Here is a 60,948-nt window from a genome sequence, read left to right as displayed (position 1 = left end):
GGCTGATTAAAAAATTATACTACAATCAATGACAAAAAGAGGGCGCTTTTGGAAAAACCTTATCCCTGATTCTAAGAAACTGCGTACGCAGTGATTACCCTTTGCCCCGAAAATGTGAACGCGTTCGCAGGCCTGACAGACAGACCCACAGACAGACACGGTGGTTGTATAACTCCTCCTAGGGTACAAAGTCCCCTCGGAGAGGTAAAAATGCAAGATTCAGTGTCGTAGCACCAATATTTAAAAATTTGTCGAAAGAGAGTTTTGAAGTTTCCCGCCAAAATAGTAATTTTTGGCGGACACCACCGATGAATTACGAAAGATATTGAAAAAAAAATTACATTTGCAATTAGATTCATGGTTCTCTCGCTTATAGATTTCTGGAAAAATTGAAAAGAATTCGAAAATTTCATCCGTCGAAAACCTTTTAAACAGAGTGTACAGGGTAGTTCGTCAATAAGCAAACGAAAATGAGAGCCCCTTGTTACATTTTCACGTTCTATAGATTGATTTTTACATTTATTTTTCAATTATATGTTGCCGAGCTCGCCCATTTTGTCCCACCTTACCAGTGGTGCACCCACGGGGCCTGACTACCCCTCAGGAAGAAGAAAAATTAAGCAGGACCAAATCCTTCATAAACGCTCCTCCCCACTCCCAAAGGGGCGCTCCTCTACCTAAAAATGTTTTGGGAATCATCGCTACCTCCCCTCAGAAAAAAAATCAGGATGCGCCACTGCACCCAAAAAAGTGACTGCGTGTGCCCATGATCGCCCCTCCTTCCTAAATGGTCTAGATCCGCCCCTGAGTCTTGTGTGTATATATATATTGCCACAAAGAGAAAAGCCAGTTCGTTTTCTCTCATACTTATGTTTATGTTACTTATGCAACGATCTATTATCGAATAGTATGACTCCTTAGTTTTTGGTCATGGCCACCAATTTGGAAAAATTACTTTATCTACGTACGTGGATTCAGGGTGTATAAAATACTACATGTACAAAAGCATGACAAAAACATTAAACAAATTACCCGTGGGTACCCAGGGGTAACCCGCTGCAGTGCTGGGTATTGTTTTACCGGGCTTACCTGCCCGGGTTTGGGTAGGGTATATTTGCCGGGTCGGGTGGATATTTTTGTTGTTGTTTTTTATTTAATAATAAATTAAAAATAGAATCGCATGGCCCCCATGACCCCCTTCGGACACTTCAAAAACCAGCCCAGTCAGTCATCTAGTCTTTCATTTTCTGTTGTCTCTAGCATCAATTGGCGTAACGGCAAATTTTGGTCCACCCCGCAGGATATCAAAGCGGGCCTTTATAAAAAAACACACACCCTCCTACGCATTATAACCCGGCCACCTGAATTAAGGCTTCAAAAGTCGCATGATGACTTAGGCCTAAGGTGGTGCCTTGGGTATTAGCCTAGCCTAGCTGATTATTATTATTATATATATATATATATATATATATTGGTTTGTTACCTTCTATGCACGCCCAAGATAATTGTCCGATTCGCACGAAATTTCACCTGTGGAATTGTGACCCCTGCCGTCCGGTTTTAGGGGCGTCTTGAGATTGCTAACCTTTGTAGTTTTTGGCCACGGAACCAATGTGACCGCAAGACAGAATCCCCTGACCTCGCGCTGTCAAGAGACACGGGAGTTTATCTCTCTGGCTCTAATTGCCTCACTTAGCTGCTGCATGGCACGACCTTCGACCATAGACAGTGTCCATGCTTCTACCCTTTTCGCTGAAGTTCGTTCTCTTTTCACAGCCCCCTCCCCCCTCCCTCTCTATCTGTTTCACGCAGGCACCTTTGCCCGGGCCATATTCATTCCACGCATACCCATAATATCAACCGATATGCCATTTGATTTTAAACGCCTGCAATTTCCAATCAATCTTAGCTTCGCAATAACAATTAATAAAGCTCAAGGTGCGGGAATTAATTTAGAAAACCCATGCTTTCCCCATGGTCAGTTTTATGTGGCGTGCTCAAGAGATAGAGCTGAAAATAACCTGTACATACTTACTCCATACGGAGAAACTACAAATATTGTGTACAAAAACGCTTTATCATAATTACATCTTAAACAAATCAAAGAAAACAAATATATGTGATATTTTGCTCTATTAAACGTTTGCAATATAAAAAAATTACTATTTACTATTTAAAAAGAATTTAATTTGCATATTTAAAGTAGAGTGCATGTTGTTTCCGTTTTATAAACCCCAATTTACTGAACTAGGTGAAAGCCCGGCAAACTTTAAGACTTATAGTTATAGAGGTTTGGGTCCACTTGCGCAGTTTCCATTTGCGCACTTCCCACGTCCGCAGTTTTCGTTTGCGCACGTTCCCAATTGCGCGTTTCCCATTTGCGGAATTGCTATTTGCGCAGCTCCCCATTTGCGCAGTTTGTCATTTGCGCAATTTACCATTTGCGCGCTTACAGACTTTCAAGCAGAGGTGGGCAGATTTAAAAAAAGTTCATTCTGAAAAGTTCTCCGTCATTGAAAATACAAACGCGAACGGCTCTACGGGTATCCCCTTCGTGAAATAGATCGAGAGCTAAAATACATAACAGGAAAAAGTTCGGGCCGTCACTAAAAAACGTTCTGAACGGTAACTCGACGGCAAATCTCTCGGCCCGTGAGCGAACTTCGTTTCGCTCTTATCAAAAAATTCTGTTGATGAACTATAATAGTCAAACTCATTGGGTAGAAAGCTCAAAGAAGGCTCTGCCTATAAACATAATTTCAACGAAGGAATTCCTCGCCGGAAGGCGACTTACCCCTCGCTGAGTGAACTAAACAGTGCGAGAAATATTATAAAACGTTCAGCATTAGGCAATTTGAAATGATTCAACCGAGAGCCTTATAATATCTTCCCACATTATCGAAATTCATATCAGTGAACTTTTTCCTAACCCAATTTCACTAGTTCGTGCATTTGAAAAATGGTTTCTTAATATTTATTTTATCGTGGAAAATATTGACTTAATTCTTTTCAGATGTGTTGTTACTCAAAATAGAATCGCGTCTCTCTTCGTGTGTGCGTTTGCCAGTGGCGTAACTAATGACCCGCAGACCCGTGACCGCGGGGGTCCATGGTAAACTAGGGGCCCTATAGCTTTAAGTAGGGGCCCATCGAAGAAAGTCAATGGGGGGAGAAAGTGGAGGGCCCCTCAATCTTCATTGCCAATCCCAGGAACCAGTGGCGTAAGTAAGGACACGCGGAATAAGTGACTGCGCGGGAGGGGGGAGGCATGACCAGCTTGGGGCCTTTTCGTTTTAAGTATAGAGAGCCGTAGCCAATCGAACAAGGTCAAGAAGGATGGGTGCAAATCAGAACGATTGAAGGCTCGAGAGGGGGGGTACTTCATACCAAAAAAAATGTGTGTGTGTTTTTTATAAAGGACCGCTTTGATATCCTGCGGGGTGGACCAAAATTTGTCGTTACGCCAATTGATGCTAGAGACAACAGAAAATGAAAGACTAGATGACTGACTGGGCTGGTTTTTGAAGTGTCCGAAGGGGGTCATGGGGCCATGCGATTCTATTTTTAATTTATTATTAAATAAAAAACAACAACAAAAATATCCACCCGACCCGGCAAATATACCCTACCCAAACCCGGGCAGGTAAGCCCGGTAAAACAATACCCAGCACTGCAGCGGGTTACCCCTGGGTACCCACGGGTAATTTGTTTAATGTTTTTGTCATGCTTTTGTACATGTAGTATTTTATACACCCTGAATCCACGTACGTAGATAAAGTAATTTTTCCAAATTGGTGGCCATGACCAAAAACTAAGGAGTCGTACTATTCGATAATAGATCGTTGCATAAGTAACATAAACATAAGTATGAGAGAAAACGAACTGGCTTTTCTCTTTGTGGCAATATATATATACACACAAGACTCAGGGGCGGATCTAGACCATTTAGGAAGGAGGGGCGATCATGGGCACCCGCAGTCACTTTTTTGGGTGCAGTGGCGCATCTTGATTTTTTTTCTGAGGGGAGGTAGCGATGATTCCCAAAACATTTTTAGGTAGAGGAGCGCCCCTTTGGGAGTGGGGAGGAGCGTTTATGAAGGATTTGGTCCTGCTTAATTTTTCTTCTTCCTGAGGGGTAGTCAGGCCCCGTGGGTGCACCACTGGTAAGGTGGGACAAAATGGGCGAGCTCGGCGACATATAATTGAAAAATAAATGTAAAAACAATCTATAGAACGTGAAAATGTAACAAGGGGCTCTCATTTTCGTTTGCTTATTGACGAACTACCCTGTACACTCTGTTTAAAAGGTTTTCGACGGATGAAATTTTCGAATTCTTTTCAATTTTTCCAGAAATCTATAAGCGAGAGAACCATGAATCTAATTGCAAATGTAATTTTTTTTTCAATATCTTTCGTAATTCATCGGTGGTGTCCGCCAAAAATTACTATTTTGGCGGGAAACTTCAAAACTCTCTTTCGACAAATTTTTAAATATTGGTGCTACGACACTGAATCTTGCATTTTTACCTCTCCGAGGGGACTTTGTACCCTAGGAGGAGTTATACAACCACCGTGTCTGTCTGTGGGTCTGTCTGTCAGGCCTGCGAACGCGTTCGCCTTTTCGGGGCAAAGGGTAATCACTGCGTACGCAGTTTCTTAGAAACAGGGATAAGGTTTTTCCAAAAGCGCCCTCTTTTTGTCATTGATTGTAGTATAATTTTTTAATCAGCCGGGATTCGAACCCGAGCCCTCTTGCACGACAGGTGAGTGGTCTATCGCAGAACCACGGATACAGTTACGCTTCACTGAACTCTTCCGAGGAGAGGTATATTTTGGCTTGCCAACTTGTTGAATTCGCCTTGGTCGGTTCATATTTAGAAAGTGTCGTTTTTACTAGGGCTTACTATTATCCGTATAAACGTGTCTACGTATAAACGTATGCTTAAGTGAAGTACGTTTATAAAACGGATAGCTATAAACCTTTGGAATTATCCGTTTACGCGATTTATTCAAAACGTATAACCGTATAAACGTTTAACCGTTTTTTCGTTTAATCGTTTAATCGGTTTTCCATTCAATCGATTATTCATAACGTTTACCCCTGTGTTTCCTGATAGTGTAGTTGTGTAAGACGTAACCTTTATCTTGCCTACTTGATACGAGTTAAGGAGTTTCTTCTCAAAACTGGACAGTACAATTTTAAAGGCCTGGGTCGTTGGGCGTAAACAAGAGCCAATGTTTAACGTCAACTCTCATATCTAACTCCGATTTGGACAGCGACAATTGGGTGTTGGATCCAAATGTTGGGTACAATGGCTTGACTATTCCATGACAACTCGGTTCCCCAACGAAGTTTTTTTGTTAACCCTAGAGTTGTATTAGCCAGTCGGTTCTTAAAATTGGCTCTTATCGAAGGAATTTGGAGCTTTTTTTACCACCTTTCTAGTTATAGAGATTGAATTTTTAACCATGGCTAAGATATGTAAGAGTAAACTATAAGTACACGATGAAGTATCAGTCGTGTACTTATAGTTTATTCTTATTTATGACCTTCCTACTCTAGACTTTCTTTACCAATAACAAGAAACAAGCATGGCACAAGATAGGTTAAGTATAGCAATATATTTCTCAAAGATTATCGAGTAAGGAATACAAAATTTTAACGAAAACCACCACCAATGACATTTCGTGACCTCTTAAACGTATAACAACCTATTCTGGTATAAAAATACCAAAATATTTACATTTTCTGAACTTAAACAACTTCTTTTGGAGGTAACAATGTTACCAGCTGTGGAGAATGTGCGCTCTGAGCTTGCTGACGTGGCAGGAATACATAAATATTTGTTCGCAAGTGAGGCTAGTGCGGGGAATTTTTGAGCGCGCGCTTTCCACCACTCTAAGTGGTTCAGATCGAACCTCAGTTGGGGTTCTGATAGGTATTCATCAAACTGGCTATCTTCATCGGCCTGCGATGGTCCGGGGTCATTGTAAAGGTACGCTAGGGCGGAGGTGTGTGTGGCCTTTGGCAACTCGACTTCCATTTCCATTACCTCGGAGCTCTTGCGCAACATGCCTCGGACATATTCCCGAACAGCTTGTCTAACCTCAGGTGTTTCATCCGCAAGGTCTTTGTAGCGTGGGTCCAGAAAGGCCGCTATGAGACGTGCGAGAACCTGCTCTTGGTTGTCGCTTGTACTAATGTATGTCAATTTAAGATGAAAGCGCGTCACAAGTTCCTTGATAACTATATCTTTAAATTCGGAAGTCATCGAGGAATCGCCGGTAGATGGTTGCATATGGTTTTTAACTACTTTTGTAATTAGTAATGGACGTTGGTGAACTCTTATCACCACAAAATACAGTAGTTACCATTTGCAGTGGTTTTAATAGGTCTACTAATTCGGCAATTTGTGTCTACTCTCTCTCTGCTATGTCAAGCTTTTCAGCAACCGCTCTGGTTGTGAGTGTTCTGTCGGTTAGAACAGTGGTAATGGGCAGTCGATTCTCCAACAGACGTTGTAACATTTCAAACGTCGAGTTCCATCGGGTCTTTACGCTTTGTATGAGTTTCTGTTTTTGAAATCCTAGCTGCACCTGTTTCGTCTCCAAAGCTAATGTTGCCACATTTGAGTGTCGAAAGTGTCCAACTATTTTAGAGGCTTTTTGGCAGACATCAACGGTGGTCTTGTGCTCAAGAGCCTTATTAGCGGCAAGTTGAATTGAATGTGCCGCACAAGTGAGCCCACCTTTTTCCTTTATGCCAAGGCTACTCATGTCACGAACGGCGTTGACCACATTTACTGCATTACCAGTCACACCAGTTATGGTCTTGTCTAAGATGTTCCACTCTTTCAAAACGTCTTCCATGGCGTTGCAGAGGTTGGCCGAAGTGTGACGTTCTTCCATAAGCTGAGTAGTCAATGTAAATGACTTTGGTGTCCACTGGTTGTCTATTAGATGAACTGTCACCGTAAGGTATGATTGTTGGGCTCGTGAGGTCCAGCAATCGGATGTGCATGTAACATTTTCAACCGCGTCCAATTCCTCTTTTATTTGACATTTCACCTTATCGTACAACATGTCCAGCCTTTTTTTTAGAGCAGACCCCTTACAAATGTTGTAACCGGGCTCCACAGTTTCCATGAACTGAATAAAACCCGGACACGATGCAAACGAAAGGGCTTGATGAATACTTTCGGTACGGTCTTTAGAACAAATACGTCTACGAGTCCCGGTAGAAAGGCGCTTGCGTTTAAGTACTGGCCCAATTGAAAATGATCTGGAAGCACTCGTCGACGGTGTACTGGGTAGGTCATCGATTTGGACAATATCTCCGCTCTCGCTATCGCCCTTTCTAGTAACGTCGTCCTCCTCGCTGTAAATTAAAAAAAAATTGCGTTAAATATTCCAAACACGTATTGTACTTTCGACATCATTTACGCAGAGCTCAGTACAAAAGTAGCTTACTTCTGGTTTAATTCAGCTAATGCACCAAGATGGTCACTTGGAGATTTGCCGTGAACCTTCTTTAAATGGTTTCCGATTGCCCCTGTTGAACCTCCTTTACACGTGAACTCATTGTTGGTGTAGTCATCACAAACAAGGCAAAATGCCGTGTCACCCTTTCTCTCCGCGAATTGCCAAACCCAACTTTTCATCTTGCCCATAACATCGATTTAAAAGTTAATATATTCCAATAAACTATGCGTTTGGAACAAAAGGAAACGAAAGACCTCTGTTATCTAAAGTCAAAGTCCTATTGTAGATCGTACACCGTTTGCAATGGGTAATAATTATTAAAAAACATGTAGATTTCATTAAAAAATAAGCTTTGGTAACATCCAAGTTTTTGCACCCAACCTTTGCTACACAGCAGGAACACGGATTTTCGTTTTAAGATAAGCGTGTCGATAGGTCCGTGTAAACGTATCAAACTACACGGGTACACGTGAAATATACGTTTATCTGTTATTTTCTAAAAACACGGCGGTTTTGGAAACGGTTTTTAAAACGTTTACACGTATAACTTTAAACGGATATAGAAACACGGATTTGTGCAAAGACCCTAGTTTTTACCTCTCCGAGGGGACAAAGTCCCCTAGGAGGGGTTATACAATCACCGTGTCTGTCTGTCAGGCCTGCGAATGCGTTCGCATTTTCGGGGCAAAGGGTAATCGTTGCGTACGCAGTTACTCGAAATTTCTGCGTTCGCAGTTTCTCGAAGGGTTGGCAAAACCACCGTGTGCCGGTGAGCGTTAACGGATTGATTTGCGGTTGGGTTTGGTTTGGTTTGGTCATTTTACGGTGCTTTTCTAAAAAACCGCTTTGTCTAATGTCCTTTACAAAGTTATAACGTTAGGTACTATAATTTATTCTACATCATTTTTTATATTTATAAATTATATTAATCTTATATTTATAAATTATATAAATCTTATATTTATAAATTATATTAATCTTATATTTATAAATTATATTAATCTTATAATTATAAATTAACTTAATCTTATATTTATAAATTATATTAATCTTATATTTATAAATTATATTAATCTTATATTTATAAATTATATTAATCTTATATTTATAAATTATATTAATCTTATATTTATAAATTATATTAATCTTATATTTATAAATTATATTAATCTTATATTTATAAATTATATTAATCTTATATTTATAAATTATATTAATCTTATATTTATAAATTATATTAATCTTATATTTATAAATCATATTAATCGTATATTTATAAATTATATTAATCTTATATTTAATTAAATATTTATAAATTATATTAATCTTATATTTAATTAAATATTTATAAATTATATTAATCTTGTATTTAATTAAATATTTATAAATTATATTAATCTTATATTTAATTAAATATTTATAAATTATATTAATCTTATATTTAATTAAATATTTATAAATTATATTAATCTTATATTTAATTAAATATTTATAAATTATATTAATCTTATATTTAATTAAATATTTATAAATTATATTAATCTTATATTTAATTAAATATTTATAAATTATATTAATCTTATATTTAATTAAATATTTATAAATTATATTAATCTTATATTTAATTAAATATTTATAAATTATATTAATCTTATATTTAATTAAATATTTATAAATTATATTAATCTTATATTTAATTAAATATTTATAAATTATATTAATCTTATATTTAATTAAATATTTATAAATTATATTAATCTTATATTTAATTAAATATTTATAAATTATATTAATCTTATATTTAATTAAATATTTATAAATTATATTAATCTTATATTTAATTAAATATTTATAAATTATATTAATCTTATATTTAATTAAATATTTATAAATTATATTAATCTTATATTTAATTAAATATTTATAAATTATATTAATCTTATATTTAATTAAATATTTATAAATTATATTAATCTTATATTTAATTAAATATTTATAAATTATATTAATCTTATATTTAATTAAATATTTATAAATTATATTAATCTTATATTTAATTAAATATTTATAAATTATATTAATCTTATATTTAATTAAATATTTATAAATTATATTAATCTTATATTTAATTAAATATTTATAAATTATATTAATCTTATATTTAATTAAATATTTATAAATTATATTAATCTTATATTTAATTAAATATTTATAAATTATATTAATCTTATATTTAATTAAATATTTATAAATTATATTAATCTTATATTTAATTAAATATTTATAAATTATATTAATCTTATATTTAATTAAATATTTATAAATTAAATTAATCTTATATTTAATTAAATATTTATAAATTATATTAATCTTATATTTAATTAAATATTTATAAATTATATTAATCTTATATTTAATTAAATATTTATAAATTATATTAATCTTATATTTAATTAAATATTTATAAATTATATTAATCTTATATTTATAAATTATATTAATCTTATATTTATAAATTATATTAATCTTATATTTATAAATTATATTAATCTTATATTTATAAATTATATTAATCTTATATTTATAAATTATATTAATCTTATATTTATAAATTATATTAATCTTATATTTATAAATTATATTAATCTTATATTTATAAATTATATTAATCTTATATTTATAAATTATATTAATCTTATATTTATAAATCATATTAATCTTATATTTATAAATCATATTAATCGTATATTTATAAATTATATTAATCTTATATTTAATTAAATATTTATAAATTATATTAATCTTATATTTAATTAAATATTTATAAATTATATTAATCTTATATTTAATTAAATATTTATAAATTATATTAATCTTATATTTAATTAAATATTTATAAATTATATTAATCTTATATTTAATTAAATATTTATAAATTATATTAATCTTATATTTAATTAAATATTTATAAATTATATTAATCTTATATTTAATTAAATATTTATAAATTATATTAATCTTATATTTAATTAAATATTTATAAATTATATTAATCTTATATTTAATTAAATATTTATAAATTGTATTAATCTTATATTTAATTACATATTTATAAATTGTATTAATCTTATATTTAATTACATATTTATAAATTGTATTAATCTTATATTTAATTACATATTTATAAATTATATTAATCTTATATTTAATTAAATATTTTAGTATTTTAATGTAAAATTTGATCGTGATCAGGAATTGCACTCGGATCGCATCGTTACAATGCAGATAGTTCACCGCCGAGCCATTGACTTCCTTTCGGAAAATAAACAAGTTGGCAAGCCAAAATATACCTCTCCTCGGAAGAATTGTCCCTAGTGGTATTAATTTATCGAGATAACCCTTAAAGATATATCTCCGCAATTTAGAGTTATTTGTTAAAAATATTAACCCATTTCTATCCCGCCCGGTATAAAATTTTAATTATAATTAAAATAATTGAGACGAAACGACCAATTTTAATTTATTCAGAATATCATAAGTTAAATAGTTACAACAGTAAGTTAGACGTACTATAACAATGCACAATTGAATTAAACCTTTTTACAGAACAAGTTTATCAGTTAAATATAATACGAAGCAAATTTTATATGAAAGAAATATCTACAGAGGCTTTTTGGAATTACTCTCTTACGAAATACTTGCCGCATCTTTAACGCTCATTTTATTTCAACACTCGCCCTTGATGAAGATACCGTAGATATCTGGTAGTGGACGACTCGTTCACTTCCTGTTGACGTTGTGACGCATACCACATGAAAAAGACCAATGCCGTCCAATTTCCAATATCATATAATGACTCGCACACCCAAGAAATCATTGACTGCGTTAGAAATCGTAGATATCCAAATATCCACACCAAATGTATTTACAAGAAGCAAAAACCTTACCATCAACAAAGCACAGAGAGCCACTTGACGAACCGCCAGCTCTTAAAGCAATTAACGTTAAATTATCTCCTTTGAATTAACAGAACTATATATAGGTCGTTAAAAAAGTGGACCACCCACAGGGTCTACCCTTTAACCCTCTAATCTCGGCTGACTGCGCTAAAACAAGATTTAACCTTTAAAAAATATCAGATTAGGCCTTCATAAATTCATTAATAAAAAAAGACTTTATTACCTATTATGCTTACGATGCCTGTCTTAATTTCAGTGAATCTTAGGAGCTATCGGTGGTTCTGTGGTAGAGCGCTCGACTGCCAAGCCGAATGGTCTGGGTTCGAAACCTGGGTGGCGCATTTATTTTTAATCAATAGAGAAACGCTAAAGTAGAATTTCTTCGATGCAATAATTTCAATTTCAATTCTATTTCAATTAAACCAAAATTTCGTACTCTATTAAATACGCTTCCGATAAAGCTGAAGGTCTAATTTTCAATAAGGCGTAACAAGTGTCGGTGGTTCTGTGGTAGAACGTCCGCCTGTCAATCAGGAGGTCTCGGGTTCAAATCCCGCCCGATGCGATCGCAAATTGATACTAAGACGAATACCGTGTACAACTGGTGGAAACCCTGCCATTGGACGTTGAGAGGTAGCATTACACTCAGCACTCGGTCCGTCCCAAAGTCATTAAGAAGAAGTTGGAGAGAAAACGCCCATATAAACACAACAGACTCAACATGCACATCCATCAGAACACAAACACAACAAATTCAACACTCACAACCTACGCATAAACATTACAAAAACGTAATACACCAAACCGTCACGACGGTGAGCGAAAAAACACCATCCAAACCAAACCGCAAATGCATCCGTTAACGCTCACCGTCGCACGGTGGTTTTGCCAACCCTTTGAGAAACTGCGTACGCAGTGATTACACTTTGCACCGAAAATGCGAACGCGTTCGCAGTCCTGACAGACAGACACACCCACAGACCCACCCACCCACAGACCGACACGGTCGTTGTATAACCCCTCCTAGGGGACTTTGTCCCCTCGGAGAGGTAAAAAGTAAAGGAACCATTATGAGAAGGCGGTTTTTTTTTTCTAAATGGATGAATACAATATCTGTATATATTGTTTATTGAACTTTATTTTTTAATTTTTGTGAACTTGTTAAAGTCTAAATATTTTACGTATAAAATTTTAAAGGACAAATCTTGTTTTAGCGCACTGAGCAGATAAGATAAAGGGTAGAATCCGTTAGTTTTTTTGTAATTTCTTTCGTTTTTTCAGTCTTTTTCTATCTAGTGTATTTAAACTCGGTCGTCATTACTTCGTAATTTATTTTAAACGTTTTCTCGACTGATTAAGATGTTTAATGCAGTTCATCAATTTGGTTCGTTTGTGTTTATTTATAAAAAGCCCTAAATATTCCGTCTACGGTCATTTATTGATATATCAGCTGTCGTTTAGTCAAGTGGCTTTCTGTGCTTTGTGAATGGTAAGTTTTTCGCTTCTTGTTAATTCATTTTATATTGGTGTGGATATTTGGACATCTACGATTCCTAATGCAGTCATTGATTTCCTGGGTGTGCGAGTCATTATATGATATTGAAAATTGGACGGTATTGGTCTTTTTCATGTGGTATGTGTCACAACGTCAACAGGAAGTGTACGAGTCGTCCACTACCAGATATCTATGGTATCTTCATCAAGAGTGTTGAAATAAAATGAGCGTTAAAGATGCGGCAAGTATTTCGTAAGCGAGAAAATTACAAAAAGCCTCTGCGGATATTTCTTTCATTAAAATTTTCTTCGTATTATATTTAACTGATAAACTTATTCTGTAAAAAGGGTTTAATTCAATTGTGCATTGTTATAGTACTCTAACTCACTGTTGTAACTACTTAACTTATGATATTCTGAATAAATTAAAATTGGTCGTTTCGTCTCAATTATTTTAATTATAATAAAAATTTTATACCGGACGGGATAGAACTGGGTTAACATTTTTTACAAATAACTCTAAATTTCGGAGATATATCTTTAAGGGTTATCTCGAGAAATTAATACCACTAGGGACATTTCTTCCGAGGAGAGGTATATTTTGGCTTGCCAACTTGTTATCTCTATACGACCAACGGTTGAAACGTTATCGTGATTCCAAACTTTCGTCGAACATCAGAAATGTTGGGGGTTTTCTATATAGAACGCTTTAGAAGTTAAAGCGAATATAACTTCTAACGCGTTCTTTATGGCAAACCCCCAATATTTATTGTATTCGACGAAAGTTTGGAATCACGATATTTTTCAACCGTTGGTCGTAGAGAGATAAAAACGACCCTTTCTATATACATACCGACCATGACGAATTCAAAAATGCAAGATTCAATGCCGTAGCGCCAATATTTTAAACATGATTGCGAAAATTAAAATAGAATTCTTCGTTGAGTTGTTTCTGACAATTTTGAGTGTGCGTGTTTGTTGCTTTGATGCTCTTTATGCACGCCCAAGATAATTTATCCACTTGACATGATATTTGGCCTGCTGCAGTTTGGCGCTTGCCGTCAGGTTGTACAGGTGTCTTATGATTGCTAACCTTCGTAGATGTTTTGTCACTGAACCTGTGACCGAGGGACCGAAACGCCTGACCTCGCGTTGTCAAGAGACACGACGATTTTGTCTCTCTTTCTACGCCCCCCGCGTTAGTGATCCGATTTCGATTAATTTTTATACATGAATAAAATAGGCTCGTTGATATTTAAACAATATTTATTTAAATAACCAATAAATGAATAAAAATGTTAAAATGTTTAAATAAGTGAATAAGCCTATTATTTAAATAAATACAACTTTTTTTTCAAATAAATTCTTGGTTGCGTAAAAAAAATAATTAAATAAATCAAAATGATATTCTTTTTACCAACTTTTGTTAAATAAATCGGAAAATTTGTTAATAATGAATAAACAATTCCGAGCACTGGGCACGACCTTTAAACTTTAAAGAAGTATTTTAATTTAGTCTTCTTTCTCCACCCGAACGTAAGATACTCACCTAGCTGTAAGCCCGGTCCATATGATATATCTTTACTTCTTCGGTCGTTTCACCCGCGTAATTTCCAGGGCCTGAAACTCCTCGTGTCCAAATTACCTATTCCTTAAAGGCTTTGGATTTTTTCTTCCAGTTTTGCTTTTCCGCAGCGCATATAACCCTGGTGGTGGGCCAACGTGCTCCGCGGTTGGCCTACCACCAGGATATTTGCGTTGCGGAAAAGAAAAACTGGCAAAAGAAATCCTAGACCTTTAAAACGGTATGAAATGCGAGATTTCCGTCACTGACACTCACTATTTCATTTGAAGTGCCGTCATGTCGTCTGACTGTGGCTTTCTACAAAGGCTTTTAGTGGCGTACTTTAGTATGATTCGGAAAATCCAAATATACGATATTCTTTTCCACTTACAAACTTTTCAAATAAAAATACAATACTTTGGGCCTAGGAAAAACGAATGATCATAACTCTATACTATTCTTCAATAAGTAGTGCCTTGGTGAGAGCAACTCACGGAGTGACTTCATCTCGTTATGAACATCGCCCCCTAGCGAGGCGCTGTTAAAGGCAACGCCAGACACGAGTGCGAGCGGACGCAAAATGGCGCCGAAGCCCGTTATGGAGTCTCTTTTGTGACTAGCTCTCAGTAAAGGCATAGCCTGTGAAGACTAAGAAGTGTCATTCTTATGTAACAATATTACAAACTTATGGTATAAACAATTAAGGTTACTTTAAATAATACGCGCGAGCAAAGTCGTCTGTAATCTTTAAATCAAGGAGGATTTAAATTGCTATAAGTCCATTCTAAATTGCTAAGGTTTAGTGCGATAATTTGTTTAAAGGATAGGTGACTTATTAACCGAAATGTACAGAAAGCGCTTTTATTTTTTATATTAATTGTTATAGTACAAAAGTGTTGAAAAAGCGTCGCAATTAATTTTTATTAATGGTCAATGTTACTGAAAATTTTCAACACACTTTTTACAATGAAAATATATTACATATTATTTTGCGGTTTTAAATTGGATTTGAATCTAACAATAAATAGCTGTATTCCCGTATTACGAGTAAAGCTGCCACGTGTTTGAGTGTAATACTACACCTACGGTATCTAGTAATATTACCAGTTACCGAAAACATTCTTTCAATGTCCGCGGAACTTGCAGGAATTGATAAGTACCTTTTTGCTAATCATCGTAACTAGTGAAATACCTATTTAGATAATCACTGAGATAAAGTTAAGTTATAAACGTGTTTTGAAATAAAATATCTTCATGTAGGTTAACTTAGCTTTATGTTAAAAATCGATTTTAACCGTATTTAGAAGGATAATGATAGGTTTAAAAATCCGAATAATTCTTCCAAAAATGCACCTATATTTTTTATTGAAGAGATTATATTTTTTACCCGGTTTGATTGATAGTTCTCCACACGGTGGCGCTATATTATTACTTTGATTTAATTTCCGCGGGAGTTTTGAATAATTATCCTTTTTCTAAGCGTTATTAAAAGGTAACAATGAACTACTTTTTGTGTTTTAACGAAATTTTGTTAACAATTTAACAAAACAAAAAACCGTACCAAAGAAAAAACAAACAAAGTTCAATAAACAATATATACAGATATTGTATTAATCCGTTTAGTAAAAAAACCCGCCTTATTATAATGGTTTTAATATTTTCCCTAAGGAAGTCAATGGCTCGGCGTTGAACTATCCGCATTATTACAATGCGACCCGAGTTCAATTCCTGATCACGATCAAATTTTACATTGAAATACTAAAATATTTAATTAAATATAAGATTAATATAATCTATAAATATTTAATTAAATATAAAATTAATATAATTTATAAATATTTAATTAAATATAAGATTAATATAATTTATAAATATTTCATTAAATACAAGATAAATATAATTTCTAAATATTTAATTAAATATAAGATTAATATAATTTATAAATATTTCATTAAATATAAGATTAAAATAATTTATTAATATTTAAAATGATTTAGAATAAATTATAGTACCTAACATTCGCCAAAGCTGTTTTTTAGAAAAACACCGTAAATTGACAAGCGTTGGTGGCTGAGTGGTTAGAGTAAATCTCTTGCACGAGGCAGCCCCTGGTTCGATTCCCGGCCGGCGCGAATATTTCGCGAATTAATATTAAGACCAATACCGTGTATAATTGGTGGGAACCCTGCCATTGGACGTTGAGAGGTTGCATAACACTCAGCACTCGGTCCGTCCCAAAGTCATTAAGAAGATGATAGAGAGAAAACGCCCATACAAACACAACAGACTCAACATCCACAACCAATCTAACACAAACAAAACAAACTCAACACCCACAACCGTCATAACACGAACTCAACATCCACAATCATCATAACACAAAATCAACAAACCCCACACCCCAACCGTCATAACACGAACTCAACATTACAATAACTAAATACCCAATCAAACTGAGTTAAAACCGTCACGACGGTGGGCGTTAACGAAAAACCACCATCTAAACCAAACCCATCCTCAAAGTAATCCGTTAACGTTCACCGTCACACGGTGGTTTTACCAACACTACGAAAAACTGCGAACGCAGAGATTTCGAGACATTGCGTACATTGATTAACCTTTGCACGGAAAATGCGAACGAGTGCGCAGGGCAGACACACAGACAGAACGGTGAATGTATAACCTCTCCTAGGGGAGAGGTAAAAAGAATAGTTGTTCTGACCCTTTCATAGCTAGTTACTCTTTTTATACTGATATGGTTTTACGTCCTCTGACGTTTCTAAATAAAAATATGCATCGTTTTTTAATCACTTCAAATTCTAGAAAACGGGAAGATGCAAGATTATTTTTTATAAATTTTGAACTTTAACTTTTTTAACTTTATTTATAAAAGAACGATGTTTGCTACTTCATACAGCATAACAATCGCGGTAGTTAGAGGGTAAACACTAGTTTGTTTCAAGGTGTTGTAGATTATGATTTGGACGTGTTATATCGTGTTTGTAATTGGAGGAGTGTAGTCCATAATTAAAAAGGATAAAAAAGCTAAACCCTAATCAAATTTGAAGAAATTAAAAAACTTCTAATAACTCGTACCAATAGGTCTTCGAGCAAACAAAAAGATGTTAATCTCGGATCAATTAGATCTTCGAGTAATAAACTAAATAAAAACTAAAAAAAGCCAGACATTAAAACGGTAAACCAGTTTCGTTCTATTTGGAACTCATCAATACCGTGCGGGAAATCTGGCTGGCGACTGTTATATCTAAAAGAGGTACTAAGCCTAAGCATTAAAAATTTCAAAACGCGTTGCATAGCAACGGAAAGGCGAAATGGGGGAGTGTGGTGGAAAATAGTATACTATCGAAACTCGCTCGCGACCGTATATGCCAATACGTAGACGCAGATTGTCAACAACAGTAATTGACGCCCTCTTTCGGTTATTTTACCTTCTACATACGGTTACGATACGGTTACGTAACCTCCGGTGGACCACAAGCTTTATTCCGATGGTCAATAGGAATATCAGCCAATATCATGCTTTAGCGCCATCTCTTATTATTTCTAGTAACTTTGCATTGGTCACGATTCTCACGAATGAGTACGTATAATACCAACTTCTAATGATGAGTAACGCTTACTCAAATTGTAAGTTTTACAAACCATTGTTTCGGCTTCAACTGACGTTCCCAGGTCCAAAGCTGAGTCCACACGGGTACTCGGCTATAAAAAAAACATAAACGTACCTCATTTATTGGTGTAGACAGTGTGGCCGAATTGTCTAAGGCGCTGGTTTTAGGCACCAGTCTCTTCGGGGGTGCGGGTTTGAATCCCGCCGCTGTCCTAATTCAATTTTGTTGAAGGTATGTTTTAAAGGCGTGGGAAATTTGTTTTACAGCATTTAGACGATATTTTGGGAAATATAAACCGAAACGAAGGCAGTGTGGCCAAGTGGTCTAAGGCGCTGGTTTTAGGCACCAGTCTCTTAGGGGGCGTGGGTTCGAATCCCGCCGCTGTCATATTTCAATTTTGTAGAAAGTTTGTTTTAAAGGCGTGGTCAATTTGTTTTACAGCATTTAGACGATATTTTGGGAAATATAAACCGAAACGAAGGCAGTGTGGCCAAGTGGTCTAAGGCGCTGGTTTTAGGCACCAGTCTCTTAGGGGGCGCGGGTTCGAATCCCGCCGCTGTCATATTTCAATTTTGTAGAAAGTTTGTTTTAAAGGCGTGGGAAATTTGTTTTACAGCATTTAGACGATATTTTGGGAAATATACATCGAAACGAAGGCAGTGTGACCGAGTGGTCTAAGGCGCTGGTTTTAGGCACCAGTCTCTTAGGGGGCGCGGGTTCGAATCCCGCCGCTGTCATATTTCAATTTTGTAGAAAGTTTGTTTTAAAGGCGTGGGAAATTTGTTTTACAGCATTTAGACGATATTTTGGGAAATATAAACCGAAACGAAGGCAGTGTGGCCGAGTGGTCTAAGGCGCTGGTTTTAGGCACCAGTCTCTTAGGGGGCGCGGGTTCGAATCCCGCCGCTGTCATATTTCAATTTTGTAGAAAGTTTGTTTTAAAGGCGTGGGAAATTTGTTTTACAGCATTTAGACGATATTTTGGGAAATATAAACCAAAATGAAGGCAGTGTGGCCGAGTGGTCTAAGGCGCTGGTTTTAGGCACCAGTCTCTTATGGGGCGCGGGTTGGAATCCCGCCGCTGTCATATTTCAATTTTGTAGAAAGTTTGTTTTAAAGGCGTGGGAAATTTGTTTTACAGCATTTAGACGATATTTTGGGAAATATAAACCGACACGAAGGCAGTGTGGCCGAGTGGTCTAAGGCGCTGGTTTTAGGCACCAGTCTCTTATGGGGCGCGGGTTGGAATCCCGCCGCTGTCATATTTCAATTTTGTAGAAAGTTTGTTTTAAAGGCGTGGGAAATTTGTTTTACAGCATTTAGACGATATTTTGGGAAATATAAACCGACACGAAGGCAGTGTGGCCGAGTGGTCTAAGGCGCTGGTTTTAGGCACCAGTCTCTTAGGGGGCGCGGGTTCCAATCCCGCCGCTGTCATATTTCAGTTTTGTAGAAAGTTTATTTTAAAGGCGTGGGAAATTTGTTTCACAGCATTTAGGCGATATTTTGGGAAATATAAACCGAAACGAAGGCAGTGTGGCCGAGTGGTCTAAGGCGCTGGTTTTAGGCACCAGTCTCTTATGGGGCGCGGGTTGGAATCCCGCCGCTGTCATATTTCAATTTTGTAGAAAGTTTGTTTTAAAGGCGTGGGAAATTTGTTTTACAGCATTTAGACGATATTTTGGGAAATATAAACCGACACGAAGGCAGTGTGGCCGAGTGGTCTAAGGCGCTGGTTTTAGGCACCAGTCTCTTAGGGCGCGTGGGTTCGAATCCCGTCGCTGTCATATTTCAATTTTGTAGAAAGTTTGTTTTAAAGGCGTGGGAAATTTGTTTTACAGCATTTAGACGATATTTTGGGAAATATAATCCGAAACGAAGGCAGTGTGGCCGAGTGGTCTAAGGCGCTGGTTGGATTCGCGTTTGGTTTTTTGGAGAGTGCGGTTCGTTTTTCTTTGCTCTCCTCGCGCGCTCGCTAAGCCTTAGTTCCTAACATTTTGTTTGCTAAATTTATAATTTACTAATCCGCGCAGTTTCTTTTTTCGGCTTCCTTGCCCTCCTGGGTTTTCGTCTGAAATCCAGGATGGATATTTTTAAACGCTTTTTAACCTGCGCTAACCAAGATATAACAGAAGATGATGTTATTACGGCGATCCACCTGGCTTTTGGGTTGGAGGCCATCTCGTCGGTGGTTCCAACTACAGGAGGTTTTTTTGTCACGTTTGTCTCTATCAAGGACGCCGAGGTTTGCGTTTTGCAGGGAATTTATATTAATGAAGAAGTCTATTGCCGTGTCGAATGTTGTTGTTAAGGTAGTGGTAGCCTAGTTCTTTTTTTGGTTTACCGGGATTTATTGCTGACGAGGCTTTGATGGAGAAATTGCGAAGTATGAGCTGTGAGCTAAAGGGAGAGATCGTATGGGCGAAGAATAAGAATAATATTTACACGGGAGTTAGACGTGTGAAGGTGGCGTTACCGGAAGGGGTTTCGTCACTTCCCTGTCGCATTAAACTTAAGGACATGATGGGGGTGGAGTTCTTTTACGAAGTCTAGCATGATCGCCAAGGCCGGGTCTGTAACGGGTGTTTGGCTTCCGATCACATATACAAGGACTGTCCTAAGTTTGTTTGTTTCGGTTGCGAGCAACAGGGCCACACCGTTCGTAATTGTCATCAGCGGGCTGGTAATGATAATTCCGCTGATAAGTCAGAGGGCGTTGCGCCACAGGATACGGCCGACGTGGGTGTTAGTAAACCGGATGCTGCGATAATAAATCGTTCTTCTAAATTTAAACAGAGCGGTAGGCCTAACAGCAAGCGTCATCATTCAACAGACGATGGTGACGTAATTTCGTTTCCGTATCGCCGAAAGAGTTCCTCTACTTTTAAGTCCTCCCGCCTGACCGGTAAGCTTGCCTCTACGCCCAATTTGCCTCCTGGTGACGACTCTGACCCCATGGGGTCTGGAGGGCAGCAGTCTGATGGAGTTTTGGAAGATCACAACATGGTATAATTAATATGGCGTAACGTTTTTTATCGCTAAATGTTAATGGATTGCGTGATAAGACGAAAATGGAACATGTAATAGCTTTTATAAAGGACTATGATCTCGTTTTTTTACAAGAAACAGACTGGCTCCCGGAACATGTAGCTATTTTTAAAACGTATTTTAGAGGTAAAGTTTTTATTGACCTGGATTTAAATAATGGAGGTTTTTGCGGTGTTGCAACTTTAATACGGCCAGGAATAGACGTCTTACCCCGCCGGGTGGTAGGTACATCAAAATACGGGGCGTTTTTTATTGACCTCATTGGAAATAGATGATACCTGTATCGACCATATTAATGTTTACGCTCCAAATGACGCAGCCACCCGATCGACCTTTTTTAAAGAAATCGCCGATATTTGTAGTACGCTTCATCGGCATTTTATTTTTGGCGATCTAAATGATGTCATGAACCCTTCAATGGACCGGCGCCCGGCAAATTTTCGCCGGGACCCGCTTTATTCGTTACCAACCATGTCTGGCGAACTTTCATTGGTCGATGTTTGGCGTCACTACCATCCTTCGCAATTTGAATATTCGCGGGCTGGATTTGTTTTTGGGCGATATTTATTCTCCCGAATAGACTACTTTTTCGATCGGCAGCCCGAACTAGCTCTTTTATCTCGTTGCACTTACATGGTTTCTCCTTTTTCTGATCATAAAGCCCTCATAGTGCAAATTGATCTGTCTGGTTCTCCGAGAGGGCCGGGAACTTGGGCTTTTAATTCCTCTTTGTTGGAGAATGATAACTTTCTCACTGGTTGTACTCGTATAGTGGAACGAAGCCAAACCTCACTTGACTACCGGGAAGATATTTTTCGGTGGTATGAAGATTTGAAAATATCTTTGCGTGATTACGCTATTTTTTACTCCAAACATTTGGCCTCGCATCGTCGCGCGCATAAAACCAAATTGTAAATAGAGATTAATGCTTACCTTGCTCGTCGGAATTTGTCAGTTGATGAAGAAACCAAACTTATTGCTTTGACGGAATCCCTTTCCCAAGTTACCGCCCATGAGTTCGTTGGTGCCGCAGTTCGTGCGAAAGCCCAGCACCTTTTAGCCGACGAAAAACCTACTGCTTTTTTTCTGCGCCTAGAAAATTTTCGGCAGAGGAAAAAAACGATTCAGTCGCTTACATTGTCCAGTGGCGAGATCACCCGCGACGGTACCACTATTCGTCAGAATATTTTTGAATACTATGCGAGGCTCTATGCTAAGGCAACGGTAGATCCCGTAGCTGGCGGGATTTTTTCTTCCTTGGTACAGGGAAGAGTATCAGAAGACAAACGGCGGAGCCTGGACAATACCATTGTCTGGTTGGAGATTGTTACGGCCTTAAAATCAATGAAGCGGGGGAAAAGCCCTGGCCGCGATGGCTTCACAGTCGAGTTTTGGTCATTTCTCTTGCCTTTAGTCGAGGAAGGTTTTCTTCGGGTTTTGGCCACGATGGCTCGGGATGGTGTACTGCCCGTACAATGACTGAGGGTCTGATTTTGCTTGTCCCCAAGTCTGGCGATCTCACTTTTTTGTCGTCTTGGCGTCCTATATCGCTGCTCAATGTAGACTTTAAAATACTCGCGAAGGTCTTTGCTAATAGGCTGGCACCTCTTTTGCCAGATATAATTTCTCCATGCCAGACGGGAGCGGTGAGAGCCCGGGACATATCGCAGACGCCTCGCTTCTTGCTGGATGCGTCTGACCTTTTATCGGCAACAAACGCACCAGGAGTTTTGTTAAACCTGGATTTGGAGAAGGCATTTGATCAAGTGGACTGGTCCTTTTTGTTTGAAGTGCTTCGCAGTATGGGCTTTGGTGCTTTTTTCCTCAAATGGATTCAAGCCTTTCTAGTCCACGCCAAATCTTGTGTCCGGGTCAATGGCTTTTTGACGGATTTTTTCCCCCTGCGCCGTTCAGTTCGCAAGGGTTGCCCGCTTAGTCCCCTCCTCTATATTCTTTCGACAGAACCACTTTTCGCTGCGCTGTTGCGCAATCCGGCTATTCCACGGCTCCCGATGTTTGGTACATTAAAAACAGGATAGAGAGTAGAGTACGCAGACGGCTCCACAGTCGGAATGAAACGTAAGCTCAGCTAGAATGCCCCAAAGTAAACCCAAGTTCGGACCTCGAAATAAAACTCGCAATGAAGATAAATAGAAAAACATAGTAACCCCAAAAGATGCAATTAGCACGCCGCGCCGCTTAATAGCCAGGTATCTGTAATTAACGCGATACGAACTCGTATGTCATCCGGTAAAGATAAATCGTCCACAAAGAGCCATCCAGCCAGACAACGCGTAGATTAACCGGAATCCCGTAGAACCGAAAAGTCTAAAAATAATCCGGAAAGGCGTAAACCGGAACCCCGTAGACCCGGATAGCCATAACTCTAGGGACGTTTAAAGCGAGCCTCGCCTTCGGGATATCGTAAAGAAGAATCCCCGATAAAATCCACCGACTACGAACTTTAAGTTGAACATTTCCATATTCCCTGCTCAACCGAGTTAAAAATCGAGCACAGCCTAAAAATTGAGTCTCTCCCCCTTTTAAAAAACCGTTGTTAAAGAAAGTCAAATCTTTTAAACCCCATTTTTGTTGACATATTTTCCGTTTCTCGTCCCCCGTTTTGAATGTTTGAGCATGCGCCCTTAAATCTCACCTCTTGTAATAAAACAAGTAAGAAAACCGCTCGAAGAAAACTCCTTCCCGAGTTCCCGTCATTTTTGTCGTATTCACCCCAGCTCTTAACCACGCTAGTCCGTAAATTATCGCCCCCGAAATTAAAAATTCTAAATATAAAAATTTTAATATGTCCCCGACTACAAAGGGAGCCGACCCAGATTTGTGTGAGTATTAAATATAAAAAATTGTAAATTATATTGTCAATAAAATTTGTTCCGTTCATCAATTAAACCACTGTTAAAGTTACTGTCGCAGTGCACGAAACCCATCTCCTTTCTCCCTTTCTTGTTGCCTAGCAATTCCGCTTCCTCGGAATGGCGAACGTAATAGTAACTCTTCACTAGATATGGGGAAACCAAATTTCCAAGCACTACTTTTATTTTAGTTGCATATGGCATGGACTAATTAACTAATTAATTAGTCCATGCATATGGTATGAATATATTCTAAGTTTCTGACTCTAATAACTGAACTATTTGGTGCAGTAGATACCGTGAATGAGAAATATAATTGTTTACAGACTTATTTATTTTCAACGATGAGCTCGCTACGACGTAATTCTTATCTCTTTTTTATTAATATTAATGAGAGTCAATATTAATTTCAATATTAATTAAACCACAATATTTTTGAAAATAGCGTGCTTCTAAAAATAACTATGAATATTTCTTTCAATAAATTAAGCCTCAGTTAGTTACATGCATTTGGTTTTTGATGATCAGATATTTGTAGTTTCGAGTATAATGCTATTATGAAATTTGCTGGAATTCGACTTTCAATTGTACTAATCATCTTAACTCGTCGATTTCTTGATGGAAGTAAAATTTTTTAAAATGCTTTCTTTAGTATTAACATATATTAAATTGTACTTTTTCCGTTTTAATAGGTTTTTTAATTATTAAAACGATAATACTAGACGTGATTTTGTAAATATTTAAATTTTTGAAATCAATTTTTGTAATTTAGTAGCAAGTAAGATATTATTGCATTTTGATTGATTGTCACTAAAACACATTTAATAACTAAAATAAAACAAATAAGTAACGAAATTACTAGATTTATGGTAAAGTATTAGCGATCCAATTTCTATTATCAAATATTTTCGCCAAGAAGACGAACATATAAAATAATTTAGAAAATTTAAAGTGGAGCCCTAAATGAAATGTCCAAATAACTAATGAACCAAAAGCGATAGAACAAGAATTAAGATTTAAAGTCAACTTGATTATTTCGGAAATATAATTGTATATTTTTAAGCCATATTTTATTAAAGTTACAGTCAATTGTTAAATTTAGAAAAGCTTAAAAAGAAAAGCGGCAAATTCATAAACTGGAAATTTTTACAATGCAAACCAATTTTAGCAAACTTCACCTTGTAACTGAGACCAACTAAAACCAGAATTTAAACAGAATTATTTTTGGGTATCACCTTAAATGCGTGTTAATTTTCGGAATCTAAAAATAATAAACTTTAAACGTTTAAGTCTGCCAAAAATATGGTTTTCTCTCCTCCAGACCCGAGTGTTTCAGAGGCCCTGCCCCCTCCCCAATCTCAAGTGTCTCTTCCGATGGCGTCACTATGGTCGGTCTCACCCTCTCGGCCATTGTTACTAGACTTTAAATGTATTTCGATGAGATTGTCGCCCCTAGCTTCTGAGACTGACACCCAGTACTGTTTCATCTTGGGACGCTACTGGCCCCTGTGCGTCACTGGATATTTCATCATAGCTCTCTGTCTGCTTTACTTCCGCAGTTGGATCCTTTGCGCGATGCTGCGGAATAGTTTCGGTATCACAGATTGAAGAAAGAATGACTAGATTAAACCTTTTACGTCGATAATAATTTTCAAATTCAGTAGCTCCACCCAGCGCCTGAGGGCGAAGTAATGAACGGATATTTCGCGGCAGTGGTGTAACCAGGGGTGCATAGGTGCTCTTAATACCTCAATGTTTTAAAGAAGATTTTTCAATGAAGCGTTGCGGAAAATAGTGGAATTTGCAACGGCAAAAATCATTTACTAAAAATAGTGTTAAGTTGAATCCCAACGATTTCACAAAGTGGACTGAAGACTTGAATAAGGGAGGATTATTGATTCTGAAACCAAAAGCCTTCACTTCTCGTGGAGATTAATTACGAAGCTAAAAAACTATTCAGGATAGCAAACTGTGAAGATAAAGCAGAATTTTTTTACGTAATGCATCAAATAACGAAACCCAAATAAAAATTTATTTGGATTGTGGGTTTCCAGTGGTGAACCAGTGACCATTTCATGACGCAAAATTTGTAAAGTGACAATGATCCGATTAAGAAAATAATTCACCGAAAAACTTAAAACCGAAATTCAGAAACTGTAGAAGAATTTACTGAAGGAAGCTTCCTCGCGTTTAAAGATTAAAGCAATAAAAGCTACCAGAAATGCCACCAAGATCCGAAGGATGAAACAAAGTTGCAAAAGTTTAGAAACCCTTGTTTACTAAAAATGTGAAAGTTCCTAAAATTACTTATCCTCGTTTTTATTTGTATTTATTGTAGATGGAATATCGTTTTGAGCGTCAAAATTTAATTCAATTTTTTTTAATAAATAAAACCTTATTAAATATAAAATTACCATTTTATTCTGAAAATTGCAGGGTTTATGGATTTAAATTTAGTGGAGATCAATGACAAAAGAAAAGAAGCAATAATTATAGATTGCCTATCCTGTGCAATATTCAAGTTTTTAGTTTTAAAACACAGTTTATAATCACAACTGGATGAAACATATTTGGATAAAGTTAAAAAAATATTTCGAAGAAAATAAGTATCAAATGCCATTCAACTTATCTCCTACGCAAAATTACAATAAAGTTATCTCTGAAATAGTAAACTTTAATTATGATGTTTAAAACTAAATACATTTTTATATATTATTTTAATTGGAAAATCATTTTATACAGAAAAAGATTAAAATTATGGGGAATAGAGTTTTCGCACAAGTTCGAGTAAATTACTTGACATAATAATGAACGTCAACTTCGTACACGCCGTCGTTAAAAGCGGTGAATTCAGTCAACAGTTCAGTGCCGGCCTCTAATTGCAAGGGGCTGGAACTCACATCCGCGTGCTTCAACTGGCAGAGAATGGCTTGCCGAGGAACGGCGGTGAATTCCTGGAGCAGAATTTGACAATCTTCACGAGGAATCTCGCGGAAGCAGCCGGTGTCAACGTTGAAAACCGTGACGTGGTTTCCGGTAACGTGTACAACGCGAGCGCGGAACCAAATTTCATCTTCCGGGCTCCAAGCGGCGCAAAAGGTGTTTGGACACAGCTGCTCCATTTCCAAGTCCATCGACTCCAACTCGCGACTGTAATAGTTTTCGAAAGAGAGTAAAGCGCTCTGGAAGGCGTTTGTCGGAATCTGGCAGTAAAAGTGAATTTGAGAAACCACCGTCGTAACGACCACTTTCAGTTTGGCGCCAACATCCACCGCGCTCTTCTCGACGAACGGCTTGGACACATTCGCGATGGTTTTCCACCAGACTGACGAATCGGTCAATCCGAAGATGTCCGACAAACGAACGGTGTAGAGGCCATCGCGACCCGAAGGACCGTCGACGATTTCGGAGAGGAACCGTTTGTAGAAGACCTCTTCCCGGAATTTATCGTCCAAACTCTCGACTCGCAATCCGCTCCGCCAATTGGATAGCGCCATTTTGATTCCTTGACGAGGAAGGAGCTGGAATTTGGGCGGCAAAGGTGCCACGTTCTCTCTGCGAACTAACTGAGTCTTTCCGTAATCTACCAACTTGACTTTGACTTTTCGCTCGAAGATGGTCAACACTTCCGCTCTGTACCAGAAGCCGTTGGTGTTCAGGTATACGGTGCACGGGCTGCCACAATCAATCTCGAGTTGTTGATTTTGGTTCTTTGGACGCTGGTAGTACTTATTCAGTTCGTTCGACAATTTAAACAATTGGGCTTGGTTGTAGAGCGGTTGAACGTAAAACTCGAAGGGATTGTCTACACAAGTGACCAGTATCTTGAACGACGAGTTCTCCAACAGGCGCATTGTTCGATATTTCCGGAACGTAGTGTCGCTCTCGTTTGCTTCCGGTAAATGGCATCTATGGGTTGCGTTTGTTGAGGATTTCTCAACAGCCCCAGATTTCAAGAGGGAATTGAAAAAATCCGCGTTCCTGATCTGATCAGTTTCCTGCGAATGGAACCAGTTATTATCCTCAAGCGTGATTTTTCGACCTTATACAACAAGATTGTTTTAATAAAACTCTTAAATATTTATATCTCTATTCTGGAAATAAGAGCCTATTTTAATCCGCGTCGACTCTGCTTCATTTCAGTCTAGACGGATACTTCTAACGTAAGCGTATATTATAAACTTCTGTTACCACGACAGAATATTCTGAGGCCGAAGTGGAATGACAGAAATAATTTTGGAGATGATTCACCATAAAATGTGAACAGACAAACTAGGGAAATTTTGGTGACGTTTTGGGGGTTGTAACAATTTATTGATCTGCTATTTGGAGAACGCCAAACTTAGGAGTCGAATTATAAAACGACTTTAAATTTTTGTGGCACGAATCCTTTGAATTGCGTAATGAATATCATAAACTGATTTCATCCGCCAGATTGTTTAAAAAATCTTGTATTCAAAATTGCGCTTCTCTATTTCAAAACTATGATTATTAAGGTGCTTAATCATAAGAAAATAAGTTATTTTAAAAAAAAAGTGTCTTTAGGCGCTTTCACTTCGCGTGGTTTAAGAAAAGAAATATCTATCGGGAATTTCCAGTGAAACGTCGGCACAAATACTCACAAGGAGAGTGAGTTCGTGTTAAGACGATCTGAAGCGTTGCTCCTAATCCCCCTCTTGCTCAAAAATGAGCTCCTTCCCATAAAGAATCTGGTATCTCATTTGCTCTCTTAAACTAACCTCTTCTAAGGATTTTAAAGCGAACGCGGCTAGAAATGATTCTCGTCTCTTTCGTGGGCCGTTGGAAAATTCAACCCTGACGTCCGCGGATTGCCCCAATTGAGCCACCATCACTAAAAATATGTAGATACCGTCTTGGTTTCCCTAATTTTAAGGATCATTGCTTTGTAGATCGACATTTCATTTTTAAGGTCCAAATTGCCCTTTCGGCACCCTTGCTTAAGATTGGTTAACCTCTTTAAAATGGCATACGTGACTTTTAGAGGAATTATTTAACTTAAAATTTTGTATTTTAATAGCAAATTTCAATCTCACCATGCTTCTGGATTACTGGATTCTGATTCTCCGTTGTCCGTGTGGTCTTTGGTTTGTGGCGTCGGGGAGAAGTAGAACTCCGTGGCTCGAAGACACTTTGGCTGATATTTCCACAATCCTCGGGAAAAGGTGCCGTTTCTAATTGGGATTAATAAATTCATAATTTTTGCGATGAGTTCGAGGAGGGTAACAGAGTGTGAATAAAAATGTTCTCAGGAGTCGAATTATAAGCACCAAGAAGACCAACATTTGAAATTATTGAGAAATTGGAACTTCCAAATGAAATGTCCAAATAATTAACAAACTATTCGCGGCGAACAAACCAAATCATTTTAATTTGGTCATTTAGGATATAGAGTTTTAGCCTTCTTCCTCATAATTTAAAAAGGCTTAAGCAATTTTCCAGTTTCAATAACATTACCACCATTTGTCGGTTTCAAACAAATTGCACTGAATAAGGCAGTGCGTTCTTAAAAATAATCTCGCAACCAAGTACCATCCTGGCCAATTGCGATAAAATAAAAGTGCGTGTCAATAATATTGGAGTTGGCTCTACTTGTGGTATTTGAAAATAGCTTAACATTATTGAAACTACTTATAAATTTTGAATTAAAAACCACAAGGATCTTAAAAAATTAACCTTTTAATTTTGAAAGCATTGTACGACTATTAAAATTTAGTTTTGACTAGTAACTTACATGAAATCTGTTCTCTTCAATAACTTCTTTTGAGTTTGGTTCCTGAAATACTATTTTAAAATATTTCTTTCGAGAACTGTCCCAACTTAGCAAGGGTTCTGCAGCTTTGTTCTGCCTGGTTCAGTCTCGCCTAGTATGGTTTTCAAAATTCTAACTCTTGGACTTTACCTCAGTCGCTCTGCTAACTATGACTCATTTTTCGACTAAAACCTGATACAATTAGAAACCATATGAAATTGAGTTGTGATAAAGTCCAAAGATAAGACATATTTTAGTAATCTGGTATCATGGAGTATCACCGGGTCCCCACAAGAGGGTGGGGGAGGGGGGCTGAAAATTATCGCCAAACTGATAACGTGTTTTAGAAACGTGATTTCCAGCGTTACTTGCCTGAATTTTTAGATTTTCATGATTTCGTGGAAATTTGGGAATTTCCAGAATCATTTCATTGATTATTTTTAAAAAATTTCTTATTTACATAGAATTTTTAGGATAACTCGACTTTTCAAGTGTTTACTTTGTTATGCATTCCAAGGATAATATTAATGATGTATTTAATTATTTAAATTATTTTTAATAAAATCGAGTTTTTTAAATTATTTCTAAACGAATCAGGATTTCAATATGATTTATTGGGATAACCGTGTAATAACTTTGAATATTGATTTTGAACACTTAATTTGATGATTTGAGGACCCAGCTTTCATCAATTCTTTGTAATGTTTTACAGCCACGGTCACTGGGTTTTATGATGCGCTAAATCAGGATGTAATTTCTCAACGGAAGAATTAAGCTAGCAAAATAGTTCTGGGGATGACGTCACTTCTTTCTTCTTGAGTAGTTCCACCACCCAACTGTAGAGGGCGTGGCTGTGTTTAAACACGTCTTTATGGTAATTTCGCGCGAATAATTTCAATTTATTTCAATTTATTTCAATTTATTTGTGCATATGGTGTATACAAAAAAGAAGTTGAACACCGGATCCTAACACATTTTCTGAATCAGAAATTGGAGCGCTATGCTGTAGCGATCACACTCAACAAATTGATGATTAGTGAAACTTGGCAATAAAGAGATACAATCACGAAAATTTAATTTATTTTATTTAATTATCGTTTATTATAAATATTAATAGCTATCTATAAGGAACCTTATATTGAACGTTATTATTTTCCAAAGAATGAGATCTGAAAATAATGTATTTGAATTCCCGTTGCTAAGTTTTAATCACATGCCTTAACTATAAAAAAGGATTGGCCACCTGAGAGGCGAGATGTTTTATTTATGTTTTGCTTATTGGAATAAAAGAGTGATTTTGCAGCATAATGAAATGTCATTTCTTTTATATTTTATTTACGTCCAATGTATTCAAATCCGAAGGCGTGAGGATCTGGTTATCAACAGTTTTTTGTGGAAGGGCACGAGCTGACAGTCTTTTCCGTGTATCGGCTATTCCGGTGCAAGCAGTTTTGTCATGGCTAGTTGCGAAAAATTTCAATCACCTTCAAGGAAGCAAAGATTCATAAGACTCCTGTAGTTCTTATACTTATGTTTTAAAAAATACTTGTGTTCTTCTAAACTGAATTTTAAGGTGATGTTTTTCTGTACACCAAATTCTTTTTGTGTAAAGGTTCGTACAATAGAGCGTTCTATAAAATCGGTGTGGTGTGCTTTCCCCCTTTTGAGTTCAAAGCAGGTGAAATGTTTATTTCCACCCCGGTAATGAAGTCCTATAATAAAGTCTTATGCATCAGTGAAGAATAGAAAGAATTTAAAAATCACGTTAATATAGAAATAATATTTTCTCCAAAACCAAATTTAAGGTACATTGCTCGATCTATAAGGCGGTGGTAGGATTAAAGTTTCATTAAACTTCGAGTTGACCATTTTCCATATTCACCGTTAAGTGTTACCCCCGTAAAGAGCTCGTGTAATAGAATCTAATACAAAAGTGAAAAATCGCAAATTACAAAAATTTACTTTAAAAAAAAATTATGTTTCTTCAGAACCAAATTTAAGATAAACAATATTATCTATGAGGATGTGCTTGTATTAAAGTTCTATTTAATTTCAAGTTTGACCTCTTTGCAAATTTAATGTTGACTGTCCACACCACAAAAGTGAACAGATACAGCAAAATAAACTTCAAATAATGAACCGGCAGCCAATTCTACAAAGTTCTCCTTTTTTCGTATGTAAAAAATTATTTTCGATTACGAAATTAAAAAAACAAACAAAATACGAGCCGAAAATTAAACCAAAAAGCGTCAAATTTAAACAATTGGGGGTTATCCTATCATAGCAGACGAGAGTGCAGGTTTGGCGGCGTGCGCAGTGGGGATTTGAAATAAATTTACTCTTCTTTTAAAACATCCCCCTATGTTTTAAAGACTTTAATTTATCTTCCGAACACCGTTGCATTAGTTGGTTTAAGTTGTGCAATAACATTAACAATACAAACAAAAGCTACTCCATACCCAAAGAATTGTTGATTTGTGCAAATTACCCCCCCCCCCTCCAGAAAGTTGCCAAATACCGTTACCGAGAAGTCCTTATTGACCTTCAATTTATATTGTGATGCAAATATGAACTTTTTAGAAGATTCAATTTCATCCATGAAAACCCTCCGCGTACCATAAAAAATTCGTGATGCTAGCTGTCTAGTGTTTCAATGGAAGCCCAAAGAGGGGCAGCGATAGATTTCGATGGTGAATAGTTGAAACTCTAAATTAACAATAACATTTTCCCGGTAGTGAGTTAGTTTCCAGCCTTCCACGTTAAGCGTTCTTACAGAGATTCAATTACAAATTGATCGCGTAATTTTGGTGTACTTCTGAACAAATCATTAGGCCTAGTACCTGCTCTTTTACTCATCGTCCAAATGGGCTCTTCAGGAATTCTGTCGAGGCAAAGGTCAACGATAACTAGTTTTTCAGTTGAGCAATTTTCTCGCTAGATGCTCCTACCCACATTTTACATCAGAAATGATTGCCACTAGCTTAGAAGCTCTTGTTACAAAATAATAGACTTTGTTTTAACTTTGATGTAATGTAAAACAAAGTTGTGATACTTTATCTATATTTAAAAAAAATGTTCCTTATTTTGATAGGGAAAAGTTCTATTATTCCTCAAATAATTTTTAATATTTTGGTGGCAGCCCTGTCATTATTCCCCTTTGAAAATACTTCCAACTTCGGACGAAATCTCTTCCAAATTTCAAAAACAAAGCAACCCAACAAACACCAACGTCCAGGAAAGTTGATAAATTGATTTTTATTGATGCAAAGTATATTAACTTTTAAAACAAAAAATAAGATATTTAAAGCGAGACAATAGTGACTTCAAACTGTGAGACGTAGCTTTCTGAAAGTGAGACCGTGGTGACATCTTCGTGCATTTAGTAGAAGCGCTTTCCTTTCCTCCACCATCGAACGAGCGGGAGCCACAGATTGTGGAATCTCTCTTGGGCATAACAGGATCGGACGCAGCCCAGACTCGGGTACATTGAGGGCAGAGAGCCGCTGAGGTAATGGCAGAAGCACAATTCTCCAGAGACCATTTCCGAAACGAACGCAGCGCCAACTATGGTCATTACAACAATTACTCGAAGCTCCATTTCTAGAAGATAAAATGAAAGTACTATTAGTACGATACGTAATTGTTCAATGTGGTCGTTTAATTCCAAATAAAGTTGTCGGATAGAGAGAGACCTATACAAAGAAGAACACACTTTCACAGGGGTAACGCTAATTGGCAAACAATTTCTAAATGCCCATATTATTACCAGATGGCGCAAACTACACCTTCTGAGAAAGCAAATACTTCAACCAACTTTAAGTAGAATATTTCATTTATTATTACTATTTTCAAAATTCAATTAGTGACTTACTTGAAATATTTTTTCTTCGATGACGTCTCTTGGCGTTGGCTCCGCAAATAATATTTTTAAGTAATCCGTTCAATTTATGATTGTCCGAGCTAATCAATGTGGCGTAGAACGTTGTTCTGCCTCTGTCAGAGTCGCCTAGTTTCATCTCGACCTTTGTACTTGGCCTTAATCTTTTTGTTAGCTATGACTCACTTGGTACAACTAGGAACTATTTGAAGATAAGATATATCTTATATGTGATCACTTCCTTAGGGGCTGGTGGTTACAATTATATACCAAACTGGTCACCTGTTTTAAAAACGTGAAATCCAGTGATTATTGATTGAATTCTTGGATATCATGGATTTCAAAGAATTGTGGAGATTAGTCATCATTATAACAGATTACTGTGAAATTCACTGATATATCTACTTTAAATTTTTTTTTAATGATTTCTGTTAATACCCATGATTTTTCTAAGAAAATCGAGATATTCAAATTATTTCTAAAGGAAACAGGTTTTTAAGCTGATGTTAATTAATGTATAAAAACTTTGATTTGTATTACCAAATAAGATTTTTCGTTAAGCTTTACAGCCACGTTCACCGAACTAACTCTTGTGACGACGTCACTTCTTTCTTCTTGACTGTGTGTTTACAGGAGTTTTATGGAAGTTTTCATGCGAGTTATCAGATTTCGGATTACCATGATTACTGTGTTTCTCAAGTATTGGAGTTACTTAGGTCGGTGTTACCCCTGGGCCATAGTTACTGGACTGTAAGTGTATTTCACCCCTTCTGAGGCTGACCCCCAGTGCTGTCCCCCCTTGCGACAGCACTGGCCCCTGCGCGTCACTGTTTGGATTTTTAGCGGCAGTTGCGTAGCCAGGGGGGGGGTCAAAGGATCATTAATCTCTCAATGTTCGTTAGAAGATTTTCTAATATATGAAATAACTACGCTTTTCAAAAATTGGTTTGAATTGTGGGTTTCCAGTAATGAACCAGTGACAAAATTAATTCATGACGCAAAACGTGCAATGTGGCAATGAAGCTAAAGTCGGGTTCGTAAGCTCTCTCACAATTTTGGTGCCGAAACACGGGAATAGGGTTTTATATAACTATTTTTGGTTCAATAAAAATAACTGTTAGTGAGATTTCAACCTGTCGATGGTAGACGTTGACAAGCTCATTAAAAATCACGTGACCATGCGCACCAGTGCCACGAATTTAGAGATCATAGAAGAAAAAAGAATGCATTGGAAAGAAAAAGAAAGTAAATTACTCTCAATGAACGACCCCATCCGAGCTGCGATTGACGATTCCAAACGAGAAACTGAGTTCATCGGAACTGAAGAGTGCCACGAAAATCTTATCTCCTGTAAGTTCAAGGCCACGAAACTTACCAGCCAGGCCGTCGGACAAAGACGACACGGAAGATGTCCACTCATCGACCTGTAGTTCCTCCTGCCGCTCTGACAATCCTCTAGTGAAACAACCTCAATTAGAAATTAAGAAGTTCAACGGAGACTCCATTAAATGGCAGGAATTTTGGGACCAATTCGAGACGGCCGTGAGGCGTGGACAAGATGGAGCTGGATTTCTCAGTGAAGTATTTACGTTCGTATCTTGAAGGTCAGGCCGCTAGGACGATTGCCGGCTTGTAAACCCCTAGTTTAAACTACTCGACCGCGATTGACTTTCTTAAAAAACAGTTCGGCAACAAGGAATCTATAATTAGCAGTCACATGAAGAATTTATTAAAAATGGCCGCGGTTGAGCAGTCCCACGATGTAGTAGCGTTAAGAAACCTTTTTGATCTCTGCTAGATTCAAATGAGAAGCCTTGAAAATTAGGGACCACCCACAGAATTGTACAGCGCGCTACGTTCCCCGGTATTAATTCAACTAATTCCAGAAGACATAGTCAAAGCATTTAAGCGTAAGCATGAATTGGGCTCATGGTGGAAAGTAAATGATCTCTGTAAATTCCTTTTGATAGAAGTGACGAGCCGAGAAAAAGCAGCAGAGCTTTCTAAAGCTAGAAATACAGACAAGATCCAAAAGCAACCGTCCGACGGTAAGAACAGTAGTCCCAGCTCAGATGAGAAAAACAGTAATTCCCGCTGATATATGAAAAATAGTAATACATGCCCAGTTAAGAAAACAGTTATCCCCGCTCAGATGAGAAGAACAGTAATTGCCGCTCAGATGAGAAGAACAGGGGCGCAATCCCGTCGTCCTCTTCGGTCTTGAGCGTCACAATGAGCCATAAATTCTGTCTATTTTGCGACCAGACTAATCATTTCACCACCGAATGTACGAAACACACCGCGTTGGAAAGGCGAGCCATAATCCAGCTCAAGCGTCGATGCTTTAATTGTCTCAGAGTACCGCAGAGTTGGCCAGAGTGACCCAGTGCACATGGTGTAAAAGAAAACAAAATTTCACAGTTTGCAATTCCAAAGAGAAAAACGGAAGGGCGGATTCCGAATCTACGGCTCAGTCGGCCAATGAGCAGATTTCCGCTAACTTCCAGTCATCAATATCAAGTGGAGAACGCGTCGTATTACTCCAGACCACTTAACAGATCGTTGAAGGTCAAGATAGTGATCATTCCCGATAGCTTCGCTGTTACTCGACAGCGGAGACCAACTCTACTTTATTAAAGAAGAAGAATATCATTATTGCTTCTTATTATTAGAAATAAAATAAAATTTAATTTTATTAAATAAAACACATGAGAGAAACTCGATTTGTAGGGACTACAGAGCTTACCCAGTATTTGTTTAATCAGCATTTTCCAAAACAGCGTTTTTCAAATCAGCGTTTTGTCAAAATAGCGCTTTGTCATAACAGCATTTCTTTATACAGCGTTTCCCAAAACAACAAATTGTTCAAACGGCGTTTTGTCATAACAGCATTTCCCAAAACAACAAATTGTTCAAACGGCGCTTTTTCATAGCGGCGGTTCTCAAAACCGTATTTTGTCGAAACAGCGTTTCCCAAAACGGCGCTGCTTTCTATAGCACTAATAATATAGGCCTATTGTAATACATATTTTTCTGGAATTTCGGCTAATTTCATTACCTAATGGTTTCTGCCGATAGTTAGTATTGCAAACTTACCTAACCTAACCTTACCTAACCTAACCTAACATAACCCCTGAAGTTCATATGTATGTTATACATTTTCCATCGTCAATTCATATAAATTTTAAGAAACCGCTGTCTTGACCAAAACCGCTGTTTCAAAATCGCTAATTTGAGAAACGCTATATTCAGAAACGCTGTTTATGGAAAAAGCTGTTTTGACAAACCGCTCTACTGAGAAACGCTTGACCAAAAAACGCTGACTAAACAAAACGCTCTTTCGACAAACCGCGGTATTGAGAAACGCTATTTCAACAACCGCTGTTTTACAAAGCGCCGTTGCAACCAAATACTGTTTTGAAAACGCTATTTTAACAAATGCTATTTTAGTCAAGCGGTCTATTCCCTACATACCGAGATACTCTACCTATTTGCTCAGCTTTTGAAAATATTTATCACTAAGCCTAATGATTAATAGAATGGGGGGAGGGGGTTGATGCTAAGATTTACCAAAAATTCAAGAAACGTCAGCTAGCTCAGTACGGCTGAGCACCAAACGCTGGGGTTTGTGACCTACGATGGATGTCGGCATTTAATTCAATCGAAATTGTTTCTGGAACATCGACATTGACGCATTGCAGATGAGCAATTTGGCCATTTCAATTAAAACAGTGTCCGGCCTTCGCACAAAATAAAGTTGAAAGAAATATATCAGTTTTAAAATGGTTTCTTTTTCGTATATATGTAATTATTATTTCAATAAAAATTTTCACATAACACTAAACGTTGCCTGGCAAATGTATAAAGCCCTCTACTTAATCTCTGTTATCAAGTCCAACTAATCACGAAAAACGTCACATCTGAAATCAGTGAGTGGCAATTCCCTTGATCGAAGCTTGTGAAGGTTTACTTCCATTGGGTCATAACTTTGTCTGCTCCGTCGTTTGCTCCAGTGCATTTTTCAAAGGCAGGGCCCTACCCCACCGTGGTTTTTCCGTTTTTCCAGGGCGCGCCCTGCCTCTTTATTTCATCTTGACAGGGCACGCCCTCCCTCTTTTTTCCAACTTGCTAGGGCGCGACTTGCTTTTATTTCAAAAATCACTGCGACTTGCGTACTAGTTCGTATAAAATTTTTGTTTATTAACAATATTGATTTTTAGTACCTTGTATCCATTTACTAATAATTCTTCACGTTTCCTACTCTACTGCCAGCCTTCATATAAACCCCGTCACTCTAGTGACCTTAAGCACGGCCAACTTTGATCTCGCGCTATAGCGACCGACCCATTCGTTGAAGTTTATATGTTAGCCTACGAGGCTACGAGCAAAAGATATCTGTATGAGTTGAGCACTCCTAGCGAAATATTATTTTGAGAATAGTTTTTGCATTAAAGACAATATAAAAAAAACTGTATGAGTTCAGCGCCACGCTCGTTTTTGTGGGAAAATCCTTCCCCACGGAATTTCGGTGACGGGCTGGCCGCTATAGTGCGAGATCAAAGTTGGCCGTTTTTAAGCGTCCGGTTACCCTAACAGTAACAGCAGACTGTTTTTATACTGATTCTAGTCAACTCGGTGCGGCCCCTGAGGGGTCGGAGTGTGCAATAACTGGTGGCTTTACCGGGGAGTCGGGGTCCGGCTCTTGTAACCCAGCACGGGAGGTGGCGCACTGGGAGATGTTAGCTCCGTCCAAATGGTCCTATCTCCACCTCCGACTTTGGTCCGGTGTGGGCGGGTAACTGGGCTTAGGCCCAGACTACCGGAGAGGGGCCGGGCAAACTGGCCGTCTTGGCGGATTGAGTTGCCTGCTGTGGGGCTACGGGCCTTCGTTTGAAGGCACGGTGGACTCATGTCCCAGCCTTTTAGGGTTCCACCGGGATTTCCGGTGCCAGCTATGCCGGTTTATGCGGTCTGCCGTGTGCCCGCCGTTCCCCTTTAGGTGCTCTTTCCAAAGGGCTTGGCTCTCTGCCTTTCTAGGAAGGGTGTCGGCTGGCGTTGCCAGAGCATCCGCTCTTATTCCCACTGCTGTGTGCGAAGTGGGGGCTGGTCGCCCCATTGCTGCACCTTCTGCTGGGTTGGGTGGCTTGCGTCGAGGGCGCGACCATCGGTAGTGGGGTTCTGCTACCCATGCTGGTTTTGCCGCCTGTCCGGGTCTGTGGAGGCTGGCGTAGGGCATAATGATGACAGACCTCCGGTGGTGTGGTTTCAATCTTACCGGGTACACCGAGCTATAAATCTGACACATGTCCAGTCAATTCGGTGCGTTTTTTTTTCTAATTAATTGTTTTTTAATAATATTAGCGAATGATTTCATATTTAGAAAACACGATTATTGTTTTTGGTTATCTTAGTCTAGTCGACAATTTACGTTTCATGATTGTAATTAAATATTAAATTTTATTAAAAAAATTATACGAAGAATTCGGTGACATAGGAAGGCTGAGTTTTACTATTAGCCTAGCCTCGCAGCCTCGGATAAATGGTGATTGAATTTATGAATTTTTCCCGTAGGAAAGTACCATGACAATTGTAATACATTATCTAGGTACGGCCAACGTACGAAATCGAAGTTGGCCGTACCAGGTAGCGCCTCGGTTCTTTTTTTAGGACTACACTACGGGTCGGATGTTCTCGAGTACAAGTACAGAGGAGTGGCAGCAGTTCATTGAGTGTGATCGCTACAGTTTTCTCATTTCATACGATTTATAGAGCTTCTTTTTGTGATTAAATAAATGTATTGGTATCCCATGTTCAATATATTTTCCCACGTGAAAACTTCCATAAAACTCCTGTTTTTCTAGATTTTCTTAGAAAAATTAAAGGTATTAACAGAAACCATTAAAAAACATTTTAAACAGATATATCAGTGAATTTCACACAATAATCACAGTAAACTGTTAAAATTATGAGTAATCTCCAACATTCTTTGGAATCAACGAAATCGAAGAGTGCAGTTAATAATCACTGGATTTCACGTTTTTAAAACACGTGATCAGCTTTCCTATAATTCCAACCCCTTCCCTCCCCTTCGCCATCTGTGGGGTCCCGGTGATACTTCGCGATACCAGATAAGAGAGTGATAACTTATTAAATACATCTTCTCTTCAAATAGTCCCTAATTGTACCAAGGGTTAGTCAAAAAGTGAGTCATAGCTAACAAATAGCCTAAGGCCAAGTCCAAAGGCGACTGTAACAAAGGCAGAACAACGTTCTACGCCACATTGTTTAGCTCGGACAATTATTAACTGAACGAATTACTTAAAATAGTATTTGAGGAGCCAAAGCCAAGAGAAATCATCGAAGACAAAATATTTCAGTTAGTCACTAATTGAATTTAGAATTTAGTCATAGAATATTCTACTTTTAAGTTGTCACTCGGTGTAGTTTTCGCCATCTGGTAAGAATTCAGGCATTTAAAAATTGTTTGACAATTAGCGTTACCAGTGTGAAAGTATCTTCTTCTTTGTATACGATAACTTTATTTAGAATTCAAGAACCACATTGAACAATTACGTATCGTATTAATAATGCTTTCATTTTATCTTCTAGAAATGGAGCTTCGAGTAATTGTTGTAATGACCATAGTCGGCGCTGCGTTCGTTTCGGAAATGGTCTCTGGAGAATTGTGCTTCTGCCATTACCTCAGCGGCTCTCTGCCCTCAATGTACCCGAGTCTGGGGTGCGTCCGATCCTGTTACGCCCAAGAGAGATTCCACAACCTGTGGCTCCCGCTCGTTCGATGGTGGAGGAAAGGAAAGCGCTTCTACTAAATGCACGATAATGTCGCCCCAGTCTCACTTTGAGAAAGCTACGTCTCACAGTTTGAAGTGTAGATTGTCACGTTTTAAATACATTGTTTTATGTTTTAAAAGTTAATATACTTTGAATCAATAAAAATCAATTTATCAACTTTCCTAGACGTTGGTGTTTGTTGGGTTGATTTGTTTTGGGAAATTTTGAAGAGATTTCGTCTGAGGCGGGAAATATTTCCAAAGGGGAATAATGACAGGACTGCCACAAAATATAAAAAATTATTTGAGGAATAAGAGAACTTTTCCCGATCAAAATAAGGAACATTTTTAAAATAGAGAGAAATGTAAAAACAAGTTTATCTTGGTTTCATCTAAAGTATCACAACTTTGTGTCTTAGCTTCTAGGAATCAATTCTGATCAAGAATTATGGCCATCATACCAAGGCCCTGATCGCTTACGAGCTTGCCTGTACACCGATTAGGTGGACATTTTACTCTTTGCGGGAAGCGTGTCCACGGATTTCGTGGGCTGGTCAGCCCTTTCGCCACCAAAAGTAGGCGCATCTAGCGAGAAAAAATTGCGCAACAGAAAAACCAATTATCGTTGACCGGACCTTTTAGAGCTCGGTGGAACAGGTAAATTAACCTTAAAAATTTCGATTATACATAAAAATTTATTACTGGATATTATAAGCGGTTATAAAACGATTTAATATGCCAAAATTTGGTTTTTATTCGGATAATTTTTGGTTATGGATAAATATAAATAAAACGGATATTTCTTATTGAAACCCCCAGCTCTACGCAGGTAGCAAAATTTCTTTGATAAACCTTTGATGAATAATTGATAATAAAACTTTATTGACTCGTTGATCATGTCCGGCTAAGGAACGTGTTAAAAAAAAGTTTTTAGAAACGTTTTATCATAAGCCTATGGTTTTATCAACAATTTTGAACGTTTATTAGAGTAACGTGCAATAGAAGTAATTTTCGCAACTTTTTTAAACGTTCATTCACCTATTTTAAAACCATTATATTAACGCTTAAATTGTTTTAATATCAGGTATATAGATACAAAATACAAATGAGCTTCAAATTCAGGTACTCTTGCAAATTATATAGGATTTGGAGCTCGCACCTCCAAATTGAAGTAAAAAATCTCTTGCTGAAACTGCAAGCTTTCTTTTTTTGACGATTTGAGATATAAAAATTCTTCATTTTGCAATCTATGATACCATTAAAGCCTAAAATAATATAAAACCAATTAAATTTAAATAAAGAATCTAGTTTATTTTGAGTTTCAATTAACTCTAACATATTTAAGCTCATTCCTCAAGCTGCAGGTCTATTTTGTGATGTATTAAGATATCAATTTGCAATGTACATTAAGGTTTAAAAATTGACCAATTAAATTTAAATACATTTTTTTTTGGTAATAGCGGATAACAGACTAAAGCCAAGTGGTTTTATGGTTCTAGTTTAAAAAAACTCTTTTTTTTTTCAATCTCTTAGCTTGGTTTATATTTCAAATAAATAAAAATCGATAAAAATATAAAAATTACAGTTAAAACCCCGATAAAAGGTCATATGTAATTTTCTTGAATTATTACTACTACGGCTATTTTTGATCAACTAAGCCAATACACTTAGCAACATCTTCAAAAAACCTTTCTAGAACAGGTAATTCTACCTTCCCTTGCGATAACATTAAAATATTGTAAAATCTCCCCAAAAATTAAGAATATTATCCTGTATCTGACCAAATTTAAATGAAATGCCCTAAATGTTCCTCAAGAGCTGATGACTAAAACCAAATGTTATTATGGTTCTAGTTTAAAAAGGAATATTTTTATCAGAGCATAATAAAGGCGGTATAATTCAAATACCTGAATAATTAATATTTCACAGTTTAATTAAAATTAAATCCCTAATTTGAAATATTCCATTACCTTTATCTTTCTAAAAAGCTTATAACAATAAACAGAATAAGAAAGCATCTAGAAATACCAAGAACTAATTAACGTAATAAGAAAATTGAGGGAAACGAATTATATAACTATCCTCGCGGAGTCGCGTACTCTAAATTGAAACGGCGTCTGCTTATCGGTCGTAGTCATGTGACTATCTATAAAGTTTCGCCATCTAACGGCTTTTAAGTTACTTTTATTTTTGTGAGGTTAAAGACGGGGGCCCTCATAAAGGGAAATTTTCGGTCGGATAAGAAAAATAATATTGTTAAAGAAAATATTAAAAGCATTGTGATTCACCTTAAAGATTCCTCTTACAAGTTACATTGGTGTGAAACACTAAGGCTTAGTAAATGCCAAAGTTCATCACAAACAGGAAGGCGAGCAGGAAGGTCAACATTATTCTAGTTAATGCAACATGGAATAAAGGCCTTATCTACACCAAGTACCTGGAAACTTGCTCTTAGAGTTGAACCACTAATAACAATTCTAAAAGGGTTCGCAATTATGTTTTGTTCAGTCATTTCTACACTACTCTGAATTGTATTGAAATGAAAGATCACGATAATTATGTTCATTGAAAATGTGGTGGCTTCTTACAGGAATAAAAAAAAACGTTTACAATGTGATATGCCACTAAGTTTTTATCTAAAAATAACCATCGTCATGAAGGCAGTGTGGCCGAGTGGTCTAAGGCACTGGTTTTAGGCACCAGTCTCTTTGGGGGCGCGAGTCGAAGGGTCTCGTTTGCTTTTTCGTCGGGAACGGTTGTCTTTTTTACGCTCTCGTTCTCGGTGTTTTCTTGCGGCGGTACGTAACACTTTTGCGGTTTTCTACCGTGTTTTCTTTTTCCCTTTTTCGATTTTTCATTTTCGTGTTTGGGTTTTATTTTTCTTCTTACGGTTGTCCCAGATTTCGGGAGGCCGCCACTATGGAGGCGCTAAAGCGTAGCGTCTTTGTGGTTGTCGAGTCATTGACTCCGGATATTGCAAAGGAGAGTATTGCAGTATCGGTTAAAATGGTTTTCGGAACTGATGCTATTTCATCGGTCGTCCCTGGTGTATGTGGATTTTTTGTTTGTTTTTGTACTGACGCGGACGCGGAACAATGTATTAAATCGGGGTTGGGGGTAGGTGGTGTTTTACGGGCGGTCGAAAGTGTATCGGCACGATCTGTTATTTTGAAGTTTCTCGAAGTGCCAGAGTTTGTCACGGACGACGCTATTCGCGTTAAACTAGAAGCTTACGGGTGTGAACTTAAAGGCGCTTTTGTGTGGGTAAAGTCCGATGGCTTGTATTACGGGGAGCGTAACGTTCGCGTCACGTTGCCTCAAGGTGTATCTTCGCTGCCTTACAGTTTAAAGGTATTGGATGTGATGGGTTGTGAAAACGTTTATCGCGTTCGCCACGAAGCGCAGACTCGGGTTTGCAACGGTTGTCTCCATTCCGCACACCTGTATCAAGATTGTCCCAACAATATCTGTCGTCGCTGTGGTCATGGTGGTCATTTGGCCAGGTCATGCCCTGGGTGGGGTACTGGCGCCTCAATGATGGAAGATCGTCGACGTGATATTTCCCGTCGACAAAGAACAAAGGACAGAGGATCCCGCAAATGTACGACCTGGTGGGTCTGATATGTCAAAGCGGAAACCAGAAGGTGACATCGACATGGCTGATGCTGATTTAGACGACTCGCTTTTTGCCAATCGCCTTTCCAAGGTTGCGGTGGGCAGTGGGAAGCATTCCCTTCCCACTTCGAGTTCAGATTTGGATCTCGCCAAACGTCAACTACCTTTCAATCAACCTGGGTTCCAGTTTCCGTCGCTAGAGGCAGCTCGGAACGCGAGTCTTCCTCCGTCTACTACTGCACCGTCTCCGGGAGCTGCTTTGTCTTCGTCATTCTTCCACCCTCCATACGCTCATGGTTCTCCGGGTAATTTCTCTTAATATCAATGGTCTACGTGATGTCATTAAGATGAAAGAATTAGTGGAATATGTAAAATCATTTGACATAATTTTTTTACAAGAAACTCATTGGGATTCGTCTCATGTTGCGCTTTTTAAAAAAATGTATTTCGTTAAATGTTTTTTTGTAACGATGACGCAACGGGGTTTTGCGGGGTGTCAATTTTAATTAATCCGAAACTCGATTTTAAAACTGCAAGTGTTTTTCATATTGTTCGGGGTCGTAGTTTATTAGTTTCGGCTGAATTATCCGGTGATCTATTTCATTTTTTAAATGTGTACGCGCCTAATTCGGCGAATGACCGTGAGTTGTTCTTTACAACCATCAAATCTAACTGTCCTACCGGCCGTTTAATTTTGGGCGGCGATTTTAACGATATTTGCCATAGCCTACGGGACCGCCTTCCTGCTAGTTGTAGACCTAACAAGTCACAATTTACGGCCTTTCATAGACTTGCCGCCAAATTACATGTTACTGACACTCTTCGACTCAAAAACAATGAGAAAAGGGACTTTACGCGTTCTGGTTACGTTTTGGCCGGTTTATCCGCTCTCGCATTGATTACATTTTCGTAAAAAAATTTGATTCTTTGAATATTCAAAATGCTTTTATTCGTGACTGTCCGATTTCCGATCATCGCGCCGCGATCGCCCATTTTGATTTTGGAGGAGTTCCTCGGGGCCCTGGAACCTGGTCCTTTAACGATTCACTACTTGAGGATGAGGTTTTCTGTTCGTGCGTCAGGCGGATTATCACTAGGAGTCGCTCACGCGAATACTATTCTACGGATATTTTTGACTGGTACGAAACCCTCAAACGTACAATTCGTGATTACGCAATATTTTACGGGAAAGCCGCCGCTTCCGAACGTCGGCACACCAGGACGCTCTTGGCTTGTCAGTTGGAAGAGTTGTCACGTCGTTTATCAATGCAAGACCCGGTTTGTGGCGAATTCGTCAAAGTTCAAAATTTGATCAAGGAACATGACCACTATCTATTGCGGGGCGCTGTAATTCGCTCCATTACCGAGTGGAGTGATTTGGGGGAGCAACCTTCGGGCTATTTCTTGAGTCTCGAAAAACATCGGCAAACCCGGCGGTCAATTAAAAACTTGACTTTAGCAGACGGCTCATCAATTCACGATGGCGCTTCCGTTCGTCAGGAAATATTTTCTTATTATGAACACATGTATCGCGCGTCATTCTTTTACCGAAAGACGGCGACTTAACGTTATTGTCTAATTGGCGTCCCATCACGTTGCTCAACGTCGACCGTAAAGTTATTGGTAAAGTCTTGGCTACTCGCATGGCATTGGTGGCGCCTACAGTCATTTCGCCCTGCCAAACTGGAGCTATTCGTGGCCGTGATGTCGCGGGCGCAACACGATACCTTGGCGACGTTGCCTCGTATCTGGCACTCCACAGACAGCCGGGTCTTTTCTTGAAAATGGACTTACGGAAAGCGTACGATTTCGTGAACTGGTCATTTCTATTCCGGGTACTGCAAGCTTTCGGGTTCGGTCCCCATTTTCTCCGATGGATTCAACTACTCCTGGTGGGTGGTCGTACACCGATCAAGGTCAATGGTTTTTTGACGAACTTTTTTCGTTATCGCAGTCTTCGAGTATCCCGCATCTGCGTATTTGCAACAGCGACTCCCCGGTACTCTTTCAACATGTAGACGACAACACTTTGTCTTTAGCGGCTGAAACTTCGGTACGCGTCGTGGTATCGATTTATCATGACTACGGCAGCGCTTCTGGGGCGGTTATAAATCTGGACAAAAGTAGCGGGCAATGGCTCGGTTCTTGGACAAACCGACCAGACAAACGGATTGAAGGAATTCTGGTATCCAAGGAGCCATTAAAGGTCTTAGGGGTAGTACTTCGAACCACGCTCTCTCTATTTTACGTATTATGGCTGTATTGCGCGCGTGGAAACGGCGCCCGCTATCACTCTTCGGGAAAATAATAATAATCAATTGTATGGCCACTTCCAAGCTTTGGCACCCCACTCGTGTATTGCCTTTGTCGAATAAACTTGCTGCCCAAATAAAAGCTGCTTTTCTGAACTTTATTTGTGGTTCTGGCTATCACGCTCTCGCTTATTCAACGCTGATCAGACCAAAGGTAGTCGGCGGTTTTGGCTTAGTGGACGTCGTCCAGAAACTACACTTTATGCGCATCCAAGAGTGCCAAACACTCATCCTGCGTGAGTTACCCGTTCATGACGAATCCATACACAACAACTTACAGTTGGAATACGGCAGTGGGTTGACAAGACAAGAAGAAACTTTCCGTCCGTTATTTAATCGGGCTCTGCTTGGGCGTATGCCGCCTCGCTACGTCGAACTCCTCACAAGTTGGCACTCGCATCTTACGACTATAGGCTCTACCGTGATGCCTCGGTCAGATCCACTTTCCGAACCACTGTTTCTGAATCCTCGAATTTCTTTACCACAGCGCTATCACAAAAAATCCCGTATTATGGCTCAGGCTGGCTTCAAAACACTGCCCGACATCCATTACGAAGTCATCCCCGGTTTTATACGACCTCATGCCTTGATTGAACAGTGCCTGATCGAACTCCCTTATAGTGATTTACCTATCGATCGACTTCTCGAATTGCACACCTTGATCCGGTCTGCACTGCCAGCTGACTGGGCTGTTCTCTTTCATGTTTCAGCGCCTCCGGTGCTCTCGTCGTCGGATCGGTCAATTCCTTACCTCGAAATCCGCCGTAACGCTAGTGAAATTTTAAATACGCCGCAAGTTTAAAATCTATTGCCTTCGATCGTTTTGCGGGGACATTCCCTGAATCTTCCGGCGAAGAACGCTGGCGGTCTTTCTTTGGGGGTCCCCTCCCTCGAGTGAAGTTTAAAACTTTGGCCAACACTACCCTTGGAGCCACTTTATCCTCTACCAATTTCAAAATTATTCATCAAGCTCTCGCAGTGAAGAGTCGACTTTTCAAAGCTGCTCTTGTGACAACGGATCGTTGTCCATTATGTGACAATGCCCCCGAAACGGTTGCACATTTGTTCCTGTCTTGCTCGGTAACGCGACACACCTGGCACCAAGTATTCACAATGTTGTCAATCTATTTGCAACAACCAGGCTTTCAATTCGGTAGCGAACATTTCGAACTTATTATTTATCACCGCGTTGATCGGAAATTGGGACAGTATAACGACTTTTGGCATTGCCTTTTTCTATTAATTAATTAGTATATGACGAATATGTTTAGTTTCAGGCACCAGTCTCTTAGGGGGCGCGGGTTCGAATCCCGCCGCTGTCATTATTCAAATTTGTAGAAGGTATGTTTTTAGAGGCGTGGGAAAACAATTTCACAGCATTTAGACAATATTTTGGGAAATTTAAAACCAAATGAAGTCAGTGTGGCCGAGTGGTCTAAGGCGCTGGTTTTAGGCACCAGTCTCTTCGGGGGCGCGGGTTCGAATCCCGCCGCTATCATTATTCAATTTTGTAGAAGGTATGTTTTAAAGGGGTGGAAAATTTGTTTTACAGCATTTAGACGATATTTTTTTAAATTTGAAACAAAAAGAAGGCAGTGTGGCCGAGTGGTCTAAAGCACTGGTTTTAGGCACCAGTCTCTTACGGGGCGCGGGTTCAAATCCCGCCGCTGTCATTATTCAAATTTGTAGAAGGTATGTTTTAAAGGGGTGGAAAATTTGTTTTACAGCATTTAGACGATATTTTTTTAAATTTGAAACAAAAAGAAGGCAGTGTGGCCGAGTGGTCTAGGGGGTTGGTTTAAGGCACCAGTCTCTTAGGGGGCGCGGGTTTGAATCCCACCGCTGTCATTATTCAATTTGGTAGAAGGTATGTATGAAAGGCGTTGGAAATTGGTTTTACAGCATTTAGACGATATTTTGGGATATGTAAACCGAATTGAAGGCAATGTGGCCGAGTGGTCTAAGGCGCTGGTTTTAGGCACCAGTATCTTCGGGGACGCGGGTTCGAATCCCGCCGCTGTCATTATTCAATTTGGAGAAGGTATGTTTTTAGAGGCTTGGGAAAACCATTTCACAGCATTAAGACGATATTTTGGGAAATATAAACCAAAAAGAAGACAGGGTGGCCGAGTGGTCTAAGGCGCTGGTTTTAGGCACCAGTATCTTCGGGGACGCGGGTTTAAATCCCGCCGCTGTCACTATTCAATTTTGTACAAGGTATGTTTTAAAGGCGTGGGAAATTTGTTTTATAGCATTTAGACGATATTTTGGGAAATTTAACCCAAAACCAAGGCAGTGTGGCCGAGTGGTCTAAGGCTATGGTTTTATGCACCATTCTCGTCGGGGACACGGCTTCGAATATCGCCGCTGTCATTTTTCAATTTATTGAGATTAAAATTTTTCTTAAACTTTTTAAGGCAAAAAAGGACATCTAATTTTAAAATTAAAAATAAGAGAGGAACAAGATATATAAAATAATCAATCAAAGCACCTAAAAAAACAATAACACCAAATAAGGGACCATGCTGAAAACCAAAAAGAATATGTGTCTTAGAGGGACTAGGTATAAACCTTCCACACCCAGAATACCGAAAGATAAAAATAACTCCCCTACCAAATTTTAAAAAGGAGGAGTAGCTATATTTCTAGCACTTAAAATAAACCAAAAGTCTACGTGAATGAAGACGTTCATAAACTATATTAATTAATCTTAACAAACCAGAAGATGTAAGACCATGCGAAATCATTATAATAACCCCCCCCCCCGTTATTACGAAAAAACACTCAAACTAAAAACTCCTCCCATAAATATTATTATATGGCCCACAGAAGAATATGCTACAAGAGACTCTAAATCCCCTTGTGAAAGACAAATTAAATTAGCTAAAACACCACCCAACACAGAAAAACTCACAAGTATATCTAACCAACCTTCAAGAACACCCACAAAAAAGGTTAGAATCGAATAATACCATAACCCCCTAACTTTAATATAACACCAGCTAACACTATAGATGCAAAAACAGGAGCTTCTACATGAGCCTTTGGTAATCATAAATGAACTATGTTAGCGGGTAATTTAACCAAAAAAAACAACGGAAAAAGAACTTAATCAAAATTACAATTAATATAGTACAAATAACTATAACCCAAACTCTTTACCTTCAAGCTAATCAAGAAAACTCCAACTAACAAAGGTAAAGAACCTCGATGGTTACTCCAAATACTTTAAACGCTTTGACAAAATTGATAGCAATATCTGTTACCGTTGCAATTATTTTATCAGCATCCAGCCCAAAGTCGCTGTGAATATCGGCTAAAATCTCACGAATTCTTTCGTAGCTATGAATTCCTCTAAACCGTTTACACGCTAGAGCAGCTGACCTTCGGTCGTATGTATTTGTATCTACCCAATGAGCAGTTAACCCAAAAAAAACTACGTTTGGGTGACGACCAAATGTCCGCAGTGGTACAAACGTACTTCACGTTACTGAATATGCTTACCAACTTTTCGCATTCCACTTTGAATTTTTGGTCCATTTGTCTACCAAGTGATCGACGACTAATAACATTTGAAAAACCTAAGTTTTCAAACATTTGTTTGAAAAACGGATCTTCTACTATGCGCAATGGTACCATCGCGTGTATTACGAAATTTAGAACATTAGAGTCGAATTCGTCTTGGGAGAAAACTTTGGATCGTTTTTATAGGTAAATCTTTACGATTTAGATGCGATGTACTTGCACGTAAGCGCTGCCGTTGTTTTGATAAATGGAGGACGAACTCGTTAAACGACTTGTCGCCATGTTAACGTTTAACATGGGATTGAAATTCGACGATGATGTGACCTGTCCTTTTATAGATATTCCTTTGGTTGGCCAAGAATGCATTTGGCAACTACGGTGTTCGGGCTATTAGCGTCATACTTAAAAAATTTGAAATATTAACCATCAATTATTGTCAATGCCGAGATACTCGAAAAACACTCCAGATGCCATGAGGGCTTAGTTGTTGATGATGTCAGAAGCAATAATTCAATCTACACGACAGCCAGTCTACCAATCGCGATAAACAAATTTTATCGCCTGTTAGCAAAAACGTTTCTAAATTTATTTATTTTTCGTTTAAAAAGATGATAGATTTCTTATCACCAGTTGAAAAAAAGCAATGTAAGAAAAGTATTTTATAGCTTGTGGATTGGGAAATAAAATAAATTAGATATTATTTCCCGTAGGTAAATGGGTAAAACGTTATTTACTGTTAACGTTCGTTGCATGTTGTGGTTCTTCAAAGCTTTATATGCTTTTAAAATGATAATTGGAGCCTTTTGAAGATTTCAGCTGACCAAAACGTTGGAGGGGGCAATAACATTAGTTGCCCCTTCCAGCAAAATTCTAGGGAAGGTCATTCCCCCTCCCCCTCGGCTGGTTCATACGCCCCTAACCCTCAATCGAGCCATTTTTTCTCTAATTAACCTCATTACTTAAAAAAAACTTCTAAGAGTATGTAAAATCTTCCTTGATAAAAATCATGTTTAAAACAGTTTGTTTAGAACGTTTTAAACGTATAATGTTTTGTTTAAAAGATTGGTTTAATACACTTGTTTCAAACCGAAACATTTAGTTTAAAACTTGCCAACTCTGGTAATAACTACATCAATTCGCGGCTAAAGGATAACCTTTACGATAGTGAGTGACCGGTTTTCCAAACTATAGTTAAATCAATAGCGTATGAACCTGATTATGAAAATTGTAATTCATAATATTAACACGTACTTTGAGCCAAATACAAGGTTAAAACTAGTTGTTAACATGGGCAATTTTAACTTGAACCAGCTTAATCTCAGATTTCCAAACGCTCGTAATGTTTTAGGATTTCATCGGATTTCGACGCCAATTGTTTAATGAAACGAGCGTTTGAAAATTTGGGAGCTAATTTTCTCAAATATAGGAGTATATAAAGCTATTAGGACTCAAATATACAATATTATAGAATAAAAATATACAAAGAAACTTCAAAACAAATAATTTAAGGTATGTTTAAGTTAATATTTTACTTAGCATTAACATAATTCTCACTAGAATACTAGAAAAGATAATTTTAAAGTTAAGCTGAATATTAATACGACGATTACTTTCAACGTAAACCACCAGCGGGAGTAACTATACCAGGTTTCGGGGACAAATTATTCTGCTTCGTTAAAAAGTATTTATTTATTTTATGCTGAAATATATAGGGCTTTAAAGAACCTTTTCAGAAATTATAGAAGAATTTAGGGTCAGTTACAGCATGGATTGACTATCAAAGGATGTTTCATTCAGAAAAAATAAAATTACCACCCCTCCGGTCACCTACTGCCATCAGGTCACAATCTGGAAACGCTATTTCTATTCGGGGAAATATGAAAGATAACTTTAGGAACTAAAAATAATTACACGGGATTAACAAGTGCTTTGCCCTAAGTAATTAAACCCTAGTTATAGCATGGGCCAAATAATGATAAATCCAGGACATGACTCTATGCGAAAACCCCTCCAATGCGCTAACACCCGACCACTATTTCCCCCTATTGGGGAAAATGCGCGATCGCGGACCTACGTCATTTTGGGGGCAAATTTTTTAGGGGCAGTTTTCAAAAATAATACACGTGGTCGTCGTAGTAAATATCCTGGAATATTTATTCACGGTTATCATATCTAGTGTGGTTATAATGTAAGTACTTTTTTCTTACGTACTAGGTTCATAATTAGTATAATATATATAATTATATAATATTAAACATATACTTTCCTAGACTCGTTAACATTAATCTAAAAATAAGGGCCCAATATGGCAGGATTTTCGAATTACAACCGCCACTTATTTCCGAATTTCGACTTAGTCAACACAAGATGGCGTTCGGGAAACCGGAAATTTCTGCTTGATTTTGCTCCCAATTTTTTTTATTTGCACCTTTTCCCCGCCTACTAAAATGGCCGCCCGTTACTTTTGGTGGACGACCGATTAAGCACGTATGAAGGTACAAGAGGCATGTCCTGGATTTATCATTATTTGGCCCATGGTTATAGGAAACGCCTTGCCATCTATATGTGATTGGAGGTGGGAACACTCAAATTTGACCAACGAAAGAAACCGTTCAAACGAATCTATATTCTTCCAAATCGCTCCAAATGTTCCTTATTTAAACATGTTTAAAAAATAATAATACACTTGATATATTTACCGGTATAATTACGTTATTTTTCCAGCATAATCCTATGGAAATTCCCCGAGCTTGTCTATCGAAAGCGTCGTCTGCCGCTTTCATATTTATCCGCCGAGAGATGACGCTTCGGGCAACAAAAAGCCTTAGCCCCTGCTGCCGTCGGAAGGGGAAAATTCGGAAATTGTCTTACCCCCGCCCGTAAAACGTTCAGCGTGAAGGCTCGTGACGCTCGTCCAATGAAATTCATATACAACCCTTCGTTAGCGTGTTTAAAGGCTAGCTGCGTTCTCCTTGTGTTTGTTGCTCCTAGCTGAAACCACGGCCAGCTTTGACACTCGCGCCATACCGGCCCGCCCATTCGCCGAAATTTCACGAACAAGGACTTTCCCGCTTTAAACCATGCTATAAACTCTTGGCCGGCAGCGCCACGCTCGTTTTTATATTGCCTTCAATGCAAAAACTAATCTAAAAATAATTTTCCGATATATATTTTTAATCGTAGGTTAACATACAAACTTCAAAGAATGAGCTGGCCGCTATGGCGCCCGTGTAAAAACACCTCTAATTGGCAGTGTTGCCAGATTGTGAAAATTTTTCCATATTGTGGGAATTTTTGGGGTTTATTTTGGCTCGGTGGGAAAATGGTATTTTTTGTTCCAAAACGTTGATTTTATGGGAATTTTCATATCTGCGGGTATTTATCCGTTGATTTTTTAATTTGATTATAAATTGAAAGCCCAAAATTAGGCCGGAAGTAGTGGCGTACTCCTGTAATCCCAAGCGTCTGGGAGGCAGAGTTTGTGGATGGCCGTTTGAGGAAGACCGCCAATCCCCCAACGGGTGGTTGGAATTCTTCCGCCACGGGTGTCCTCACCCCTGTCCCCACGTATCCCCCCGTTGGCGTGGCCTTTACACATATCTCGCCCTGATTACTCAAATGGACGAGAGGACTGAATTGTCCCACACGTCACAATCGACTAAAAAAAAAAGCCCAAAATTATCTAGAGCAGTGAATTATCGTGATTCTTGGGATTTTATAAAAAAAAAAATAAAGGAGGCGCCTCCTAATACGAAATGTTAAGTTAAAAGGAACCACCAATGGTTTGTAATGCAAAGGATGATAAAATTAGCGAATAAGTAGATTAGTCCATTAAGAGAAGGGATCAAAAAGTTAAACCCGGAACAAATTTGAAGAAATTTAAATACTTACAAATAGCTAGGCAAATCAGATAGGCTCGTACCGATAGGTCTTCGAGTAAACAAAAATACGCGAAACTCGGACCAAATAGATTTTCGAGTAATAAACTAAATTAAATTAAATAAAATAGCAAGAAATTCCAACGGTAGACCAGTTTCGTCCTATTTAGGACTCGTCAGTACCGTGCGGGAAATCTGGCTTGCGACTATTACACCGAAAAAAGAAACTAAGCCTAAACATTAAAAATTTAAAAACGAGTGCCGTAGCACTGCCTTCTATAATACTAGGCCTAGAAATGGTAGCTACGTCGATTTTTTAAGTGACATTTTTTTTTTTTCAAAAATAAGAAAGACTTTATTGGTGTATATGGCAGCGGAGGCCTTCACACCATGTGCATCATACAGAATTAGACTACAAATTTAAAGTATATACAAACAGCGATAAGAAGATAAATACACAAACCAAAAACAAAACTATTGTACCCGGCAAAGTTAACGAATGCCAACGGCGCGGAGCCGAGTACACACGTCCGAAATAATCTGTAATACACCTCGAGAAAAGGCCATACGGAGACCCGACACAGAGTGGAGAAAGTCACCCGCAGTAAGCGACGCCAAAAACGAATGGCGGGGACCTCTAGCGGCCCGACATTCAAAAAGAATGTGGTGAAGCGTCTCTATCGCCGCGCACTGACCGGAGCGACACACCCAAGACGTTCTTAAGCGAAAACGGAAAAGCACCGCAGCAGTTGGAAGCCGGTCACAGTTAACACGTGCTACTAACGAGTCTTGCCAACGTGGCAACCGAAGACCCGCAATACAGTCCCGTGACGGATCAGTCTTGTACCACCCGACGCCCCGAGCCGAAACAAAGTGGTTCCATGAAACCTGCCAAGAGTCCGTAACCAGAACCGAAACCCGTGTTTTAAGGTAGCTTTTGGTGCGAGGCAAAAAAAAACCATCGGCCGCGCAGGATGGTCGATGCTAGATGTCGCTCTTTTGGGTTTTTTGGTTGGGGTAAAAAAGGTTAAACGGCTGCGGCCAATCAGCAGTCTCCTCCCACTGGTGGCTTCAAAACATTAAATGCCTAAAAAAGTCAGGTATTTATCCTTTTATTATTTTAAACTTAATACATATGATTTTGGTTAGTGATATATTGAAACCCATTTCAAGCTTACGATACATAAATATAATATTCTCCGATTCAATAATTACCAATAATCATTTAAAGAAAGTTTTATACATAAGCCTTGGTCATAACAATCGTTTTTTTCCCCCAAAGGATTTTCTAGTCATAAAGAAATTAAAGATTAATAATGGTGAATTCCTGCGTAATAAAAGATGGTTCAACTAACAAATCCAAATTAAATGATGAAAGTTCAAATAGATGCCCAACAGCAAGTCTTCATTCTATTCCCAAGAATAAGTCACTGCGGGAAAAATGGCAACAAGCATGAAAAGCCAGCAGTTCATTAATGGAAATATATCAAGAAAGAGACTATTTCTTGAAAATTTAATTGAGACCGCTGAACTAAATATCAGTCCGACTTCAACAAAAAATCAAAAGTCATGGTAGACTTTTTATCTCCAAAAAATCACAAAAGGAAAGCTGCAAATGTGATGAAAGATATTCGTGATACTCATACAACCACTAATTTTGATAAAGAACATTTTAATGAATTGCTCACCCGTGATCTCAACCATTGCCTCGTCTTTCCCAATGAAACATACCAAAGAAATGAAACACATGATGTAGGTATACAAACATGGATCATTAAAGATCTTCTTATACATAATTCAGCCTTATTTTACAAAATCCTTAAAGTGCAACTGTGATAATTACATAAAATTATCTGAAATCCTTCTAACTAAATTTGTTAGACCTTTATTAGATAACTATGCCAAAGATCTAACTGATTTAAAACAACGGGTAAAGAAATTGAACACTAAACCAATTTCACGCAAACATATCAAAATGTGATATTACATTGTATTTTTTTTAATGGATTAAAAAACGTGTAGAAGATCCAAGCTTATTTTTAAATAGTTTTTTTTACTAAATCTATTTCATTATTTGTTAAGAGAAATTAAAGTCCTATAAATTGAATGTTGACATTATAGTGTATTTTCTCTATTAATATTTAAATTTTTCGCGTAAGTTTGAATTTCCCGCACTTTCCCTACCCAAAAAAGCGACCTCTATCGGATATTTCAAAATCGTTACCGCCACCCCCTTTTTTTTCTTACTTCTAGGCCTAGTATTATAGAAGGCAGTGGCCGTAGCAACGGAAAGCCGAATAGAGTACGAGCAGAGAGTGTAAAGATTATGAGAGGCGTCTCTCTTTCAAAAAAGCGTACTAACTTTTTTTTTCCCAAAAATGTCCACTACTACCGTAAGAGCGATGGCGCCACCAGTGGCGCCGTTCTCACAGCGCGTGCGTTTCGATGTTAGGTTTAAAAGAGACGCAAAAACTTTCCAGATTTTTAATGCTAGTTTTACAAGGTTTTTAAATAATTTAGTGTGTCTGGGGTATATTGTTCCGTTTTAAATTGTGAAATATCGAAAACAAGAAATCCTTGTTTATCTTTTTAGAAGTTTCCATAGGAAAAAGACTGGTAAATTCGCATTTTCATTAGATAGGCTTATTGGCATATTAACTTAATATAAATTTTAGTTCTATTTTGTGACTGAAAAATGTAAATAATGATGGGCTTACAAATAAAACTACGGAATATTTACACGTTAACCATAGAATTTGCGCGAATCATTTCATTGATGCCAGTTTCATGAATATTAGAACTAAAAATAGGCTCACACCATCCGCTGTGCCAACAATTTTCAGTCTTAATGACTCTACACCATTGGAAATTTCAGAAAATGGTAATTTCAATTCAAGCCTTGCTACTCCTCTGGGAAGATCTAAAGTATAATTTTGGTTTAAGTTTTTATTAACGGACATGATTAGCCAAGATTTTGTAGATAATTTTCTTGGATCTATAAGACAGAAAGGAGGCAACCGTGATCATCCCAATCCACAACAATTTCGAGCTGCATACAGGGCTGCCTCTGTGAATAATCTCTTGAAACCACCGGATTCTAATTTTGAAAATCTTGTAGTCTCGCAAAGCCAGAGGCAATGTTCCGATGAAGACTTAGAATTTTGTAATTCTATTGGAAGTCCAAACCTGCTAAAACAAAATGTTCTTAGTTACATTTCAGGATATCTAATTCAACCTTCAATGCTCTTCTTGCATAAGTCAACTCAAAAATGACAATCCAATTGTTGACCCAACAAATCTGCTCTTTTACTTTAAAGCTTTCAAAACAGCAAAGAATTCTTCTATCAGCTGCTCAGCAGCCTCATCGTACCAACTGGTAGTTTCTTCAAATTTGTAACGGAGACAAATGAAGTATTTGACACCAGTTTTAAGCTTTTATCGCACATGACAAATATTAAAGGACGTTTGGAGAGATTCATCATTCAAAGAATTGACAATAAATATTTTAAAGCTTATGAAGATTCTCCATGTGCAACTGCATACCAAAACATGATATCTTTTTTCATAGAATTCTGCATACATAGTTCCCTTAAAAAACAAGATCTCAACCATGAATACATGAAAACCCAGAAAAGATTAGATAGGAAACTGTTATAAATACAACATTAATCTCATTTTACCAACTTCAATGTTTCCTCGTATTTTTTTTTATACCACTCTGTTCTCGTTAAGCCTCGGCCATTTCATAAAATTTCCAATGAATTTCCTTGGTTAATCAAACAAATAATTCTTTTAGTATCAAAATATTATAATTAGTACGCTTTCTTGTACTTACGTTTCTTTATTTTTCATGGAATTGAATTTTATTAATTTTAAATTAGCATAATTCAACTATGTTTAACAGCCATGACTGATGAAAAACTTTCCGGATGTTTACAAAATTTAAAAATTTTCCAGTAGCGACATCGTGTGTCGGATAGTAACGTAACCTCTCCTATGGGCGCGCGCTCTCAAAATCTTGTACGAAATTTTAACGTTACGGGAATAGGAAGAGACGCCTCTCATAATCTTTACACTCTCTGGTACGAGCGACTGACGCGCAGCGCCTTTACGGGCGGGCTCGCGCGTAACTTGGTTTAAAGTTTTTACCCGCCCCCATTGAAATTAATGTAAAGTTGGAGATAATTAAACGTTAATTAACCAACCAAATGATATAAGAAATATTCCACTGACAATTTTTCCGGTTTATATGAACTTAAATGTTATATACAATCGTCTTGAAAAATCGTTTATCGCATTATAACATTCAAAATTAATATTTTTCCCCGCTCCATGTAGATAATCGAACATCTGCTGGTCTAGGTAAAGTTGTCAACCCGCGTATTAGAAAGCAAATGAAAGGCAGTGAATCTTGCCCAGTACTAAGCCTTGGTTAAATCTGCCGCGTATTTTCAAACGGAAAAACCTGAACGCTCCTTGTAATAAGAAACAAATATCGAAATATGTTCTAAGTCCATTTAACGCCAAAAATCCCTCGCATTTCGTTATTTGTTTCGTATTACAATTAACGTTCGCCATCATTTAAAGATAGTACTCGGGTTTTTGAGTTTCAAAATACGCGGTAGATTAAACCGAGGCTTAAGGCTGGGCAAGAGTCACCGCCTTCAAATTTTCGTCTACTTTAAAGATACATTGCGAACGAACCAATTTATGAAAAGTTATGAAACTAGCTTTTAAATAAACCTTGAAACTTAGTTCAAGTCATATTTATAATTCACTGATGACAAAATTCGCGAAAAGTATTAATATCGTTCCGAATTACAACGTACTTTCTAAAATCTCATTTGGCTTTCTAATACGCGGGTTGAAAACGCAAACTTTACCTAAACGAGCAGATGTTCGATTATCTAAATGGTGCGTTAAAAATATTATTTTTGAACGCTATAAAGCAATAAAGGATTTTTAAGACGATTTTATATTACGTTTAAGTTCATATAAACGGAAAAAATTGTCAGTGGAATATTTCGTATACCATTTGGTAGGTTAATTAACGTTTAATTATCACCAACTTTACATTAATTTCAATGGGGCGGGTAAAAACTTTTAAACAAGTCACGCGTGATCTCACCACGAGAGGCGCTGCGTGTCATAAATGTAATATAAAATCGTCTTGAAAAATCGTTTATCGCTTTCTAACATTCAAAAATAATATTTTTAACTCGCCATGTAGATAATCGAACAGCCGCTCGTCTAGGTAAAGTTTGCGTTGTGAACCCGCGTATTAGAAAGCAAACTTAGAAACTTAGCCTGAACCTTAAAAATTTCAAAACGCGTTGCGTAGCAACGGAAAGCCGAATAGGGGGAAAGTGGTGGAGAATAGCATATACGAAATGTTAAGTTAGAAGAAACCACCTATCGGTACGAGCTATTTATAAGTATTTAAATTTCTTCAAGTTTGTACAGGGTTTAGCTTTATGATCCCTTTTCTTAATGGACTAATCTACTTATTCGCTAATTTTATCATCCTAATACTACAATCAAACAATGCATAGCCCTAATAACCAAAATTTTTAAAAATTGTAATTTCAATAAAATTTAATTTTTAAAAAGTTAATTTTCCAAAAATTATGGCATGTTTTCCGTTGAGTTTTCGTTGTGGGTGGGGCTAATTAAAGAAGTGTGAATTTGTTATAAATTTACTATCCATCAATGGGAATTTCGTCTTTCAAACATTGGCAACACTGCTCATTGGCAGAACGGCCCCTTTTGAGCAGGCGACAGGCCCAGCCATAGACGACAAGATTCTAGTAGGCAAGATTCTGGGCAACTATCAAATACTTCGGATTTTGAAAACCAACAGTCAAATCAAATTATTAAAATGACCAATTAATTCGACCAAATACCGCGAGGTTTGAAAATTTGAACCAAATATAAATTTTTATCAAATTAATCTACCAAATATAAAATTTTGATGTGATGCAGATTCTATCAGAAAGGAAAACGTGCTAATAAATGTGTGAAAAAATTAGGAATAATTTGTAAAACGTACTTTATCCGAAGAAGAATATCAAAAATGAAGCTTTTTATTATAATTATAATTATTAACATCAAATATATCAGACAATAGATAAAACAAGGCCGAAACTATTTTATATATCAATATAAGTAAAATCATAAGTCGATAAGGTTCCCCTAAGTAAACGTCTAGAACTCTTAGGCATCGAGCACACACGCGTTAAAACTAGCAACTCTTAGTGGCCACGTCCTCCACTACCCTTTTCTGAACAGTATTTCGCGAAATGCATTATGATGCGCATAAAGGTATATTCAAAACTTTCATCAAATTATTTTATCGCTTTCCAATATAATTCATCAGAAAGCAAATATAGTAATTAGAAATAAAAGTTGTGTTTCTAAAGGTATTTATTTTTAAAATTTGAGATCTAGACGTGTTTTGTCACTGTGTACATTTATCAGCCCTAGCGTGGCTGCTCTAACAAGCAAGATAATAATATAATTTTAGATGTAGAAATTTTGAAAACGAAGATGGTGCTTTTGTCCTATCATCTGGCGTCAATTTTCTTCTCACACGGACAATAACGTTAACATGGGGCCCTATGCTAGACCTTATGATAAGCTTATGGTAAATTATCACAGCTCAGTGCTGACTTTTTTGCATGTATCACCATTTTATCACACTTAATTTTAACACTTCAGTTTGACTTATAATAAGAGTTATTCATTATTTACCTCTTACCATGCATATACCACAATAATTTCGGTATTAAGTTAGTTTTTCAATAGATAAAAAATTAACTATGCCAATTTATGGCACAATATAGTTTTAGAGCAATTTCACTCTTCTACCAACAATAAAATCTTCCACAACATGTCATTCCTTATATTTAAAGTTAGCTTGTCCTAAAATTTTGCAAAATAAATTGGTCGAATCAAATAGTGGCAAATACCTAGCACAGCTCTACATATAAGTTATTTATGCGATTTCTATGACCCTTTCCCCTATTACCTCTGGTGTAATTAAAGTTCCCTCGCACCACTTTGTACTAAACCTAGGAGTAAGACTTTAACCATGGACACTGTATCTCTAACCGGACGGGAAAAGCAGCG

The 60,948-nt window shown here is 37.5% G+C and overlaps 1 long non-coding RNA gene and 10 other non-coding genes across 11 annotated transcripts; 10 read left to right on the top strand and 1 right to left on the bottom strand.

The window, feature by feature from the left end:
• Positions 1 to 18,436: 18,436 nt before the first annotated feature.
• On the top strand, positions 18,437 to 18,518 carry TRNAL-UAG (transfer RNA leucine (anticodon UAG)). Its single transcript has one exon. It is a non-coding gene; the product is annotated as a tRNA-Leu (tRNA).
• Positions 18,519 to 18,611: 93 nt separating this feature from the next.
• Positions 18,612 to 18,693, top strand: TRNAL-UAG (transfer RNA leucine (anticodon UAG)). Its single transcript has one exon. It is a non-coding gene; the product is annotated as a tRNA-Leu (tRNA).
• A 93-nt stretch (positions 18,694 to 18,786) lies between these two features.
• Positions 18,787 to 18,868, top strand: TRNAL-UAG (transfer RNA leucine (anticodon UAG)). Its single transcript has one exon. It is a non-coding gene; the product is annotated as a tRNA-Leu (tRNA).
• Positions 18,869 to 18,961: 93 nt separating this feature from the next.
• Positions 18,962 to 19,043, top strand: TRNAL-UAG (transfer RNA leucine (anticodon UAG)). Its single transcript has one exon. It is a non-coding gene; the product is annotated as a tRNA-Leu (tRNA).
• Positions 19,044 to 19,136: 93 nt separating this feature from the next.
• Positions 19,137 to 19,218, top strand: TRNAL-UAG (transfer RNA leucine (anticodon UAG)). The gene has a single exon. It is a non-coding gene; the product is annotated as a tRNA-Leu (tRNA).
• Positions 19,219 to 19,311: 93 nt separating this feature from the next.
• TRNAL-UAG (transfer RNA leucine (anticodon UAG)) lies at positions 19,312 to 19,393 on the top strand. The gene has a single exon. It is a non-coding gene; the product is annotated as a tRNA-Leu (tRNA).
• Positions 19,394 to 19,486: 93 nt separating this feature from the next.
• On the top strand, positions 19,487 to 19,568 carry TRNAL-UAG (transfer RNA leucine (anticodon UAG)). Its single transcript has one exon. It is a non-coding gene; the product is annotated as a tRNA-Leu (tRNA).
• Positions 19,569 to 19,661: 93 nt separating this feature from the next.
• Positions 19,662 to 19,743, top strand: TRNAL-UAG (transfer RNA leucine (anticodon UAG)). The gene has a single exon. It is a non-coding gene; the product is annotated as a tRNA-Leu (tRNA).
• Positions 19,744 to 27,875: 8,132 nt separating this feature from the next.
• LOC149959469 (uncharacterized) lies at positions 27,876 to 29,946 on the bottom strand. Its single transcript, XR_016478389.1, has 3 exons — positions 29,805 to 29,946; positions 29,107 to 29,244; positions 27,876 to 28,050 (listed from the first exon to the last, which is right to left on the bottom strand). It is a non-coding gene; the product is annotated as an uncharacterized LOC149959469 (long non-coding RNA).
• Positions 29,947 to 48,008: 18,062 nt separating this feature from the next.
• TRNAL-UAG (transfer RNA leucine (anticodon UAG)) lies at positions 48,009 to 48,090 on the top strand. Its single transcript has one exon. It is a non-coding gene; the product is annotated as a tRNA-Leu (tRNA).
• Positions 48,091 to 48,358: 268 nt separating this feature from the next.
• Positions 48,359 to 48,440, top strand: TRNAL-UAG (transfer RNA leucine (anticodon UAG)). Its single transcript has one exon. It is a non-coding gene; the product is annotated as a tRNA-Leu (tRNA).
• The last annotated feature ends 12,508 nt before the right edge of the window (positions 48,441 to 60,948 follow it).

The sequence above is a fragment of the Leiobunum rupestre genome, chromosome 2, assembly GCF_980474605.1.
Source record: "Leiobunum rupestre chromosome 2, qqLeiRupe1.1.hap1, whole genome shotgun sequence".
NCBI lineage: Eukaryota > Metazoa > Arthropoda > Arachnida > Opiliones > Sclerosomatidae > Leiobunum > Leiobunum rupestre.
This window is presented reverse-complemented; position numbering and strand designations above follow the sequence as displayed.